The 72,089-nt window shown below is 36.7% G+C and overlaps 1 pseudogene; it reads left to right on the forward strand.

Annotated features, from left to right (window-relative positions):
- The first annotated feature begins 11,392 nt into the window (after positions 1-11,392).
- Positions 11,393-49,014, forward strand: LOC132695372 (small ribosomal subunit protein eS6 pseudogene; annotated as a pseudogene).
- Positions 49,015-72,089: the final 23,075 nt, after the last annotated feature.

Consider the following 72,089-nt stretch of genomic DNA (forward strand, 5'->3'; position numbering starts at 1 on the left):
AAGAATAAAGTCCTATGTAATTTCCTGCAGTGTTCATTTATTCAAAAAATATTTTAAAGCCAAACGTTCAATCCTGAAACAAACTCAACTTAGTCAACAGGTATTATCTTCTTTATATATGCATAGATTTAATTTGCTCATATTTTGTTAGGAAATTTTTTCCCTGATCATTTTTGTGGTTATATCGATGAAACTCCTTGTAATTTGCTTATATTACCATTCTTCTACTGCTATTTTCAGGTTTTGATGTCACAAATAACTTGGCCTCATTAGATAACTAAAAAGTGCTTTTCTTTAATCTGTGCTCTTAAAGGTTGATTTCATATCCTTTTTTGATGGCTTTCTTTTTTAAATTTTGATATTACTATCAGGTTCACAATACAGTGATTCAATAATTCTATACATTACTCATTGCTTATCGTGTGACGTGTACTCTTAATCCCCTTCACCTATTCCACCCATCGCCCACCCACCTGCCCTCTGGTAACCATCAGTTTGTTCTGTATATTTAAGAGTCTGTTTTTTTGGTTGTCTCCTTTTTCCTTTGTTTTGTCTCTTAAATTTCATATGAGTGAAATCATATGGTATTTGTCTTTCTCTGACTGACTTATTTAACTTACACTCCCTACATCCATCCATAGTGTTGCAAATGGCAAGATTTCATTTTTTATGGCTGAGTAATATTCCATTATATATATACTGCCTCTTCTTTATCCAATTTATCTAGCTATAGACACTTGGTTTGTTTCCATAATTTGGATATTCTAAGTGGTGCTGTAGTAAACATAGGGGTGCATATATCCTTTTGAGTTAGTGTTTTTGTATACCTTGAGTAAATAACTAGTAGTGAAATTACTGGAACATATGGTAATTCCATTTTTTAATTTCTTGAGGAAACTCCATACTGTTTTCCACACTGACAACAGCTTACATTCACACCAACACTGCACAAAGGTTTATTTTCCCCACATCCTTACCAATACTTGCTCTTTCTTGTGTTTATTTCAGCCATTTTAACAGATGTGAAGTGGTATCTAATTGTGGTTTTGATTTGCATTTCCCTGATGATGGGTGATGTTTAGCATCTTTTCATGTGTCTGTTGACCATTTGTATGTCTTTGGAGAAATGTCTGTTCATGTCTGTATATTTTTTAATTAGAGTTTTTAGGATGTTGTGTTGTATAAGTTCTTTATATATTTTGCATACTAATCCTTTAATGGATCACATTTACAAATATCTTCTATTCAGTAGGTTGTCTTTTACTTTTGTTGATCCACTCATTTCTTGTGCAGAAGCTTTTTATTTTGATGTAGTCCCAATAGTTTATTTTTGCTATTTTCTATAGCAAAATATTATTTTGCTAGTTTATATTTGCTATTTTATTTTGTTTCCCTTGGCCAAGGAGATAGATCTAGAAAAATGTTACTACAGCCAATGTCAAAAAAATTACTGTCTGTACTCTTTTCTGTGATTTGTATGGTTTTTTTCAGGCCTTTAATCATTTTTGAGTTTACTTTTGCGTATAGTATACATGGTCTGCTTTCATTCTTTTGCATATAGCTGTCCAGTTTGCCCAACACCATTTGTTGAAGAGACTGTCTTTTTCCCATTGCATATTCTTGCCTCCTTTGTTGAAGATTAATTGACCACAAAATTGTGGGTTTATTTCTGAGCTTTCTATTCTGTTACATTGATTAATGTGTCTGTTTTTATGCCTGTACTATACTGTTTTCATTATTACAGCTTTGTTGTACATATTGAAATCTGAGATTGTGATACCTCCAGTTTTGTTCTTCTTTTTCAAGATTGCTTTAGTTATTCATGGTGTTTTGTGGTTCCATACAGATTTTAGGATGATTTGTTCTAGTTCTGTGAAAAATGCTGTTGGTATTTTGAAAAGGATTGGATTAAATCTGAGGATTGCTTTGGGTAATATGAACACTGTAGCAATATTTGTTCTCCCAATCCATAAGCATGGAATATCTTTACATTTGTTTGTGTCATCTTCAATTTCTTTTAACAATGTTTTATAGTTTTCAGAGCATAGGTCCTTTTACCTTCTTAGCTAAATTTATTCCTAGGTATTTTATTATTTTGTTGCAATTGGAAATGGGATTATTTTCTTAATTTCTATTTTTGCTACTTCATTATTAGTATCTAGAAATGCAACTGATTTCTGTATATTGCCTTTGTATCTTGTGAACTTATTGAATGTATTTGTCAGTTATAGTAGTTTTTTTGTGTGTGTGGAGTCCTTAGGGTTTTCTGTTTTCTATATATAGTATCATGTCATCTTCAAATAATGAAGGTTTTACTTCTTCCTTACTGATTTGGTTGTATTTTCTTTTTCTTGTCTGACTGCTGTGGCTAGGACTTCCAGTGCTTTGTTGAATAAAGCAGTGAGAGTGGACACTTTTTCTTGTTCTTAACCTTTTCTTGTTCCTAATCTTTTAGGGGAAAAGCTCTCCATTTTTTGCCATTGAGTATGATATTAGTTGTGGGGTTTTTATTTACGGCCTTTATGAAGTTGAGGTATTTTCTCTCTAAGCCTGTTTTGCTGAGGGTTTTTTATCGTAAATGGATGTTGTACTTTGTCAAAGGCTTTTTCTGCATCTACTGAAGTGATCACATGGTTATAATCCTTTCTCCTGTTGATGTGATGCATCACATTGATTGATTTGAGAAAATTGAACTACCCTTTTATCCCTGGAATAAACTGCACCTGATATTGGTGAACAGTTTTTTAAAATGTATTGTTGGATTCAGTTTGTTAATATTTTGTTGAGGATTTTTGCACCTATGTTCATCAGCGATATTGGCCTATGTTTCTCTTTTTTTGTAGTGCCTTTATCTTGTTTTGGTATGAGGGTAATGCATGCCTCATAGAATGAATTTGGAAGCTTTCCTTCCTCTTCTAGTTTTTTTTTTTTTTTTGAAAAGTTTGAGAAGAATGGTTATTAACTATTCTTTAAATGTTTGGGAGAATTCACCAGTGAGCTATCTGGTCTGGGACTTTTTTGTTGTTGTAGTTGCTGTGTTTGATTACTGATTCAATTTTTTTAATGTTTTATTTTATTTATTTAGAGAGACAGAGATAGAGAATGAGTAGGGAAGGGGCAGAGAGAGAGGGAGACAGAATCCACACCATCAGCACAGAGACCTATACGGGGCTCATATCCACAAACCATGAGATCATGACCTGAGCCAAAATCAAGTGTCAGATGCTCAACCACTGAGCAACAGGCGCCCCTATTAGTGATTCAATTTTATTGATAGTAATTGGTTTGTTCAAATTTTCTATTTATTCCTATTTCACGTCTTGGAGATTATATTTTTTCTAGGAATTTATCCATTTCTTCTAGGTTGTCCAATTTGAGGCATAGAATTTTTCATAAAATTCTAATAATTGTTTGTATTCCTATGGTGTCTGTTGTTATTTCTCCTCTTTCATTTTTAATTTTGTTTATATAAGTCCTCTCTTTTTTTGATAGTCTGCTTAAAGGTTTGTCAGTTTCCTAGAACTTTTCAAAGAACTAACTCCTTGTTTTATTGACCTGTTCCATTGTTGTTTTTAGTTGCTATTTCATTTATTTCTGCTCTAATCTTTATTATTTCCTTCCTTGTACTGTTTTGGGGTTTCGTTTGTTCTTCTTTTTCTAGCTCCTTTAAGTGTAAGGTTAGCTGTTTATTGACAATTTTCTTGCTTCCTAAAGTAGACCTGCTCTAAATTTGCCTCTTAGAACAGCTTTTGTGGTATCACAGATATTGGACTATTGTGTTTTCATTTTCATTTGTCTCTGTGAATTTCTTTGTTTTCTTGTTTGATTTCTTGGTTGACCCATTCATTGTTTTGTAGCATGTTGTTTAATCTCCAGGTATTTGTATTCTTTCTATTTCTTGTTATTGATTTCTAATTTCATAGCATTGTGGTCAGAAAAAATGCATTGTATGACATTAATATTTTTAAATTTGTTGTGACTTGTTTTGTGGCCTAATATGTAATGTATTCTAGAGAATGTTCCATGTGCACTCTTTAGCTTTTGGGTATCTATTACTGGTTTTTGGTTTGTGGTTATCATTAGATTTGTATATAACATCTTCTACATGTAGCAATCTATATTAAGTTGATGATTGCCTAAGTTTGAATCCATTGTAAAATCACCAAATTTTTACCTCCTCCCTCCACCTTTTAGGTATATGGTGTCATACATTATACGCAGACTTTGTGAATCCCTTGACTGACTTTTATAGATATGCTTAATTTTTTTTTGTGCTTCCTACTTTTCTTACTTTTACTTATGGTCTTTTCTTCTACTCACAATCTTCTTTAACATATCTTGCAGGGTGATTTAGGGGTGATGAATTCCTGTAACTTCTGTTCATCTGGGAAACTCTTTATCTCTTATTCCATTCTGAATGATACCCTTGCAGGCTTTTTTGGTTGTAGGTTTTATCCTTTCAGCACTTCAAATATATCATGCCACTCCCTCCTCGCCTGCAAAGTTTCTGCTAACACATGAGCTGATAACCTTATGGGGTTTCCCTTGTATGTAACTGTTTTCTTTTGCTGCTTTATTCTCTCTTTATCACTACTTTTTGCTATTTTAATTACTATGTGTCTTGGTGTGGTGCTCCTTGGGGTGATTTTGTTCAGGGCTCCCTCTGCTTCTTAGGTCTGAATTTCTGTTTCCTACTCCAGATTCAGGAAGCATTCTGATATTATTTCTTCAAATAAAATTTCTGCCCCGCCCCTTTTTTTAATCTCTTCTCCTTCTGTGACCCCTATGATGTGAATATTTTTATACTTGATGGTGTTGTTGAGGCCCCTTAATCTATTCTCATTTTTTATTTTTTGTTTTTTCTCTCTCCTTTTAATTACTCAGTCCTCTAGGTCACTGATTCATTCTTCTGCTTCCTATAGTCTACTATTTATTCCCTCTAGTGTATTTTTAATTTATGTTTTTGAGTTCTTCATCTCTCTTTGGTCCTTTGTTATGTTTTCTATTCTATGTCTCTGATATAGGTATCAAAGGGTCTCACTCAGGTCCTCCACTCTTAAGTCCAGTGAGTATCTTTATGATCATTACTTTAAATTCTCTGTCAAGCCTATTACATATCTCTATTTCATTTAGCTCTCTTGCTGTGATTTTGTCCTTTTTTTTTCCTCTGGGACATATTCCTCTGTCTCTTAATTTTGTGTAACTCTCTGTGTGTGGTTCTATGTGTTAGGAAAGTCAGCTACATCTTCCATTCTTGAAAGTAGTGGCTTTATGAAGAAGAGGTCCTATGGTGCCCTGCAATGCAATGTCTCCTGTTTACCAGAACTGGTGCTTCAGGGTTGTTTCCTGTGTGTGTTGCATGCATCCTACCCTTGCAGCTGAGCCATGTTTAACTTCAGTCCAGTCATTTGCACTGGCTCTTTTTGCCTGTTTTGGGCAGTTTGGTCCCTATATTTTTAGTGGGCCAGTCTGGGGCTATCTTGGGCTTGAATTGGGTTAGACCAAGCATTTGCAAGAGCTGCAGTAGCACCTAACTGTAGGGTGCTCTCCCTCAGTTGTCTCCTGTGAAGTTTTTGTTGGTGAGTGGGGCCTTCAACCAGACCACATGTCTGTCCCCAGCTCACTGCTGAGCCCACAGTTGAAATTATGTTTGTGGTTTTCTTCCCTTCTCTCTGGGGCAGGAATCACTTTGGGATGGTGCTTACCCCTATCAGGGCTGCTTGTACACTGCCAGGTTTGTGATACCACTTTGCATGGACTCTTGCTGTGGGTGTATTGGAGGGTGCAAGTTTGCAGGAGAACTCAGAGGTGGGACATGCAGTGTTAGCAAAGATTGTTAGATCTGCTGTGGGAGGAGATGTGGAGCCACTTTGGAGTATTCCTGCCAGGGCTGGTTTGAGGGGTAGGTCTGTAGAAGAGTTTGGGGGCAGGTGTGTGCTGTTAGCAAGCTAGGTAGAGTGTTTTGGGCTCTGCTGTTTCCTGCAGATGTCCTTGTATCTAGGCTGAGGGATGCAGGAAGGAAATGGCACCTACCAACTCTTTTGTTTTTGGAGAAGTCTCCCAAAGATCCCTATTCCTCCAGCACAAGTTCTGAGATTAGCAAATAAATCTCCTTGTTTACACCAGGAATTTTCAAACTGCTTCTTCTGTGCTGTATCTCAGCAGTGCTGTTTGTTAGTTGGTCTCTTTAAAAGCAGGGACCAAGTTTCCTTTTGCCTCTGGCTCTCGAGAGCCAAGAGTGCTGATTTTTAAAATTCTAGACATTAAGCCCCACTGATTGTACTTACTCAAGAAGGCAAGCCCCTCTGGTTTTCAATGCCAAATGTTATGGGAATTCATCTTTCCAGTGCAGGTCCCCTGTGTCTGTGATGCCTGGTTTGGGGTCTATTCCCCACCATGTCTTTCTCCTTCCTACCCTCTTGGATGTGGCCTCTTCTCTACATTTAAGTGTGGAGAATCTGTTCTGCCAGTCCTTGGGTCGTTTTCTGGGTTAGTTATACCGATGTGGGTGTTATCTAGGTGCATTCCTAGGATAGGGTGAGCCTAGGATCCTTATATTCTGCCATATTTTCTGGAAGTTTTGATGTATATATTTTTAACTATTTTGGATAATTCACTGGTAATGTAATGTTGACTGTTGAGTTGTGGGGTTTTTGTTTGTTTTTTGTTTTGTTTTGTTGTTTTATTTTTTGAGGATGGTTGAGTCTTAGAAAGAGTATGAGTAAAAAATTCTAAGTTCTGGAAAACAGTGTACAATATGATATTACTTGTATAAAGCTCAATAAGCATAGAGAATCAGTACATACTTTAGGAATACATGATATGTTATAAAACAATAGCTGTATCTTAAAGAGAGAATATTAAAAATATCAAGATTATGGTTACCTTGCAGTTGCTGCCAAGGGAGAGGAGTGCCCACGAAGATGCAGTATTCTAGGCATTAAATTATTTAAGCATTCCTTTAATTATTAGCTTTACAACATATATATATATGTATGTATATATATATATATATATATATGTTTTACATTTATGTTGTGTATCAAATATTACACTATAAAAATTTTAAAGTAAGTAAATATTAATAGGGAATATTTGCCTCATCTTAAATGACTGAACTTTTTTTAATTAAATTGTTGATTTTTTCAATAATTGACTAGGTTAAGGTTTTCAGCCATCAAATGGAATCAAACCTCAAAGTGGACATTCTACTCAAATAATAAAATAGAGCATGTTGCACTTTTACACCCCTGAGTTTTTTTGTCTGGGTTTTTCCTATTTACTGTAATTCCTTAATAGGTATTTAGTAAATATTGATATAATGAATAAGGTAGTTGATTAAGTTATGACATTCCAGCCTATTAGGTGAAAATGTGGAACTAAATAATGAATAAATAGCCCCTAAAATTCAAGAGGGAAGATTTTAATTAACAAAGGAAAAAGGGTGAAAACTTGCTAGAGGGACAGAAATTAATCTTATACAAGTGTGTGAAACTTTAAAATGTCCTTGCAAAGAGCAAAGTAAGGTCTTTGAAATACCTAGGGAGAGGAGCTCGTTTGACAGTGAGAAAATTAGAATAATTCTAGGCATAGAATGTTGCCTAGTGACTTATTAAGCTTTTTCCTCTTGATTTAAAAGATCAGCCAAATGCTAAAGTGCCTGATGGAACTTGGCCCAGCTTCCTAAAATTGCTAATGATTGATAGCCACCATTAAAAAAAAAGAATACAGATATAGCAGCGTTAAAATAAAGGCTGAAAAATTATTTCCTCACTCACAAAATTGAGACAAATGGCAAACATTTTCAGGCATATTATTTACCTAAATATTTCTGAAGTTAAATGGGTAAGTTTTTTCAACCTACTGAGAAGGTAAAGTAATGGTATAAATGAGGAAAATATGCAAGACCATGGGTAATCCACCAAGAGAGAACCTGTTGCAGTAAGCAACTGGGTGTGGGAACCATAAGAAGATGATTATGTGTTAAGTGCTCTATCCACAGCTATGGGTCCTTAGAAGAAATCACTAAAACAAACAGCTTTCAGAGTTTCATCCTTCCATTTCAGGAGTCAAAAAAGAATTTAAATTATAGAACAAAAACTTACACTATATCTAGGGAGTTGGGGTTGTCCTGTCTGCTATCAACTCCTCTACTTACTACTGTGAATATCTTTGGGAAAATAGAATTCCTTCATCAGTGCAATACACAATAATCTGCAGACTAGCAGAACAATTCTGCTCTTTTTCAGAGAGTTGTTGTAAACATCAAATGGGATACATGAAATCTAGAGTTATAAAGGTCATATAAATATATTATATATACATATAAACATACACGTTTTATACATATATATATATGTATGCATATGTATGTGCACCTAATGTGTATAGATATATACCTGTATGTGTGTGTGTGTGTGTATATATTATATATACACACAATTATATATATATATATATATATATATATATATATATATATACACATACAAACATATAAAATCATGTGAAAGGACCATATGTGATGTATTAAGGAGAATTGTTCACCAAATTTTATGATAAGCTGTTACTGAGTCATGTCTGCTAATTATCCAATACCTCTTTTCAAAATACCAAGTTGCAGTATTTCCACATTATATTTTTTGACTTAATATCTTGTTTATTTTAAAAGATCAAATTATATTTGTTTTATCACAGCCAAGTTTTTATATTTAAGAGCTGAGTCTGATAGGTTACATATATTAAAAATTGAGTGAGCTCTTGCCATCCTAGAGAGACATCATATTAACATGTTATTGATATAATACTGTGCATCTGGCCTTAACTCTAGTGCCTAAATTTAGTCATCCATTCACATCCAGTTTTCTTGAAAAAATGAAGATGCATATTTTATTTGTTTAAAGATATGTAGTAAGGTTTTTTTAATTTATTTTTTTTTAATTTACACCCAAATTAGTTAGCATATAGTAAGGTTTTAAAGTCAAACAGATTAGGTTTAAGTCTGTCTCCTCAGATATGTGAGTGGGTTCTAAAGTAGTATCTAGATACTAAAGTAGTGTCTTTAGTCTCAATTTTCTGTCTACTAAAAGGGGAATCTGCATACAAACACAGTCACTTCTTTGAAATTCTAATGTTAAATATTATGAAGAACAGAAGCATTTTGTAACTTAGTTATTGGAAAATGAACTAACATGAATCCATTCATCCAGATAACCTGACTTGAACTGATGTAAGACAGCTTATAATCTTTACCTATACCACTTAGTGTTAATATGCAGACATTTCACTCTAGAAAGTAATGTGTTTTATTAGATGGTTCTGCTCTAGATTCTGCTGGAGGTGTTACATTATATAAGATACAGGCTTCTGTATTACTTTTCTAAAATTCCCCAAACTCTCATCCCCAAGACATATCTGGCCCTAATATGGACCTATTATGCTTTCCTTGTCAATGTTCTTATGGGAATTACATGTTATCAGTGTTAAGCACCTGGCAAGCTTTCAGGGTGCCCTGAGATGGGGTCACATTGGAGTCCCTAGGGAAGGAGGATTCAGAATTCCATTTTCCTCATAGCTGATAGAGAACATCAGATATCCTAGCTGTTAAACCTGTTGGGATTTTAAATTTTAAAAAGCTGTCTAATTGGTCTATATGCTTCTACTCAAACTTCTAATAAATTTCCCCACACTGTGGCAAAAATCATTCTTTTGGAAGAAAAATCTGATACCCGTTTGCAGTCCTTCAAAGCCTTCCCATCAATCTTATAGTAAACACAGAAGCCCTTACTTTGGGCGCAAGGCCTTTGCAGGACCTTACCCTGTGTGCTTTACCCTGTTTACCGAACACTAGCCCTTCAGTCCCTCGTGACTGGTTGTACCTTCCCATCACAGGCCCTGGCACAGGGCTGTCTCCTGGGTTTTTAAAGCTGTTGTCACTATCTACTTAGTTAACGTCTACTCATTCTTCCAGAGCAAGCTCAAATGTAGTTGTCTATGGCAAGCCCTCCAACATTCTTCTATCTTTTAACTCAGCCAAATCTCCCATCGAAACTCTCATTGCATCATAGCTGTATCCTTTGCAGCAATTCCCATAGTTGTGATTTTATATTTGTGTTAATTGTTGGTGAATTTCTCTTTCTCCCCCCCAGTATACTCTGAGGCCCTTAAGTTAGGTGTCTTTTTTTCTTCTTATTATTTTTCAATAATGTGCCTTTATTTTTTATACAGGTACAGAATAAGCAACACTGTTTGTGCTACAATAAATATATTGAGCTTTTAGTATATAATTTATTTTTGCTTTATATGGTTTTTTGATATTAAATATAATTTATGACCTTGCATTTTGTACATGATAGACTTCATTCTCTCCTTGCTGGGGGAAGAGTGACTCTTTCAACCTTCTCAGCCAGCACCCGGGGCGGTGTCTATGTTAATTAAGCTGAGAAACACCTGACTGCTATCTCTTTTTTTTAAATGTAATTTATTGTCAAATCAGCTAACATACAGTGTGTAAAGTGTGCTCTTGGTTTTTGGGGTAGATTCCCATGGTTCATTGCTTACATACAATACCCAGTGCTCATCCCAACAAGTGCCCTCCTCAATGCCCATCACCCATTTTCCCCTCTCCCCCAGTTTGTTCTCTGTATTTAAGAGTCTCTTATGGTTTGCCTCCCTCCCTTTCTGTCTGTAACTATTCTTTTACCCTTCTCTTCCCCCATGGTCTTCTGTTAAGTTTGTGAAGATCCACATATGAGTGAAAACATATGATATCTGTCCTTCTCTTACTGACTTATTTCACTCAGCATAATACCTTCTAGTTCCATCCACTACATAACTGCTCTCTTACCAAAGGGTCATATGAAAGGAAAAAATGTGTTGCCCACCAGATACAGTTTGCCTCAGAGGCCCAAACCAAACAGTTGTATTATTTGCTCAGTTGAATTCCTCGAGAATTTCTCTGATTATTTTTTGGCAAATGTACAACACAGTTCAAAGCATATGAGGATAACTCAGGTACTCTGGTCATAAAATTTGCCTGCTTTTGTTCATACTTTGTAGCAAAATCAATACTCTAAAAAGTTTGAGTTTCAGGCAAAGAAACTTTAAGGGTTTATGTAATCCCAGAACTCCCTAGATTGTCCTAGAATGGCCCAGAACAGAGAGACCTGAAGATTCTCATAGTCTATACCAAAAGATGAATCAACACACATTGTTTAGGAACAGAGTGGTCAGCACTATGCTTGGAAGGATGGGAAGATTTATAAGTAGCTACTAAGTGCACATTAAGAATATCAAAGTGGTTAGACAAACTGGAGACACGTAAACACTTCCTTGTTGGCTCTTGACAATGTGCACATCATATGACCCTAGTTGACAGAAGTCCCAGAGTACTATGGCCATATCAGGCCACACTACTGTCAGTGGTGAAGACCTGATACCTGCAGCCTCAGCTGCTGAGCTCCTGAGGGCAAGGCCAAGAAGTATTTTAGAAACCCTTCATCCTCTCCCAAGTACACATTTATTTATATCTTGCAGGTTTACTTGTGATCCATTAGAAAAGATTTAGATTTAGATTCCCAATCTTGGGATTCCCAAGTTGTGACATAAACCCACTATGTCTACAATATCTCTCTGGGCTGCTCTGCATCACCCACATGGGACCTGGTAACAAAGGGAACATATGCAAACAGGAATCTCGGGCTTCTTGCTGCACTGAATAATAAAGTCCTTTGTCTTGACGTAGGTGTCTTAAAGTTTCTGTCACAGCATCTATGACACTGGAAGACTAACATGCTCACATCCAAATAGGGTAAAAATCACAGATCCTTTCAGTTTTTTGTATTATCCTACTCTGCTATCCTCCTGATAGTAACAGTCTCTGCTTACTAGACGTACTTTCTTCTGCTCTTTGCCTGCATCTTAACAATGAACAGTCTAATTCAAGCTATCTTTAGTAAGGCCTCAGGGACTTGTGATTTGACCAAGGCCCCTCTCTCAGTAGTCCCACCTGCTGGTCCATTTAGTTACCTAGCTTTCACTCTCATTTTTTCGGCTGCAACCAGATTGATCACTGTCTCTGTACTCATTGACAATTTAAATTAAAATGATGTTACATTATGCATACCCCCACCTACCTTACATAATGGTGAAGGTGGTATGTTTTATGCCAGGGTATTATCAAATATATGTGAAAGGTGAACTCTCTTCTACAAAATAAGAGAACAGTCTTATTTCTAGCTAGCTGCATTATCTATTAAATGTAGCACATGAATGGAAGAATAAATTAATAAATATCTAAAGCTTTAATCCTTAAAGATCAACCTTTTTATTGTGGTAAAAAACACATAAAGGAAGTCTACCCTCTTAACAAATTTTTAAGTGTATAGTACAGTGTTAACTATATGCACTTTGTCATACAGCACATCTCTAGAAGTTTTCAGCTTGTGTTACTGAAACTCTATACTTGTTAAACAGCAACTCCTTGTTTCTCTCAATCCCCATCCCCTGGCAATCACCATCATTCCTTCTGTCTTTATAAATTTGACTACTCTAGGTACTTCATATAAGTGGAATCATACAATATTTGTTCTTTGGTGTCTGGTTTATTTCAGTGACAATGTCCTTGAGGTTCATCCATATTAAAGAATATGACAGGATTCCTTTCTTCTTTAAGGCTGAATAATATTTCATTGTATGCATATACATATTTTTTATTTTTTTATTTTATTATTATTTTTAATATGAAATTTATGGTCAAATTGGTTTCCATACAATACCCAGTGCTCATCCCCACAGGTGCCCTCCTCAGTACCCATCACCCACCCTCCCCTCTCTCCCACCCATCCACCGTCAAGCCTCAGATTGTTCTCAGTTTTTAAGAGTCTCTTATGCTTTGGCTCCCTCCCTCTCTTTTTTTTTCCTTCCCCTCCCCCATGGTCTTCTGTTAAGTTTCTCAGGATCCACATAAGAGTGAAAATGTATGGTACCTGTCTTTCTCTGTATGACTTATTTCACTTAGCATAACACTTTCCAGTTCCATCCACATTGCTACAAAAGGCCATATTTCATTCTTTCTCATTGCCAAGTAGTGTTCCATTGTGTATATAAACCACAGTTTCTTTATCCATTCATCAGTTGATGGACATTTAGGCTCTTCCCATAATTTGGCTATTGTTGAAAGTGCTCCTATAAACACTGGGGTACAAATGCCCCTATGCATCAGCACTCCTGTATCCCTTGGGTGAATTCCTAGCAGTGCTATTGCTGGGTCATAGGGTAGATCTATTTTTAATTTTTTGAGGAACCTCCATACTGTTTTCCAGAGTGGCTGAACCAGTTTGCATTCCCACCAACAGTGCAAGATTCCCATTTCTCCACATCCTTGCCAGCATCTATAGTCTCCTGATTTGTTCATTGTAGCTCTGACTGGCATAAGGTGGTATCTGAGTGTGGTTTTGATTTGTATTTCCCTGATGAGGAGAGACGTTGGAAAAAAGACAGTCTCTTTAACAAATGATGCTGGGAGAACTGGACAGCAACATGCAGAAGAATGAAACTAGACCACTTTCTTACACCATTCACAAAAACAAACTCAAAATGGATAAAGGACCTGAATGTGAGACAGGAAACCATCAAAACCCTAGAGGAGAAAGCAGGAAAAAAACCTCTTGGGCCTCAGCTGCAGAAATTTCTTACTTGATACATTTCCAAAGGCAAGGGAATTAAAAGCAAAAATGAACTATTGGGACCTCATGAAGATTAAAAGCTTCTGCACTGCAAAGGAAACAACCAACAAAACTAAAAGGCAACCAATGGAATGGGAAAAGATATTTGCAAATGACATATCAGACAAAGGGCTAGTATCCAAAATCTATAAAGAACTCACCAAACTCCACACCCGAAAAACAAATAATCCAGTGAAGAAATGGGCAGAAGACATGAATAGACACTTCTCTAAAGAAGACATCCAGATGGCCAACAGGCACATGAAAAGATACCATATTTTTTAATCCATTTATCCATCAACAGGTATTTAGGTGGCTTCTATCTCTTGGCTGTTGTGAATGATGCCACCATAAATATCAGGGTGCAAATACTTACTCAAGATCCTGTTTTCAGTTCTTTCTGGTAAATAGCCAGAAGTGGGATTGCTGGATTGTTTGGTAATTCTAACAATTAATTTCGAGTAAATTTAATAACTATATCTTAGTTTAATATCAAGTTAATATTCTCATTTCTGAATTTTTTATCAAAAGTTCTTGAACCTGAGAATTCCCATGAATTTGCTACAATTCAGTGAAGCATAGCTAGGTCTTTTTCTTCCATCCTGGCAGAGCTAACTTCATACCTGCTATGGAGCTCCAATGAGGAGGCATTTCCTTACACTTTCTCTGTATCACATTCTTCCAGTTACAAAGTACTCGGCAGTTTGAGATCTCTCTACTTCATGAGACTCACCCAGCCTTTCACAGGAACTATTTCCTCCTTTCTAAGTAATCCTCTCTTATAGTGAAATAGAAAAACCATATCTAAAACCTCTTCACCTTTTCCTGAAATTAGACCACAAGTTTGCAATTAGCCAATAGAGCAGATGGTTGCCTGTGGCAGAATCCTGGCATCCACTACAATTGGACTGAATTGAAGGATCAGTTTTATTGGCCCTATAATTTCTAGATGTGAAATCAATTTATGATCACTGCTTCTTCCCTCAATAAATATCAATGTTTTCTGTCTATTTACTAGGCTTGTGGGTCTTGAAAAGTTACTTCTTAAACTTTGCCTGTACGTATATAATAGGCAGTTCACTAATTACTAGAATTAGGAATGATTAGGTCCAACTTCCTGTACTGAGTACAATATCAAAACTATTTGCCCTCACCCTGCTGGCTGACATTTCTAAATCTTTCATTTGTTACCTTGGTTTTGCACCTCATCCCTAGGAGTTTATACTGGCACTTAAAATTTTTTCATTTGGTTTCAAATATTTTGACAATTCTATTTTAAAATCCAACAGCTTTTGTCAATGGAAACATTTGCATTGTGCTGTGCAAGGAACATTTTAAAGTACCCAAGGGAGCCCAAAGCATCCCACAAAAGATAACTCACTTGCAATGTCTCTGAGGTGATTAAGGGAATCAGGACATATGTGTTTCTGGATGCCAGTATGATGGGTTCACTGGCTTTATCAGTAGGGTGGATAAGGTCATTGATAATTATACACTCTATTCATGACTCATTTTTATTGAGTTTCATAAGCATATCTGGTAACTATTATGCTCCTATCAGTCATATTCTCTTTATTCTTCCTGGATTTATCACACCTGCCACAAACATTAATGTGCCTAAAGTATAACTGGCAATGAGTGCCATGATGCATTTGATGTTTGAGAAATAATGAAATGTCAGTTCCATTATAGAACAATGTGGCATTTAATGGAGCTATGCAGAGTTATTTGCATTACTATATCACTGTAATGATGTTGCTTGCAGTCACAACTGACAAAAATATCACTGAATGTTAATTCAGATGAACTTTAAAGTCAGCCACATGGGGATTGACCTGAAATGAAAGTTTCTGGTCTTTGCCTTGAAAAGAGCCTGCCCTTAAGGGTATCATTAGAGGTTCATCCCAACCTCTCAGGCTTCAAAGTTGGAAAGGTGTGTAAGAAGAGAAGACAGAGAAATAGCATAAAACACATTCATGCACATGCCTAAAGAGCTATTGGTTTTCTTCAAGTTGAAGCTATGACCTTGACCCTTATTAGTTGGTGCGAGTCTAAGCAACCAGGGTACTGATTGAGACGTTAATGAGACTAATGTTTAGAATGTATTCACAGGAGTGTAGGCTTTGCTTGCAAAAAAAAAATTAATTTCAAATAAAAGCTTCTCAAAAATCTCCTCAAACACATGAGCCAAGAAGTACCTTTAAATATAAAAGGAGCAAACCTTTCCTATATTTTATAGGTTCACAATGATTGGCTAGAAATAGTTTCTCTATTGCCCAACTCCTCCAAATTTAGAAATATTTATTCAAACTAGAATATATCCAGAATTTCAGTTCAATAATATACATACTGAAGAATAGTTTTAAAAAAGCTGCCTATTTTTGCTGTTATTCTACAAGGAATTATAGTTTTTTGTGTGTGTGAGAGGCAGCTTACTAGAAGGTAGCTGACACTCGTTATGCAACTTTGACCATGTTCTCTGTTCTTTTTAATTCCCAAAGTTAGATTCATAATGTTAATACCATATTATAAATATCTCATAAAATTTAAATTTCAAAGTTCTCTGCCTAGAAGAGATATTTAATAATAAAACAAAAAAGATTTTAAAAACATAAAAAAGATAAAGTATTTTGTAAAAGAACACTTTCAAATATTCAACAATTTACTTTCAAATATCAAATAATTCATGAAAAAAATAAGATCAGATGGTCAAATAGATGCTGTTGCTTGGTCATCTGATTCTTGGGCCTTTCATTTCTGTGCATCTTTAATGATAATGACCTTTCCTTCTAGTCTACCCCAGCCTCTGCACTGTGACCACATCCTAGAACTTCTCAACATGAGAAACTGTGCTATGATTAAAATCCTGAATTGAAATATGTCACTTTTGGACTATAATATCCAACCTATCCAAATTACTTTACTCATACCATTGTGTTAGAGCTGATATTTCTCTACTTTGTAATGTTCAAACCATTGATCCCGCTATGCATCAATTACCATTTTTACTATACTTCCCTTTTGTTAGACTCCATGGTGTATCATTAAAACCAGTCTGTAGGAAACAACCTACACTCTCTTGCATATCTCTACCTTTGCCATAGATATCAGACCATAGTCTAATCCTGGAAGAACTCAACAACCTGCCTTCTCTTGTCCACATCTGAACCACTAAACATTGCTGGGGAGAAAAAAAATCACACAACCAAGCAAACTGGTTTCACAGTAAATTCATTATCACAATCTGTAAGTACTTATCACATTGCATAAATAGGCTTGATATTGCAAAAACCAAGATAGTTATTTCCTGCATGGTCCTTTCTTCTAAAACCTCTTCTTTTGTCTCTCTCTCAACTGACTTTGTCTCGCACTTTAATAGATTTTCTTTTCAAGAAAGCAAATGAAATGCATTTATTTATATCTGCCTCCATTTGAAACCATTGCAAGATAATTACAAATAAAGTTTAAAAGTTACATACATCAGAGATGACTACAAATTTGGAAGATGAATGGTGGACAAATGAGCAATAAGCGATTTACTAGAGACAATTCTGTGCTACAGAAAACATTTAGAGGAAGATGACAAGAAGAAAGCACATTTTCAGCCCAAGAAAAACTCATAAGTTGGAGGCAGAATTTGGGAAACTAGAGTGAATAGAAAGCAGAAAAATTAGTTGAATTTCAATGAATTCACTAAAGAATCATTCGGACACATTTGCCACAAAATACTATACAAAGATAGTTGACTGTCCATTTCTCACCCGAGCAGGAAACAAGGGGTTTAAATTAGCAAGATTGTAAAAAATTAGTGTACCATGCTAAAAAAAGGAGAATCATATGAAAATTCAAAAATTGAATGGTGAAATTGCCAGCTCCATTCCTGTGCTCTGTTTCCAGAACATTTGTTACTATGTTTAATTCTTAGGTAGAAAAATTGGAAGATCTCTGAAAAGAGAATGGACTTAGAGAAAAGAATTTTAGATGCACTCTTTGAAAGTCCATTAATGAATGTGATCTCCATCGTACAGAAAAACTGCCAACAGGGGTGCCTGGGTGGCTCAGTCAGTTGAGCGTCCCACTTTGGCTCAGGTCATGATCTCGCAGTTTGTGGGTTCAAGCCCCACCATGGGGCTCTGTGCTGACAGCTCAGAGCCTGGAACCTGCTTCAGATTCTGTGTCTACTTCTCTCTCTGCCCCTCCCCGACTTGTGCTCTGTCTGTCAAAAGTAAATAAATGTAAAAAAAAAAAAAATTTAAAAGAAAAACTGCCAACTAACCAGCCCACAAACCCAAAACTCCCATGCAGCTCTTCGTTGCCACCTTTTCAATTTTGCACTGAGAACTGCATATCACCAGACTTTGAGCAACACGAATGTAGGATTAAAACATTACCAGTAAAAACAAAATGAATACAGGAAAAATACATGGAGAAAATAAGCAAATGCACAAATAATAAAAATTTAAAATATATAAATAATATCTTGACAGAAGTAAAAGATAAATTTCACCCATGACAAAAGACAGGATGCTTTTTTAAAAGAACTGAGTCCTGTCAATCGATGCAGAAAAGGCATTTGACAAAATTCAGCAAACTTTCTTAATAAAAACCCTCGAGAAAGTCGGGATAGAAGGAACATACTTGAAGATCATAAAAGCCATTTATGAAAAGCCCACAGCTAACATCATCCTCAATGGGGAAAAACTGAGAGCTTTTTCCCTGAGATCAGGAACACGACAGGGGTGTCCACTCTCACCGCTGTTGTTTAACATAGTGTTGGAAGTTCTAGCATCAGCAATCAGACAACAAAAGGAAATCAAAGACATCAAAATTGGCAAAGATGAAGTTAAGCTTTCACTTTTTGCAGATGACATGATATTATACATGGAAAATCCGATAGACTCCACAAAAAGTCTGCTAGAACTGATACATAAATTTAGCAAAGATACTAGCAAAGATATATTTTGGCAGGATACAAAATCAATGTACAGAAATCAGTTGCATTCTTATACACTAATAATGAAGCAACAGAAAGACAAATAAAGAAACGGATCCCATTCACAATTGCACCAAGAAGCATAAAATACCTCGGAATAAACCTAACCAAAGATGTATAAGATCTGTATGCTGAAAACTATAGAAAGCTTATGAAGGAAATTGAAGAAGATATAAAGAAATGGAAAAACATTCCGTGTTCATGGGTTGGAAAAATACATATTGTCAAAATGTCAATACTACCCAAAGCTATCTACACATTCAATGCAATCCCAATCAAAATTGCACCAGCATTCTTCTCGAAGCTAGAACAAGCAATCCTAAAATTCATATGGAACCACAAAAGGCCCCGAATAGCCAAAGTAATTTTGAAGAAGAAGACCAAAGCAGGAGGCATCACAATCCCAGACTTTAGCCTCTCCTACAAAGCTGTCATCATCAAGACAGCATGGTATTGGCACAAAAACAGACACATAGACCAATGGAATAGAATAGAAACCCCAGAACTAGACCCACAAAAGTATGGCCAACTCATCTTTGGCAAAGCAGGAAAGAATATTCAATTGAAAAAAGGCAGTCTCTTTAACAAATGGTGCTGGGAGAACTGGACAGCAACATTCAGAAGGATACAACTAGACCACTTTCTCACACCATTCACAAAAATAAACTCAAAATGGATAAAGGACCTGAATGTGAGACAGGAAACCATCAAAACCCTAGAGGAGAAAACAGGAAAAGACCTCTCTGACCTCAGCCGCAGCAATTTCTTACTTGACACATCCCCAAAGGCAAGGGAATTAAAAGCAAAAATGAATTACTGGGACCTTATGAAGATAAAAAGCTACTGTACAGCAAAGGAAACAACCAGCAAAACTAAAAGGCAACCAATGGAATGGGTTAAAGATATTTACAAATGACATATCGGACAAAGGGCTAGTATCCAAAATCTATAAAGAGCTCACCAAACTCCACACCCGAAAAACAAATAACCCAGTGAAGAAATGGGCAGAAAACAAGAATAGACACTTCTCTAAAGAAGACATCCGGATGGCCAACAGGCACATGAAAAGATGCTCAACGTCGCTCCTCATCAGGGAAATGCAAATCAAAACCACACTCAGATATCACCTCACGCCAGTCAGAGTGGCCAAAAGGAACAAATCAGGAGACTCTAGATGCTGGAGAGGATGTGGAGAAATGGGAACCCTCTTGCACTGTTGGTGAGAATGCAAACTGGTGCAGCCACTCTGGAAAACAGTGTGGAGGTTCCTCAAAAAATTAAAAATAGACCTACCCTATGACACAGCAATAGCACTGCTAGGAATTTACCCAAGGGATACAGGAGTACTGATGCATAGGGGCACTTGTACCCCAATGTTTATAGCAGCACTCTCAACAATAGCCAAATTATGGGAAGAGCCTAAATGTCCATCAACTGATGAATGGATAAAGAAATTGTGGTTTATATACACAATGGAGTACTACGTGGCAATGAGAAAGAATGAAATATGGCCCTTTGTAGCAACGTGGATGGATCTGGAGAGTGTGATGCTAAGTGAAATAAGCCATACAGAGAAAGACAGATACCATATGTTTTCACTCTTATGTGGATCCTGAGAAACTTAACAGAAACCCATGGGGGAGGGGAAGAAAAAAAAAAAAAAAAGAGGTTAGAGTGGGAGAGAGCCAAAGCATAAGAGACTCTTAAAAACTGAGAATAAACTGAGGGTTGATGGGGGGTGGGAGGGAGGGGAGGGTGGGGGATGGGTATTGAGGAGGGCACCTTTTGGGATGAGCACTGGGTGTCGTATGGAAACCAATTTGACAATAAATTTCATATATTGAAAAAAAACAAAAAAGAACTGAGGAAGGGGTATCTGTTGGCTCAGTCAGTTAATCATCAAACTCTTGGTCTCAGTTCAGGTTTTGACCTCAGGGTTGTGCCGTGGGCTCCGTGCTAGGTGTGGAAACTATTTTAAAAAATAAAATAAAATTAAATTAAATTAAATTAAATTAAATTAAATTAAATTAAAAATAAGCTGAGGGAATGGGAATAAAAGGTACAGAGTAGGGAATATAGTCAAGGATATTGTAATAGTATTGTATGGTGACACTTGTAAGCATAGCATAACGCATAAACATGTTGAATCACCTGGAACGAATACAATATTGTGTGTCAACTATACTGAAATAAAGGGGAAATTTAAAAAAGATCTGAGGGAAAATAGAGATACTATAAACAAAATAAAAATGTTTTATAAGTACTGAAATGTACTTCAGGAAATATCTTTGAAAATAGATAAAAAGTAAAAACTAGGAGAAGTACAAGTGAGGAATAATAGGGAAAGTCAAATATATTATTGAGAATGCAGTTCCATAAAAAGAGAAGAGAACAAAATTGAAAGAAGGAAATTAACCAAAAAAAAAAAAATCAAAGATATTTCCTGTAACTGAAGAACATAGTATTCTAGGTTCATAGAACCCACAGTGGGCCTCACCTAATGACTAAGAAAATATTTTTGAAAAAAGCACATTATCATTACATTTCAAATCCTATAGACACACAAAAAATTATAAAAGTTTATATATGGAGAAAAGAATAACAATTTATAAAGAAGGATCATAAATTAGAATTAAATTAAAATTCTCAATAGAAAAATCTAGATAATAGATGACATTAAAGGAAAATATTTTCCAGCATGGAATTTGAAAATCTGTAATTGAAAAAAATTATTCAAGAAAGGCAATTTCTTATGAGTATTGTAGAACTATTTTGTAATAATAGTTTAAATGTAATGAAAGAAAAGGAAAGGAAGTAGAATTCATGAGCCAAAACTCTCTCAATTCTTCACTAAATCTTCCGAAAGTCTTAACTTACCTCTACTTTTTCTTTCTCCTGGTTACAGCTTATAACATGTTTCTTCTATAAAAGGCCAAACTATAAAGCTACAGAGAGATTTCATTGCTTCTATTATACTTCTTCTTTATCACCAGGCCCTTCATCCTTATTAGTCATTTTGATAAGCACAGAAATATTATAACAAATGCTACCTTCAAGTTCTGTAGGTAAACCACTTCAAATCTTACTTATTAAGATTTTAAATCTTTAAATCATTTCTTATTCTCCAGATTCATTCTCATATCTGCTTACATATACAACCAAATTTGTTGAAAGAAATACTCATCCACTCTACCTGTATTTTCCCCCAAATTGTAATCTTTATCTATTTATTTTTGGTATTTTGTTTAATTTTTTAAGTTTTAATTTAAATTCCAGTTAGCTAACATAGAGTGTACTATTAGTTTCAGGTGTACAATGTAGTGATTCAACACTTCCATACAACACCTGGTACTCATCACAAGTGCACTCTTTTGTCTCCATCGGCTATTTTACCCATCCTCCAACTCACCTCCCCTCTAGTAACAATCAGTTTGTTCTCTATAGTTAAGAGTCTGTTTCTTGGTTTACCTCTCTCTCTCTCTCTCACTCTCTCTCCCGCTTTCCTCATTTCTTTTTTTTTTTTTTGTCTCTCAAGTTTCACATATTCTTTTTTTATGGCTGAGTAATATTCCAGTGTTGTGTGTGTGTGTGTGTGTGTGTGTGGGTGTGTGTGTGTGTGTATATACACACCACCTCTTCTTTATCCATTCATCAGTCAATGGGCACTTGGGCTGTTTCCATATCTGGCTATTGTAGATAATGCTACTCTAAACATTGGGGGCACATATATCCCTTTGAATTAATATTTTTGTATTCCTTAGGTAAATGTCTAATAGTGTGATTGCTGTATTATAGGGTAGTTTTATTTTTAACTTTTTCAGGAACCTCCACACTATTTTCAGGAATGGCTGCACCAGTTGGCATTTCACCAGCAGTGCAAGAGGGTGCCCCATTCTCCATATCTTCACCAATACCTGTTGTTTCTTGTGTTGTTGATTTGTCATTTAGATAGCTGTGAGGCAATATCTCACTGTAGTTTTGATTTGTATTTCTTTGATGATCAGTGATGTTGATGTTTTCACATGTTTGTTAGCTATCTGTATGTCTTCTTTGGAAAAATGTCTATTCATGTCTCTGCCCATTTTTAATTGGATTATTTATTTTTTGGGTGTTGAGTTTTGTAAGTTCTTTATACATTTTTGACACTAGCCCTTTACTGGATATGTCATTTGAAGATATCACCTCCCATTCCATAGGTTGCCTTTCAGCTTTGTTGACTGTTTCCTTCACTGAGCAGAAGCTTTTTGTTTTGATGAAGTCCCAATAGTTTATTTTTGCTTTTGTTTCCCTTGCCTCAGGAGACATATCTAGAAAGAAGTTGCTATGGCCAGTGTCAAAGAGGTCACTGCTTGTGTTCTTCTCTAAGATTTTAATGGTTTTCTGTCTCAATTTAGGTCTCCATTCTGGTTTGAATTTATTTTTGTGCATGGTGTAAGAAAGTGGTCCAGTTTCATTATTTTCCATGTCATTGTCCAGTTTTCCCAACACCATTTGTTGAAGAGACTGTCTTTTTCCCATTGGATATTCTTTCCTGCTCTGTTGAAAATTAATTGGCCATTTAGTTGTGGGTCCATTTCTGGGCTTTATATTCTGTTCTATTGATCTATGTGTTTATTTTTGTGCCAATATCATACAGTTTTGATCACTACAGCTTTGTAATATGACCTAAAGTCCAGAATTGTGGTGATTCTGTCTTTTTTTTCCTTTTCATTGCTGCTTTGGCTGGCTATTTGGGGTCTTTTTGCATCCATGTGCCTTGAGGATATTGTCCTTTAATTATCTTCTTTAGTGGAGTCTGTATCTGGTTTTGGTATTAGGGTAATGTTGACCTTATGGAATGAATTTGAAAGTTTTCCTTCATTTTCTATTTTTTAGAATAGTTTGAGAAGAATACATATTAACTCTTCTTTAAATGTTTGGTAAAATTTGCCATTGAATCCATCTGGCCCTGCACTTTTGTCTGTTGGGAGATTTTTGATTACTGATTCAATTTATTTGCTGGTTATTAGTCTGTTCAAGTTTTCTACTTTTTCTTGTTTCAGCTTTGGTAGTTTATATGTTTCTAGGAATTTATCCATTTCTTCCAGGGTGTCCAATTGGTTGGCATATAATTTTTCATAATATTTTCTTATAATTGTTTGTATGTCTGTGATGTTGGTTATTCTCTTCTCTCATTTGTGACTTTATTTATTTGGGTCCTTTCTCTTCTTTTTGATAAGTCTGGCTAGAGGTTTATCAAGTTTATTTTTACAAAGAACCAGCTCCTGGTTTCATTGATCTGTTCTGTTGTGGGTTTGTTGTTGTTGTTGTTGTTGTTGTTGTTGTTGCTGTTTGGGTTTTTTTGTTGTTGTTCTCTAGGTCATTTATTTCTGCTCTAATCTTTGTTATTTCATTCTTCTGCTGGCTTTAGATTCCATTTGTTGTTCTTTTTCTAGCTCCTTTATGTGGAATGCTATATTGTTTTCTTGAGATATTTTTGCTTCTTTAGGTAGACCTGTATTGCTATATGCTTCCCTGTTAGGGCTGCTTTTGCTGTATCCCAAAGTTTTTGAACCACTATGTTTCATTTCCATTTGTTTCCATGTATTTTTTTCCTTTATTTCCCTGTTGACCCTTTTATTATTTAGCTGAATAATCTATGTATGGGTGGGTAAAAAAAAACCAATGAGATTTGACCAAAAAATACAAAAAACAAACAGACAATAAAAAAACTTTGAAGGAAAGAATAATTATCAAGAACTGTAAGACCAATACTTCCCAGAGCTCATACACGGGAAAGAAGTACCTAGGCCCCTTCCAATCAGACTGGAGACACATTTTGAAAACAGGAGAGAGGCCTTAGAAGTAGATTGATCGTTTTACAGAAAAGGTTTAATACTCTTTAAAGGAAAATAATATTCAGCACTTGACAATGTAAAATTCAAAATATCCTGGTTCCAATAAAAATTATTAGGTACAAAAAGAAAGAGGAATATGTGGGTAATAACCAGGGAAATATCAATCAATAGGAATAGAAATAATAGAGATGGCAAAATCAGCAGATAAAGTCATTAAAACAATTGTTGTAAATATGGTCTATAGGCTCAAGCAGGTAGAGCAACACAGAAGCCTAATGAGGAGAAAAGTGGAAGATATAAAACAGAAAACCAAATAAAATTCCTAGAGATAAACAATAATATATCTGAAATGGAAAGGGGATTAATAGCAGATTAGTTATTGTGGAGAAAAGATCTAAGAACCTGAAGAAATGGCAATAGAATCTATACAAAATAGAGTATACAGAGGGGAAAAAAAAGAGAGAAAAACAAAGGAAGTAATAACGACCAGTGAGAAAATATCAGTGATCTAATATGCGTGCAGTTGGAGTCCCAGAAGAAGTAGGGGGGTAAAGCTTTTTTTTTTTTTAATGACTGAAATATTTATAAATCTGGTGAAAACCATAACTTCACACACACACACACACACACACACACACACACACACACACTCATACGACTGCACTAAGGATTATAATAGTAAAATTTCTGAAAACCAGCAAAGAAGAGAAAATTCTAAAAAGCAGCCAGAGGTAAAACACATATTGCATACTCTGAAACAGACCAAGAGTAGAATTTAGAATTTAGGTTGGAAACAGTACAAGTCAAAGACAGTGGAACTTCATTTTTAATATGCCAAAAGAAAAAAAAAAACCCTGTCAACATACAAGTATTTATTCTGTTAAAATATACTTTAAAATAGAGGAGAGATTTTCAGATTTCTGCTCAGGAATTTAGAATACTGAAAGAACATTGCCCCCACACTTACAAGAATAAAGAAAAAACAAGCTTTAAGTTCATGACTTTTCCTGAACCCCTGACAGCTAAGGTGCCAGGGCAAGAAACATGTTTAAACTATAAGGAGAGATAGCTGCCTGCAGGGAGATATAGGACGCAAACCCTTGCTTAAATGGGTCCACATTTGTAAGAATTTTGCTGGAATAATTAATAAACTGGTGGGGGTCAGTTGGGGGCTGGTGAGAGTATATGGAGACCCCGGAGGTCACAGATGTATAGGAGGAGTTTGTTCCTACTTGCCATCATTTTCTACATAAATTCTACCAGGTACTCACATAAAAAGTGATAAGAGTCCCAAGAAAGGACTTGGGAGAGGAAGAGCAGCTACTGCAGGAGGCCATGAATTTCAACCCAGGACATTCTCTCTTACCTTTGTTACAAAACAAAACTTCTGTAGGACACAAGGGCAATCCTAGGGTACTGGTGAATAACTCTTGCACTGGGTAAGAGAACAGAAAAATACTCTCCACCTGGGAGAGGGACAGGTATTCAGGGTCCAAAACCACAGAAGAAAGGCTAAGAGCATTTTTGCTCACAATAGCAGAGATGTATTGACCATTGTAATGAATCAATATTGATGGTATAATTTTAGGGGCATCCTTGAGGATATTCCTAATACATGTCATAACCTGTCTGCAACATAATCTTAGTAAGACAAAAGATAGGGAATAGATAGCAACCAAAGCATGAGGCTCCTTTAAAAATCTGCAAATGTGGGGGCACCTGAGTGGCTCCACCAGTTAAGCCTCCAACTCTTGATCTAGGCTCAGGTCATGACCTCACAGTTCGTGAGCTTGAGCCCCCGCATCCCAAGAGCCTGCTTAGATTCTGTCTCTCCTTCTTTTTGCCCCTCACCTGCTTGTGCTTTCTCTCTCTCTCTCAAAATAAATAAATAAATTGTAAAAAATCTGCAAATGTGTTATGAGTATGTTCTGGTTATTCCTTTTTTTTCTCAAGATGGGCAGAGGAATTTCCTTGCTGGAGAGCTATGGCTATATGGTAGGAAAAACATGATTTGATTTTATACTCCCAATTTTAGAATCTCAAATTCTCTCTTCAGTAACAAAGGTGTACATTTCACTAATATTGTTTTTAAAAGAAACCTCTAAACCTTTACCATTTACTCAGAAGTAGCAGTATCCTTATCATCCATAAGCTTCAGGGTGAAAAGTGAACAGAAATAATAAATTCTGTAAATTGTATTTTTCTCCTGTTCATCCATAGTTGCTAGTTTTCAAGTTTATTTCTCTTAGACTTATCCATTTATTCATGTTAGCACTCTAGAATTCTTTGTGCAACATCTCTCCCTTTGGTTATGTATTATTATTGTGCTAGAGATATGTCATCAAGTGATATGATAAAGTACTCAATAAATAAAAGCATTTGTCATTCTTTCTCTCTCTCTCTCTCTCTCTCTCTCTCTCTCTCTCTCTCTCTCACTTTCTCTCTCTCTCTAACCAGAATCAGCAGAGCTCTCAGAAACCCTCAAACTTCCACGACCTGAAGTATTGCCATTTTTCCTGATGGAAATAAGATCTATGCATAGATCTGGGATCCACAGATTATTTCCTTGTGAGTTAATAACAGACTGTCTCTGTGTTTGGAAATGTTACTTCCATGCTTAGATTCATCTCTATTACAATTGGTTAAAATAAATTGCTGCAGGAGACTACTATGATACCAACAAGTACAAGCTGATATTTTCAAAACACTCACCTAACCAGCCATTGCACGATGAGAATCCTAGAGTTTGGATATGCTGGGAAAGACATCATGTAAATACTACATTTGAGACACAATAGAAAAGAACTTACATTGTTAACAACAAAAAGCAGTAAAATTGCAAAGCAATGATCCTCGGATGCATTATTCCCAAATAAAAAGAAATACATCACTTTCTCCTGGCTAATAGATGTTCATTCTATTAAGAGACTTCAGATAAGGATTCTTAGGAATTCTCTAGGAACTGACAACTGTACAAGCTGTACTGCAGCTTCCACACAAGGTGACAGAACAAAAGTGGATCCCTTTGGCACAAAATGCTAGAGAAAGATTACACAAAGATTATCGTAAGCGACTCAGCTCTCATCTTAGCTTTCATGACACACATAGCTGCAAGTGAAGGGGTTGGGAAAAAATATTCCATGTGAGTGATAACCAAAAGACAATAAGATTATTGTAATCTTTCTCTAGCATTTCAGAAACTTTACTACCTCTTTTTTCCCTTTTCTTTACCATTAACTTATTATTATACTTTGATACCCTTTATATCTGACTTGCCTTCCTCTCATTCCTTTTAATGAACTACAGAATTATTTTGTTTCTCAGCTAAAACCACTTGTTTAATCTTTAAAAAAATGAAATTCCTTATTATGCCTTATCTTCTGCCTGGCTTGGTTCGCTTTCTCCTTCACCCACCAAACTTCAATCACACTGGCCTCCTTTCACTTCCTCATTCTTGGAGATTTTTTCTTACCTGAGGACCTTTGTGTGTACTTTTGCTGAAATGCTATTCTGCTTGCTGGTGTGATAATCATAATTAAGAGACCAGTGATGCCTCTTGTTGAAATGTTACCCTGCTCTATTACACAGGCCTAAGTAAGCACTTTTGTTTTAGGGGTATTGACTTCTATTAGTCAAGGTTCCCCAGAGAAACAGAGCCAATAGTATATCAGAAGACGTTAATACTGTAATGGTGGTGCACAAGTCAATTTCAAATCCATTGTAAAAATTAAAAAAACAGAAACATTAGAAATAACCCTAACTACAGTTGTAATGGATACACAATATAAAAAAATGTAAATTGTGACACTGATAACATAAAGCATGTATGTGAGAAGTAAAAGTATAGCTTTGTATATCATCAAAGTTCAAATGCTAGCTTAAAAGTAAAATGTTGTAACTACAAAATATTTTATGTAAGACTCACGGTAAACTCACATTAAAACCTGTAGCAGATACCCAAAATATAAAGAGGATACCACAGGCACATCCCTGTAGAAAAATCACCAAATCACAAAAAGATAGCAAGAGAGGGGGAAAAAAAATAAAAGGAACTAAAAACAGTGAGAAAACAGTTAACAAAATGACAGTAATAAATCTTCACCTATCAACAATTACTTTAAATATAAATAGACTAAACCCCGATCAAAAGACATAGAGTGCCACATAGATTTAAAAAAATAAAATAAAAAGAACCAACTATATGCTCACTATAAGAGACTCAGCTCTCACCTCAGCGTTCATGACACACATAGACTGAAAACAAAGGGGTTAGGAAAAATTAATCCATGTGAGTGATAACCAAAAGACAAAGTATATTAGACAAAAGAGACTAAGTAAAAAATTGTCACAAGAGTTAAAGGGGTCAGTTCAATAGTACATTATAACAATCATAAGGATATATGCACCCAACACTGGAGCCCCTACGTATATAATGCAAATACTAATAGATCTGAAGGGAGAAATAAACATCAATACAATAATAAGAGACTAACACCCCAATTTCAACATTGAATAGATCATCTAGACAGAAAATCAGTGAAGAAATAGATTTCAAGAACACTGTAGTCTAAATGGACCTAGGAGCCATATGTAGAATATTCTATCCAAAAGCAACAAAATACACATTTCTCAGGTGGACATGGAACATTCACCAGGATAGATCATATGTTAGGACACACAAAAAGAGGTAATAAAATTAAGACAATTGAAATGTAAAGTATCTTTTCTAACCAAAATAGTATGAAACTAAAAATCAACAGTAGGTGGACAATTGGGTAATTCACAAATACGTGGAAATTAAACAAAATACTCCTGGACAACCAGTTGATAGAGAAGAAATCAAAAGAGAAATAAAAAAAAATATCTTGAGATGAACAAAAAATGGAAATATAACAAAACTTATGGGATATAACAAAGGCAGTTATAAAAGGAAGGTTCACAGTAATAAAACAATTTCTGCATCAAGAAAAAAAGAGAGATCTCAAATAACCTACTTTATACCTCAAGAAAGTAGAAAAAGTAGGATGAACTAAGACCAAATTTAGCAGAAGGAAGGAAATAATACAAATTACAACTGAAATAAATGAAATAGAGACTACAAAAACAATAGAAAAGATCAACAAAAGTAAGAGCTGCTGTTTTGAAAAGATAAATAAAACTCTGTGGTTATACCAATAGCAAAATGCTAATTGGAACATATATCCTCATGTAGGAATAAGGTTTTAACCTTAGAATTCTAAAATGAATAAAATGAATTTGGCAAAGCACCAAGAGAAGTTGTTAGCTGAGGAAGACATTAGGTTGGACATAATGCCAATCAGGCGTAACATTACAGTGTTTTGAGATGTTAGTTCTTGTTATCTACAATGAATTTTTACTTTCATCTGATCTCTGATCACATGTTCAGTTTTCCCAGTGCATGCAGGAATACTTGACCTGCATAATGTCCATTGTTTACTACTAACTAAAATGTCTGCTCACAATACCTTTCTGCTCTTCTCAGATAATAAACGCCTGGGAATGAAGGCCCAATTAAATCCCCTTAAGGCCAAAGCATAGCTAAATGTACCTAGACAGGGCCTAATTTCATGCTTTCTTGGATTTCATCTCCAGATGAAGGCAAACCTTGGTTCATTACACCACCCTGGTAGGAAAGGAGGAAGGCAGTACAGCAAGAAATAATGTCTGGTCTTTTTCCTTCTGCATTTCTCAAAGATTTCCCCCCGCAATGATGTAGGTGCCTTGTGTTCATTTTATTACTCATTAATTTGTTTGATTAATATATTTATTATGTGCCTAGCAAATGCCAGACATTGCATACTAAGTACTGGAGATTCAGTGGTGATCAAAACCATGGTCTCTGTCCTTCTGGGGCACAGAGACAACAGAAGGAGAAAGACATAATCAAATAATAACACAGATATATACGAATCACAATTGTGAGAGTGCTCAGAAAGAGTCCCCACCTTCTCATACTTCTTAGCACAAACCCCAATCCTTTTCTGAAGTGAAGAATTTGTTAGAAATAATAGAGGATATGGGGGTGGAGATAGGGTAGGTTCAGCCACTATGTGCAGATACATGTTGGGAACAGAGGAAGCAGAGGGAACAGATGATGATAATAAAGAAATATGCCTTTGGTATAAGGAGTCAAGTGGTTCATTAAAGATTGGCAGAATTTGTATTTTCAATGTGATTAATAAGTTAGTGAATTGATTAAAAAAAATCAATTTGGCAAGTGATATCATTGCCAGATGAATCTATACAGCAAGTTCAGGACAGTGGGATGTGGAGCTTTGAAGAGCTGGGAAATGGTAAATGAATTTTTGGAGCCAGGTCTGGCACTTTGTAATTTGAGACATCATGGTGTTTCCGAAGGAGACTAGTCAACCTTCTGTGTGAGAATAAATGACGTTTCTAGCCAACCTCCAACAGGGTGGCCTCTCGTTATCATCACAGAGAGAACAGATTGTCTGTTTAGAAAAGAAACCTTGGCCGAAGAGGATTTCATTAAGAGGAGCCTTGGGGTAAAATTGTGCCTACAGTTTAATAAAAACAAACTTACTTGGTGGGAAGTGGGGGAGAGGGGAGAATGGACTCAGTTGTTCTTGCTCTTAATTCATGCCCTTATTTTAAATTAACTAGTTGAAATGCCTATTAAAATTTTATGGACTTGCACTCCTTTCAAAATCCTTGGACTAATTTTTTTATTATACTATTTTCCATTCAGTAAAAGAACACAATAGGATCTCAGAAGGCATTTGTTGATAGATGCAAGTATTATATTTGTGTTTCAAATTATTACTGCTGTTGTTATTTTTTCATTTTTATCAAATAAACAGGAGGCTGTAGCAGAATCATATTGTAAAATACATAATTCATGCGTTAAGAATACAGGATGAAAAGGATTGCAGAGCATTAAAGATGAAAGTCTGAGGAGAAAATTTGAATATATATTTGGATTCAGTAATGAATGACTTATAAATGGTATTTGCAACTTAGTTTTTCTTTTCTAAAAAATGAAAATACAAATATTTATCCATACTGTGGCAAATACCATTCAGATTTAAGTTACCCACATATATACTAGGCTGTTACTAGAAAGTTCTCATATATAAGCTATAAATATCCACTGAAGTCACAGTGTTCTTTGATACTATAAATAAAATTTATAATCCCCATCTCACATTCCTTGAGAAGCCCTATATCCTCTATGTCATTTCAGTGAATCCTAAAGCCTTCCCTTTTCTTGGCCACCTCTTGTGTTTTTTCTTCCATGGATTTTTTTTTTGTCTCATTTCAACTTCCCATGCTGCTGCTGTTCTGCCTTATTCATATTAACCCAGATGTGGAATATATAGGTGTATGTGTGTGTGTGTGTGTGTGTGTGTGTGTGTGTGTGTGTATATATATATATATATATATATATATACATACACATATATACATATATACATATACACATATTTACATATATACATATGTGTATACACACACACACACACACACACATGTATGTATATGTATACACATTCCAGAACTCAAAGAATACATGAAATTTTGCATATGGAAACTCCAACTCCATTTTTCAGGTTGCTCTCCCTTAGCTCCTTCCTTTCACACACCTTTGGTCCATTAGCAAATCCTATGAGCTCTACTTTCTGAATATGTTTGAACTGTGTCCATTTCCAAACATTGCTTCTGCCACTCTGTTCCAAGACCTCTTGCTGGGCTTCCTGCCTTTGTTTTCAGTCTATTCTCAACCAGCAGCCAGATTGATTCTGTCGAAACATAACCTGTCGCTTTTCTGCTCAAAATTCTCCAACGGCTTTTAGCTCACTAAGCACGGAAGCCAACAGCCACTAAACCCCTATGTGATCAGATTCCCGGTTACTTCTTTGACAGTCTCTGAATCCTCATCCCATCACTTGCCAACCCCAGCTTCACTGGCCTATATGTTGTTTCTTGAAGATCCCAAGTACATTCCCCCCCCACACTTAGACTTTGCATGTGCTGTTTTCTATGCCCAAAATGCTCTTCCCTCTAGTTCCTTGATAGCCAGCTTCCTCATTCCTTTAAAAGAACTTTATCTCTTAGAGTGCCTAGGTGGCTCAGTTGGTTGAGCACCCAACTTCGGCTCAGGTCATGATCTCACAGTTTGTGAGTTCGAGCCCCACATCGGGCTCTGTGCTGACAGCTCAGAGTCTGGAGCCTGCTTCATATTCTGTGACTCCCTCTCTCTCTGCCCCTCTCCCACTTGCTCTGTCTCTCTCTCCAAAATAAATAAAAACATTAAAAATTAAAAAAAAAAGAAGTTTATCTCTACAGTTAGGCCTTTCCTCCTGACATTAAATAAAATGTAGCACCCTCACATGCCAGAACATTTTCAGTGCCCAATGTGTCTCTTCTTTCTCTTTCTTCCTCATCCCATTTCCATTATCATCCCCTAATTTTTCAGAACAGCAAAATATCTCTGACTTACACTGTTTTTGCAAATCATGCTTTGAGATCTGAACTTTTTTGTATATGCAGCTTGTCAAGAAATTTAGCTAAACAAGAGATTACCTGATTAGAAGAAGACAAAACTTTAACTTGAAGTCAATGGTGATTTTCAGCCCTGACTAATACAGTAGTATTTTTTTCAAGAATGGAAGTAAAATCTAGTAAATTAATAATAATTAAATTTAATATATCGATGATCGTAAGTAACAAAATAATAATACCTTAGTTACTAACAAATTAAATGTAATTAGTAATTGAATTATTTGTAAAATTAAAATTACAATATATGTAAATAGACTTTAGCCAGTTAAAAGACATGAAATTTTCAGATTGGACATAAAAAAAAAAAATCCTGATCTATCTTGTCTATAAAAGACACAGTTTTAAAAAATGGGGGTGGGGCCTGGGTGGCTCAGTCAGTTGAGTGTCCAACTTTGGCTCAGGTAATGACCTCATGGTTCTTGAGTGCAAGCCCCACATCAGGCTTTGCCATGGCAGGAGGCTGTTTAGGATTCTCTGTCTCCCTCTCTCTGCCCCTCCCCTACTCACACTCCTCTCTCAAAGATAAATAAATAAACATTTTTTAATAGAAAAAAAACTTGGGAAAGTCTGAAAGAATAGAAAATGATATACATGGTAAATATTAGCCAGAAGAAATCTGGGGTGGCTATATTAGTTCTAAGACAAGATAGGCATCAAAAAGGTCACTACATAATGATAAAAGATTCAATTCAATGAGTAGTTATAGGTCTATAATAGTTTTACCTAAAATCCTTGAGGTAAATGTGTTTCAAAATTTAGCAGTTACAGTTTTATGTGTGGTTCAAATTCCAAACTTGGTGATTAATGGAACCAGCCGTAGTTACTAGGCTTTAATAGAACTGATAAATGAGGGAAAGAAAGGACAAAGGCAAAGGGATTAGCTAAAAATAAAATGGATTAACTAAAAAGGTTAGAAGAGATCTCTCCATCTCAGAAAGAAAAAGGAATGGGGCAAACAGATCACATGAATGTTCCACAGGAACTTCAAAGGAAGCCTCTAAACATGTATGTCCTAGGCTCTCCTGGAAATAGCTTAGTAATGTGTGTAAGTCACACCTCCACTTCTTTGTTTTTCTACTTTTGTTATTAGCTTATTTGACATCAGATGGAGAAATGAGTTCATTATGCTCCTTGGTTTATGGCACGTATTAATCTTTAGGTAGGGAAAGTTCCCTCTCTTGCCTGATTGCTTGATTTTCTTTCATCTCCATTCTTCATGCTTAATCTTCTCACCACCATGGACAATCATCTTAATTTCTTAAATATTCATCTTTTTATGTGATTATGTTATTGGAAAATGACTGCTGCTACTTTATGTTCGTGTATCTTTAATTTACTTAAATGATACTATTATATTTCTCCTTCTGTTTCTTAGAAACAGAAACAGACATTTAACAGGGATGAGATAACAAGTAGCCCCCAAGGAAGAAAATAATCCTGGAGGGAATTGTCATTTGATTAATTTACTTCCCCTGTTGTCTGACTAAACTTCTCACAATTGAATCCTTTGTCTGTTTCCAATAAAAAAGAAAATTTCACTTTTATTTAAATTTGCTTAGTAAGTTTCTCTTTCTTGCTGCAAAAGTAGATGCCAAACAAGGAAAGAGAGTATGATTAATTTTGTTATCTTTTATTCTGAGTACATATGCACTGTGGTTATTAAAGTGATAGATGAAAATTGGCTCCCTCTTTCCACAGTGAATATATAAGAAATAATTAATAGAAAGCAAACTAAGACAATAACACATTGTTAACTGTGAGCTACTTGGTCTGGTAGACCCTGAGATACTTCGATAAACAAACAATTCCCTGGAGTAAAGATATAATTGAATCTTCAATATACCGAAGGACTAAACAGGTTAGTCTTCTCTGGGGAAATCTCAGATGAGGGAACAATGGCTAACTCCCCATCTACATTCAAAAACTATTTCCTTATGAAAACTACATATTTGCCGGCATGAAGGACCTTGGAGAAAATACCACATGCACAAATATCCCTTTTATAGAATAGTTTTTGTCACTATAAAGTAATATGTATTCATTTTGGATACATTAGGGAGGCAGTATGTTGGAATTAGGAAATTGCAGAGAATGATGAATATTTGAAATATTTGTTTTAAGCAATCACAGAAGCACCTTCTTAGGGACACATAAACATACTGTTTAGCAATACTAAAGGCAAAGCTGAGCTTAAATGGGAATCAGATCATTTGTAGCATTTTCAGTCTTGATCTTTCTCCAGTATTGTTTGGAAGCCTGGGCAGAGGAAGACAGAGGAAGGCTTGAAGGGTGGGATCCAGCTAGGAGGCAAAGGCCCTCAGGGCACTGGCACTAGACTGGTTGGAGTGGTGGATTGTGTGGTCCAGATTAGATAGAATAAGGGGCAGAGACCTAAGTGTTGAGAAGACAATAGAGGAATGAAGATCATAGGACTTGTTGGAGTCAAATTGGAATAAGAAAGTGATATGACCATAAATATGGTCATTTTTCACTTTTCAAATATAAAATGGATGTTAGTGATGACAAGAGTGTGTCTATGAGCATAAGCTACTATGGTAAAGTGGAGGTGAATGCTTTTGGAGTCACAGAACTATGAACTTAGAGTATGGATAGATAATTAACCACTAGACTACCAATAGAATTTGAGAACAGAAATGAACAACATTAATTGAGATTCCAAAGTCATTGATGAATAGATGAAAATAGTTTTGGTGGTGGGCTTGTAAATGATAGCAATATTGAAGGATGCAGGAAGTATGACTACATGACCTAAATGTAAAAGAAGTCATATTATTTATACTACAGTAGAAGAGTAATGGTTTCTTGCCAGTATTAGGAATTGAGAATAGAGCCCTATTTACCTTGTGCATTTACCTTTGGTAAATCCTTTGGCCCTGCCATCACATCTTGTGCAAAAGTCTAGACAGAAAACGAGTTCTTTAAGTCCTTTGGAGGCCAGTTTTTCTTTTCATAATCTCAGTAATGGATCATATTAATGATTCCTTGCATGTCTGTTGCTTCTTCGATTACACCACTAGAATCCAACTCATTGTAAGTCCTGGATACACACCAGCTTTGCCTATCACTGGCTTCCAAAGCAAAAACCGTTGTCATGCTTTACAGAAACTCATTGTTCTCTTTTGCCTTTACAGGCTACCTTAAATAACCCCTAACCTCACTGGACAGTGAGATGAATTAAAGAAGATTAATAGTTTTATTATTTTTATTTAGTTTTTAAAGTCTATTTTTGAGAGAGAGAGAATAAGCGGGGGCAGTGCAGAGAGAGAGAGGGGGAGACACAGAATCTGAAGCAGGCTCCAGGCTCTGAACTGTCACTGCAGAACCTGATGCAGGGCTTGAACTCGCAAACTGTGAGGTCATGACGCAAGCCTAAGTCAGACACTTAACCGACTGAGCCACCTAGGCACACTAGAATTAAAGGAGATTAAATACTGCTTATATCCACAAAGCTCTATTGGTATGTGCCCTCACTGGTTTATATTCATACTGCACCAACTTGGCTTTCTCCATCTATGAGTAGAAATAAAAAACAACAGAAATAATGTTTTGAGGCAGCTTGGAACTTTTGCAACTCTGTATTATACATGAAAATGACAGAGAAAGCAAATATAGTTACTTGAATTGTGAATAACTTATTCTGCAAGTGTTTCACAAGACAATGAAGCATTTCCAATAAATTTTAACTTGATAAACCAGCGATGTCTTGCAATACAAGTAGTATGTGACAATATGACACTGAATGTTGTGTGATCACAACTGAGCCAATGGTTCTTCTCTCTCTCCCTCTTTCTCTCTCCCTCTTTCTCTCTCTCTTTCTTTTGCTACATAGTTGTGGGTGATCTTCTCCCATGCTTGGATACTTGGTCTTGGGCCACGGTGCTGGGCAGAAATCAGTGATTTTTCAGAATGTTGAAAGGTGCCCACAACTGGCACTAGTGTATTTTTTGTCACTTCAAGGCACCTATGGACAGTCTTTGCTTTTCCATACAAGAGTAAGTTTAGGAATGCTTTGCTTCATTCTAGGTCATTGGATAGTTTCCTTGTTAAAGTTGTAGAAGAAAAAGATTACATTGAGCCAATAGATACCAGTGATTTCATTACTGATAGTGGAAATTGTCCTACACAATAACTTTCCTCTCTCTTTTCTCCCTCACACCAGCCACGAAGGTTTTCAAAGGTAAACGCAGGTTAATTTATTTTTCTTTATGTTTTGTATTTTCTTTATTATTTTGTATTATATTACAGAATTGTAATCATTTTTATATAAATACTTTTGGGTTGTGGAACGAATCATCGGAGTTTCCATTATTTCTTGTGGGGAATTCACTTTGATATACAAGTGCTTTGGATTACAAGCATGTTTCCAGAATGAATTATGCTCACAAACCAAGCTTTTACTGTATTTTCCTCCAGGGTGTGGTGGCTGCCAGGTGCAGGCACTTATGTGATTTCTAGCCTCTTTCTGTCTCTTTCTCCAATTCTCTTTCTCACTCTCCTCCCTCTCCCTGCTCCCTGCGCGTGCGCACACGCGCGCGCACACACACACACACACACACACACACACACACACACGAATATATCCCAGGCTCTGACACTCACACATAATGTATACACATAGTAGAGATCAGGTATCCCAAATTCTGACTTTAAGGGCCAGAATGGTAACATACATCATGGAGAATCCAAGTTGGATATAGGGAGTAGATAAGCACATAACAGAACAAGAGAATGTGATCCTATCCGACGACATGCACATTCAAAACTTTTAAATTCTGTTGCCTGAAGATAAATATCTGCATAGTTGGCTGTCAGATGTCAGTTTTCAGTCTCAGTAAATATGGAAAATTATAAAGAAATTGTCCACTAGATCCCTTCCTTTATCAGATACATATTTTATCAGTTTGCTTTTAAATGTCATAATTGCCACAAATATTTGATAATCACTCATTATCTAAGTATGAATAAAGTAAATCAACTATGCAATGGAAATTCACAAACAGAAACCCAACTTAAAAATCATAGACCAGTGCTTTTCAAAGCGTGGTCCTCAAATTATGCTAGTTCCTAACCATCAGTCAAAGGTTTGGAAAAGAGTGGCAGTTTTCAAAGGAAAAAAAATATTATAGATATTGTATTCACACACATGTCACAAACTTGAAATATATAACAGTAATTATGCCTTTTTTGGAAGCCCTTTATATGTGATTTTCATGAATAAAGATTATTTATGCACAATAAAGCAAGTACAGTTGGAATCTTTAGTGTCTTATAATGAATACTATATACAAGTGTGTCCTTGTATAAAAATACAACTGTGTATTTTTATCTCACTTGCCTATTTTGTAGTATTTTTGTTAAATTTGATTTTTTTTCTTATAATTAAATGTTGTGTTATATCCTCAATGGAGATAATAGATTAATGGCTTGAGAGTTGCTCATAGAAATAAAAATGTTAAAATAACAACATAAATAGACAAATTGTATGTTAGGATATTGACTCTGCTATTTTAAATGAAAACAAATGGCATTGACTTACATAGAGTTAAAAGGGTTTTTTTCCTCTTTTCTGTAAAATTCTTACCTGGTCGAACATTCCAGGAAGGTATGAAAGCTCTGCCTGTGAGGTCATCTGAGTGCCCAGGTTCTCTCTGGAGAGCTTCCCCATTTCGTAGGTTGTCATCCTCATCATTATGGTGAAAAGTGACTTATTACCATAATGTCTCAATTCTGGCTCTCAGAGTGTGATAGAGGAGGTGGGCGGGGCATGGGAGGAAAGAGAGTAACTTCATTTAAAGGACACGTCCCCCCAAATTATACATTATACTTGCTCATGTGCCATTAGGCATCAATTAGTTACCTGACTATATCTATTTGCAAGTAAGGCCAGAAAAAATGGGTAACCATGTGCTCTGACAGAAACAAAAATTAATGTCAGAAGCAATATTAAACAGCCCTGTTAAAAAAAAAAAAGAATATGAGTTTGTATGTACAAGCACAAGCAAGTCTGGGATTGTGAGGGATTATTACAAACAGCTGGAAAAGTAAAAGTTGAATATAATAAAGATGACAATGTATTAAACCTAGACTGTATTAGACTAATTATCCTTTTGCCTTAGTCTCTAAAAAGCTGAAAAATATAGCATTTTGTCTACAATAATTAGAATTGAAGGCTTTCTATCAATTTAAAAATAAGTGTAGTTACTACTTTGATAAACAATTGACTTTGTAAGGAAAAATTCTATTACCAATTTTTACTATAAATTGAATGAATTTTGAGTGAAGCAACACAAACTGGAAGCATCATTCAAAATCGTACTTTTATAGCAAAAATGACCCAATTATACTCTTGGAGAGAAGCTTGAAAACTAGTCTAAAAAATTATAAATAGCAATAGCCAAGGCAAAGCAAAACAAACCACACACTAAATACGTTTATTAAATAATAGAACAGCATCTCAGTATTGTGAGTCATTCAACATGGATCATCAAATTATTTCATGATTTACCAGCAGATAATTTAATTTGTAGATGGGAAATCCTTAATATGTAAAGTTTATATAATATACATATGGTATGTACATGAGAGTTAAGTCCATGATATTTTTTTTCCTGTTTATTAGTAATATCCTTTGGTAGAAAAGTTTATTTTTTTTCATTTAGTCAATGGTTACTTTGTGAGTCATGACGTAGAGTGAATTGAGATCACACATAATCACCATTATTTATTTGAGTGGAAGAAAAATGTTACTCATAAGGTTGAATTCCCATGCCATTCCACACTTTATTTGTCCAAAGTGGACAAAATGACTCAATATGCCTCTTAATATTGGTCCATGGGAAAATTTTGATGGCCTGAAATGAAGGTTGCTTGCTTGAGAGAACAATTGGTTTGGCTTCTAGCAAGACCATGGTCAAAGTAACTTCCAGCTTACTCTAAATTTTCAACCTGGGATTTTGGATCACATCAGGAAGAAATCTGTGCTGTAAAGTCAGATGAGGACTAATCTGTTTCAGCAGTTTTTCTTTTGCCTCTGTTAAGCTTTAAGGTTCAAGAGGGTTGCTTTACCCAGCAGTCTCTTAAGAGACTGTGGGTGGGGGTATTCCTTATTGATTTTCCCTTACAAAATGGGCTCTTTAGGTTTCCAGGTTTTTAGGGGGAGCACCTTCTTTTGGGCTCTAGACTGATATTTTTCTCCGGTTTCCAGGAGGATATAAAAAGTAAAATTCAAATTAGCTTATTTCTTCAAAAGCTCCCAGTGTGAAACTGGCAGACAAATTCCATTAACTGTGTAGTATACAGCCTAAATAAGTAGCTAAAAAGAAATTCAAATCACCATATTAAATGGTGAGATGGCAAAACCAGATAGCCTTTATTTAACAAGAGCTGGAAAAGCTGAAACCAGAAAATGTAGCTAGCGAATACAGCTATCAAAACTGACATTCCCCTCTGTAAAACATAAAATAATCTTTACCTTTGGTGTCAGAACCTATGTTATAATATGGTTTGAGGCTCTGAGATCTTTGGAAATCTAGAAGGCTATAGAATCAATTATTTTCTAAAGTTCAGAATATACATTACACATGATTTGTAGAACGTACCAACATGTATTGTAGATGTACTCCAATTGGGCAGTTACAACTGGAGAAAAAGAGTGGAGGAGCTAGGGCACTGTTAACTCCTGATTATTTTTGCTTTTCTTTTATTTTTTTAAGTTTATTTACTTATTGTTTAATTTACACATAATTTAGTTAGCATACAGTGCAACAATGATTTCAGGAGTACATTCTTTAATGTCCCTTTCCTATTGGCCCATACCCCTCCCCCAACCCCTCCAGCAACCCTCTGTTTGTTCTCTATACTTCAAAGTCTCTAATGTTTTGTCCCCCTCCCTGTTTTTATTTTATTTTTGCTTCCCTTCCCTTATGTTCACCTGTTGAGTATCTTAAATTCCTCATATGAGGGAAGTCATATGATATTTGTCTTTCTCTGACTAATTTTGCTTAGCATAATTTCCTCCAGTTCCATGCACGTAGTTGCAAATGGCAAGATTTCATTCTTTTTGATTGCCAAGTAATACTCCAGTGTGTGTGTATGTATACACACACACACACACACACACACACACCCCACACCTTCTTTATTCATTCATCTGTTGATGGACATTTGGGCTCTCTCCATACTTTGGCTATTGTCGATAGTGCTGCTATAAACATTGGGGTGCATGTGCCTGTTCGAAATAGCACACCTGTATCCCTTGGGTAAATACCTAGTAGTGCAATTGCTGGGTCATAGGGTAGATCTACTTTTAATATTTGAGGAATGTGCATACGGTTTTGCAGAGTGGCTGCACCAGTTTGCATTCCCACCAGCAATGCAAAAGTGATCCTCTTTCTCTGCATCCTCACCAACATCTGTGATTGCCTGAATTGTTAATGTTAGCCATTCTGACAGAGGTGAGGTGGTATCTCCTTGTGGTTTTGATTTGTATTTCCCTGATGATGAGTGATGAGCATTTTTTCATGTGTCAGTTGGCTATCTGGATATCTTCCTTGGAGAAGTGTCTATTCATGTCTTTTGCCCATTTCTTCACTGGATTATTTGTTCTTTGGGTGTTGAGTTTGATAAGTTCTTTATAAATTTTGGATACTAACCCTTTGCATGATATGTCGTTTGCAAATATCTTCTCCCATTCTTTTGGTTGCCTTTTAATTTTGCTGATTGTTTCCTTCACTGTGCAGAAGATTTTTATTTTGATGAGGTTCAAATAGTTTGTTTTTCTTTTGTTTCCCTTGCCTCCAGAGACGTGTTGAGTAAGAAGTGGCTGTGCCCAAGATCAAAGAGGTTTTTCCCTGCTTTTCCTCGAGGATTTTGATGGCTTCCTGTCTTACCTTTAGGTCTTCCATCCATTTTGAGTTTATTTTTGTGTATGGTGTAAGAAAGTGGTCCAGGTTCATTCTTCTGCATGTCACTGTCCAAGTTCCCAGCACCACTCGCTAAAGAGACTGTCTTTATTCCATTGGATATTCTTTCCTGCTTTGGCAAAATTAGTTGGCCATACATTTGTGGGTCCATTTCAGGGTTCTCTATTCTGTCCCATTGATCTGAGTGTCTGTTTTTGTTCCAGTACCATACTGTCTTGATGATTACAGGTTTGTAATACGTCTTGATGTCCGGGATTGTGATGCCTCCTGCTTTGGTTTTCTTTTTCAAGATTGCTTTGGCAATTTGGGGTCTTTTCTGATTCCATCCAAATTTTAGGACTGTTTGTTCTAGCTCTGTGAAGAATGCTTGTGTTATTTTGATAGGGATTGCATTGAATATGTAGATTGCTTTGGGTCGTATCGACATTTTAACAATGTTTGTTCTTCCAATACAAGAGGATGGAATGTTTTTCCATTTCTTCATGTCTTCTTCAATTTCTTTCATAAGGTTTCTATAGTTTTTAGTGTATAGATTTTTCACCTCTTTGGTTAGGTTTATCCCTAGGTATTTTATTGGTTTGGGTGCAATTGTAAATGGGATTGATTCCTTGATTTCTCTTTCTGTTGCTTCATTGTTGGTGTATAGGAATGCAACTGATTTCTGCACATCAATTTTATATCTTGCAACTTTGCTGAATTTATGGATCCGTTCTGGCAGTTTTTGGTGGAGTCCTTTGTTTTCCATATAGAGTATCATGTCATCTGCAAAGAATGAAAGCTTGACTTCCTCCTGGCTGATTTGGATGAATTGGTCTGTTCAAATTTTCTATTTCTTCCTGTTTCAGTTTTGGTAGTTTATATGTTTCTAGGAATTTGTCCATTTCTTCCAGATTGCCCATTTATTGGCATATAATTGCTCATAATATTCTCTTATTATTGGTTGTATTTCTGCAGTGTTAGTTGTGATCTCTCCTCTTTCATTCTTGATTTTATTTACTTGGGTCCTTTCATTTTTCTTTTTGTTCAAACTGGCTCAGGGTTTGTCAATTTTGCTAATTTTTTCCAAGAGCCAGCTCCTGGTTTCATTGATCTGTCCTACTGTTTGTTTGTTTCGATAGCATTGGTTTCTGTCTGATCTTTATTATTTCCGGTCTTCTGCTGGTTTTGGGTTTTATTTGCTGTTCCTTTTCCAGCTCTTTGAGGTGTAAATTTAGGTGGTGTATCTGAGACCTTCATCCTTCTTTAGGAAGGCCTGGATTGCTATATACTTCCCTCTTATGACCATCTTTGCTGTGTACCAGAGGTTTTGGGCTGGTTTGTTATCATTTTCATTGGCTTCCATGTACTTTTTAATCTTCTCTTTAACTTCTTGTTTAGCCCACATTCTTTAGTAGGATTTTCCTTAGACTCCAAATATTTATCTTTCCAAAATTTTTCTTCTGGTTGATTTCGAGTTTCATAGCATTGTGGTCTAAAATTATGCACGGTATGATCTCGATCTTTTTGTATTTGTTGAGGGGCTGATTTGCGTCCTAGTATGTGATCTATTCTGGAGAAGTGTCGTGTGCACTTGAGAAGAATGTGTATTCTGCTGCTTTAGGATGAAATGTTCTGAATATATCTGTTAAGTCCATCCAGCCCAGTGTGTCATTCAAAGCCATTGTTTCCCTGTTGATTTTCTGTTTAGATGATCTGTCCATTGTTGTAAATGGCGTGTTGAAGTCCCCTACTATTATGGTGTTCTTATCAATGAGTTTCTTTATGTTTGTGATTAATTGATTTATATATTTGGGTGAATTCCCGTTTGGAGCATGAAGGTTTACAATTGTTAGGTCTTCTTGGTGGAGAGACCCCTTGATTATGATATAATGCCCTTCTACATCTCTTTTTACAGTCTTTATTTTAAAATCTAGATTGTATGACATAAGTGTGGCTACTCCAGCTTTCTTTTGGCAACCATTAGCATGATAGATGGTTCTCCATCCCCTTATTTTCAATCTTTAGGTGTCGTTAGATCTAAAATGGGTCTCTTGTAAACAGCATATAGATAGATCTTGTTTTCTTATCCTTTCTGTTACCCTGTGTATTTTGATTGGAGCATTTAGACCATTGACATTGAGAGTGAGTACTGAAAGATATGAATTTATTTCCATTTTTTTGCCCATAGAGTTGGGGTTTCTGATGGTGTACTCTGGTCCTTTCTAGTCTTTGTTGCTTTTGGTCTTTTTTTTTTTTTCATCTTTTCTCCCCTCAGAGAATCCCCCTTAAAATTTCTTACAGGACTGGTTTAGTGGTCACAAACTCCTTTAATTTTTGTTGGCCTGGAAAACTTTTTGTCTCTCCTTCTATTTTCAGTGATAGCCTTATTGGATAAAGAATTCTTGGCTGCATATGTTTCTGATTGAGCACACTGAATATATCCTGCCACTCTTTTCTGGCCTGCCAAGTTTCTGAGGATAGGTCTGCTGCGAATCTGACCTGTCTTTCCCTCGTAGGTTAAGGAGTTTTTTCCCTTGCTGCTTTCATGATTCTCTCCTTGCCTGAGTATTTTCTGAATTTGACTATGATATGCCTTGTTGATGGTCATTTTTTTATTGAAGTTAATGTGATTTCTCTGTGCTTCCTAGATTTTGATGTCTGTGTCTTTCCCCAGGTTAGGAAAGTTTTCCACTATGATATGCTCCCATAAGTTTTCTACCCCTTTTTCTCTCTCTTCCTCCTCTGGGACCCCTATGATTCCAATGTTATTCCTTTTTAATGAGTCACTGAGTTCTCTAATTCTTATTTCATGATCTTTTGCTTTAGTCCCCCTCCTTTTTTCTGCTTCATTATTCTCTGTAAGTTTGTCCTCTATATCATTCATTCACTGCTCTGCCTCATCCATCCTTGCTGTTGTGGCATCCTTTTGAGATTGCAGCTCAGGTATAGCATTTTTTATTTCATCCTGACTAGCTTTTACCTCTCTTATCTCTGCAGAAAGGGATTCTAATCTATTTTCAACCCCAGCTGGTATTCTTGTTACTGTGATTCCAGTTTATGGTTCAGACATCTTGCTTGTATCTGTGTTGATTAAGTCCCTGGCTGTCATTTCTTTCTGCTCTTTCTTTTGGGGTGAATACCTTCTTTCATCATTTTGAAGGAAGAAAAGGAGTCAATAGAGTAAACACACACACACACACACAATTAAAAAATTAAAAACAACACAAAGAAATCATATAAAGAATGTCAGATTCTAGGTGTGTTTTGGTCTGGTTGTTGAAAGAAGTTTGATAGATTGGAGAAAAAAAGTAAAGACAATAAAAGAAATAAAGGGGGAAAAGGGGGGGAAAAGGAAAACATTTGAAAATTTGAAAAAATGAATACAATAGAATAAAATTAAATGATGAAAGTAAAATAGAATTTTAAAAACTTATAAAAAAGTTAAAACTATGGTAGAAAAAATATTAAAGAAAAATCTTTTTAATAACAATGGAAAATAAAAATAATTTTTTTTCTTTTTCTGTATTTAAGAATAAGAAAAGAAAAAGAAAAAAAAATGAATGAAAGGACCAGCAAACAGAATGAAATACAATTGAAATTACATCCAGTTTCCTGTAGAAGTCAAACCATGAAGCACTTTATAGTCCATAAACTAAGTAGGCAGAGAGACTTGTCATGTTCCTCAAGCAGGACAGTTGGGCTCAGTTGGGCAAGGCTTAGTGTAATGGCTCCAATCTCCACTAGATGGCGCTGCTTAGCTTCCTGGGGTGGATTGTTGGGGCTCCTATAGGGGTGCATGTGCATGCACTGGAGGGGTGAAAATGGCGTCACCTACATACCCAGTCTCCAGTGTCAGAACTCTGTGCTCTCCCCAACCAGTAACCAAGCACCCCCTTTGTATCTGGCTTTCTTCCTCTCCCCGCTTTTACACTGTCCATGACCAATCCATCAAGTTGCCAGGTGGCACCTCCCTCCTGAGTTCTATCTCAGATGCGGCTGTGAGATGTCCCTCACTTCTGAGGGACTGGGGATTTGACCCACTCAGACCCTCTGGGGGAGGGTGTTGCTGAGCAATGGCTGGTGCCGGCCTGCCTCCAGGAATGTTCTCGAGACTGTGCTGCTGCCGATGCCCAGAGACCCTGGCTGGGTGCCAGCCCACCCTAGAAAAAGTTCATGCAATCTTGTATCAGCAGTGTTTCAGGGATTATGGTAAATCACAACACACACCTGGCGCCAGGCTTAACCTTTAACACCCTTGTTCCAACACCAGTGAATGTGGTTGTTTTCTGGGATCCACTGGGACCTTTGTGGATGGGGTGGCTGCACAGCCTCTATCGAATGTCCTCCCAGCAGGGGAACTGCCACTCACTTTGTAGGCTGTAGACCCCTCAGACCTCACTTTCTGCTCTTGGGGATTCGCCCTTCCCACCAGAGCACCGCCAGTTATCCAGCTGCGGAGTTTCGGACTCTGCACTGTCCCTGTTTATAGAGTCTTAATGGAATTTAAACTCTCCTTTCTCCTTTATCCCTTTTTTGTTCAGACCCTTGTGACTGTTTCCACTTTTTCTTTTTCTCCCCTGCTGCTTTTGGGGGGGGTGTGTTTCCCGTATTCTCCACCTGCCCCCCATCTCTGTCCTCTCTCTGTAAGCAAAACCAGCTCCCTGCTCTCCGCGGCTTCTCTCTCCCCCAGTTCACCTCTCTGTGCTGCGTACCTGCCAAGTTCTGTGGTTCAAGTTGTGCAGATTGTTGTGTTAATCCTCAAATCAGTTTTCTAGGTGTGCAAGATGGCTTAGTGTTAATCTGGTTGCATTTCAGGGATAAGAGATGCAAAAAAAACACTTCCATGCTGTTTCTCCATCTTGGCCCCTCCCCTTATCAGATTTTTAGCTGCATTAAAATATTGGTGCCTTAACAAGGAGGACAGAATCTAAACCTTGATTTCTTTGCTTCTAGATGAAAGATAGAAGCAGACTGTAATTTCCCTCTGACACATAAATCAGCTATGCTTTTTTAAAGTTCTACCTGTAAGGCTGATGGAGGCTCAGCCCTGGAAGGACAAAATTTTGACTATATCTTTGCTTTCAAAACCAAATAAGATAATGAAGTGGGCCAAAACTGTACACTCTTTGCCAGAACTTCTCACTGGATGGTCTGAATGCCAGCTACATCAGAATTAACCTAAGTGCTAAACAGATTTCTTGGCCCTTACTACCAGATCAACTAAACCAAAATCTCTGCAGGCTTATCCGATATACATTACTATTTGAAAACCACTGCTCAATGAAAGGCAATCATTCATTAATTCACTTATGTGTTCATCTGTGCCTTCAGTTAACAGAGAATTTTGGAATGCCTCCTACACAAGGAAACTGTGCTAGTCATGGAAGAGGAAACAGAATTAAGACACAGTGACTGGCTAGTCACATTTATATTTTAACAGAGGAGATTAGAAATATATACAACTGACTATAATACTGTGAAAAGCCTAAAACACATAGGATTCTATAGATCTTATAGAGTGTTTTGACATGTGTTATTTCATTTTAATGCAATATCCTGCATTGCACTTATTAGGCTTACTTTGTCAATGTTTTTATGCCCATGAGACCGTTAATTCCCTGAGTAGGGGCCTCAACTTAGTTGCCTGGATATGTCTTAGACAAAGAATAGTAGGGCTCACGCATCCAAATTTGAAGTTTGTTAAACTGAATAAAAGGTATTATTATGCCCTATAGTACAGGCAACTTCAATATGCTGAAAAAATTCTCCAGTTCCACCACGTTATAAAGATATTATTTTATCTCCTTATTCCTCTCATGTCCTCATATATTTTCCCAAAATTATTGTGGTATAAACTTCATTCAAATCCAATCACTTTTTGACCATTTAACATATTTTATATTTTGTGTTAAGTGCTTGAGATAGTCAAATAAATGACATACTCTCTGCTTAGAAGGGTGTTGTATGCTAATGAGGGAAATAGACACATAAGTAAATTAATATTATTTAATGTGAAAAGCCCTATGATAAATTATAGTAAAAAAACACTTCAAAAACAGAAACACTGAACAATCATTTAAATCCATGGGGAGTGGCAGTCAAGTTATATTTCATTATTTTATTTTATTTTTATTTTAATGCACATTCAATTCATTTTTCAACATTCTTTCCAGCATCAGATACAAGTTTATATAAAAAAGATCATATTGCTCTTTTTTTGTGGTACCTCAAAGGCAGTAAGCTGCTTTAGGACGAAGCTGAACATCTCTTGCTCAGCTACTGGCTGCCAAAAGCTCATAGAAGTGGATGATGAACACAAACCTCATACCTTTTATAACAAGGGTATGGCCACAGAAGTTGCTGCTGATGCTCTCGATGAAAAATGGAAGGGTTATGTGGTCCAAATAAGTGGTGGCAATGACAAGCAAGGCTTCCCCATGAAGCAGGGTGTCTTGACCCCTGGTCATGTCCACCTGCTGCTGAGTAAGGGGCATTCCTGCTACCGACTAAGGAAGACTAGAGAAGGAAAGTGCAGATCTGTTTGGGGTTGCATTGTGGATGCCAATCTCAGAGTTCTCAATTTGGTTATTGTAAAAAAAAGGGGGGGTGAGAAGGATATTCCTGGAGTCACTAATACTACTGTGTCTTGCCACCTGGGGCCCAAAAGAATGAGAGGAATCTGCAAACTTTTATAAAGAAATGATGTCCACCAGTATGTTGTGAGAAAGCCCCTAAACTAAGAAGGCAAGAAACTAGAGCCAAAATGGCCAAGATTCAGCATCTTGTTTCTTCATGTGTCCTCTGACACAAACATCAGTGTATTGCTCTGAAGAAGCAGCATACTAAGAAAAATAAGGAAGGGGTTGCAGAATATGCTAAACTTTTTGGCAAAGAAAATGAAAGAAGCCAAGGAAAGATGCCAGGAACAGATTGTCAAGAGATGGAGGTGGTATCTGAGAGCTTCTACCTCTAAGCCTGAGTCCAGTCAAAAATGAGATTTTCTAAGAGTAACAAATAAATAAGATCAGACATCAAAAAGAAAAAAAAGACCAAATTGCATATGCTCTTTCAGTAGAAACATGGTTCTAAAAATAGCTTTTTCTTTATTTTCTATCATCCTCTTCCATTCATTCCAAGGTAACCAGTGTTAATTAAATTCCATGCTTTTGTTTTTAAGGGACAGACTCTGCAGTGGGATGGGAATGCCAGATTGAAGACTGTGTGTACTGTCAAAGCAAAAACTGCACTGGACAAAGTTAATCGGATGCTGAAAACTTTATTCAAGGCTATTGCAATAGGGGAGACAGAACATAACTAAGTTATCTCAATTCTACTGAAACAAAGTGAGTTTTCAAGAGCTGGGATTAGACTAAAGAAATCACAGGCCATCTTTGTTGGCTAATTAGCTTTACCCAAAGGAAAAGTAAACAGTCTTCATATCTTCCTGACAGGACACAGTTTTACAACTTGAAGCAAGGCATTCACTGAACTTAGGCTCCTACCACCCCCCCAGACATTAGGGGATGGGGGTATTATCTTCCTAGATGAGTACATTTCAAAAGGATGGCTCCCAGGTCCTTGAGAAAGATAGGCCTGGGTTGTGAAATTGGCAAAAGACTTTTGAAAGGACTCACGTCTCAAAGGGATGGAGAAAGAATTTACAGTTACTAGTTTTCTAAAGTAAGTGCTCTAAGAGAGATTTTCTAAAGTAAATCCTCTCTAAGAGAGGAGGAACCTCAGTGGTGTAGGCCATCCGGATTCTGTAAGGGCCATGGTAAGAAGGAGGTCAGGGACCAGGAGATAGGAAGAAGCCTGTCTATAAAGGTCAAACTGAGGGAAATATCAAGGCCATCTTAGCCAGTAGATTTAATTTTAATGGCTATCACCAGATTGATTATTTTATCAAAGACCTATAACAGTTGATATTTTACCACTTCTCCCTTCTCAACATTAGAAATACAACTGACTTTGTTTTTACATTGTGATAGGTTAAAAAGTGACACTTTATTATTGTTTGAACTTTTATTTTCCTGCCTACTAAGAAGACTGAGTATCTTCTCACTGTTTAATTAGATGTTTCTTATAAATTTCATATCTGTCCATTTTGTCTTCTTTTTGGTTGGCCTTTTTATTTTTGTTAATATTTTTTAATGTATTGTTTGTTTATGGACTTTTATTATGTTTGCCATATAACTATTGGTTATTTTGGTTAAAATATTTTTTTGAGTAATTGCCTGGGGTCAGGGTGAGGGGAAAGGATTAACTGCAAAAGAGCAAGAAGGAATGTTTTAGGATGATGGAATGCTCTGTATCTTAGTTGTGGTGAGGCTTACATTTCTCAAAACACCTCAAATTGCACACTTAAACTAGCTAAATTTTATATGTAAATGATGCCTCCATAAACTTGGGGGAGAGAAATTAGAAAAAAAACTCCATAGCAAACGGTACAGTTAAGGTTTGTGTATTTCATTGTATGCAAATTTTATATCAAAAGAAAACCCTAGCAAATATTGAATTCTAGTTAACAATTTACACGTTGAAATATTTAAGGAATATGTTGATGCCTTCAAGTTCCTTTGAAATTCATTGAAAATAAGATGAGTTAATGAATAGATAAAAGGACAGATAGATATTGACAAAAATGTCTTATCATTTATATAAATTATAAATGTTGATATAACAATTGTTAATGGGAGGTCTATGTGGTGAGTACACGACTATTTAGCAACATCTTGTAACTTTGCTGGAGGCTTGATAACTTTCATAATAAATGTTTACAATAAAAATATATTCTGAACACCTAGGTTGCTATATAGTATACTAAAATTCCTTCTAAAATTTTACTGCTTCATACAGTAGAATTATAAGATGACCCTCAAGATTCCTATCCCCTGATATTCATTCATCTTCTTCCATTTATTCTTCAACAAGAATCTAGTTACTGCTGTGAAGAGATTTTGTAAATGTAATTAGCATCCCAAATCAGTTAATTTTCAGAAAGGGTAATTATCCTTAGTGAGGCTAATCAAATGTATCCTTTTAAGGCTTTTTCTGACTCCAGTGTTAGCTCAGTTGTGAAGCAGTGTCACCAGGACTCATTGTTCTGCTTCACCATCTTTGGTGTATTGCTTGATCTTGTAAAAGGATTAAAGTAGACATAATAGAGCAAAATCTTTTGTCTTCTTGCTCTTTTCCTCCTCTTTCTTTCACTTTCTATTTATGTATTTAGTTAGCAAGTTCCTTCCTTCTCTCTCCTTAAAATTAAGTAATAGAGAAACTTCAAGGCTTATAAAAATAGCTCTCAAAAGCACTCTTCTTGGATTTCATCAATGATTCCAATGAAGAGGCAATAAAGAAGAGAAGAAGAGGAGGAGGAGGAAGAGGAAGGAGGAGGAGGGAGGAGGAGGAGGAGGAGGAGGAGGAGGAGGAGGAGGAGGAGAATCTCCAACCAATCCAGTGAAAACTGCTACCTGACCCAAAGCACCAGGACCCATACCTCTTCTTCTGAGTCCACAAAACTACCCCACATTGACTTAGGGAGTTAGCCACCCTTCAGATGCTCCCTCATACTTACCAGATGAATAAAGTATCTGAACTCTATTTGAGTTACTTAAACTATTTTTTCATTGACAGTCTTTAGGCTTATCACTTTATAGTTGTAAGATGGTTGTTACATTTTCTGGAAGGGCATGGAGTGACAATGTCCATGGGCAGAGGAAGTTTTTCTCCTGTGTTTATTTTAAGGAAGAAATTATATCCCAGAGACTGAGTCAGATTTCTCCCTCAGATGCCAGTGGCCAGGACTGAGTCACATTCTGATGTCCTACTGCAATGGAAGCAAGCAAAGTGACTGTTCAATATTTTTAGCTGCTCTAATGGGAGGTAAGTCAGCAAGAAAGAAATCCTGGGGAGGGAAGAATGGCTGTAGAGTATATAGCCAACAGTGCATAGCACCACATTTTCCCCAAATATTATTGAATATGTCGTATTATTTCAAGTTAGTATGTTCAATATTTCAAGTGTACAGACAAATTTTATGCCACTCTTTCCTAATATTTTGATTGCAATTAGAAGAGATCTCAAGTAAAGCAAAACTGTGTTAGCATACTTTAAATAATAGACTCTTTTCCTGTTTGAAAATCAGCTTGAAGAAAGCCATAGAGAAGTTCTTCATAAGAAATGTAAATGCTGACATATAGTTGTTGGAGCAAAACAATCAGCATCAATACAAATAAAACACATTATCAAAAGTGAGACAAAATGGTTAATTTGTATGTTAATATGATTAATAGTAAGGGCCATGTGCTAGCCCTGAAACCAAACTAGGAAACCAGAACAATGTCTCCTGCTGTATGTCCTCCATTGTTCAAGGATGTGTTTCTGTTCAGGTCGATATCCATGATAGGTACATTGCTAGTGAAATAAGCAGGGTTGCTAAGCAACGGGGCGGGGGGGATGATGTTGGAGAAAGCCATCTCTTTCAAGCAATAGCTGACAAGAGAGCTGTTGCTAAGTGTCGTTTAACATGCATAAAAACTGAACCTTGTCATCATCTGCAGTTAAGTGTGTCATGGCGCTCGGCACTGCTAACGTTTTTCAAGTTGAATAAAAGGTAAGGAAGAGGATGAAATACAGGCCCTTCCGTCATGCTGCAGGTGGCTCAAAGAGGACAGTCAATTGATGATTCCCACATGTTTGTGTATTCTGAGGTATAAATTGTCAATCAGTAATCATATTATTGGGGTTTTTTCCCAATAATATGGCCTCTTCCTATTTTTTTTTCTCTTTGGTCCATATTTGCAAAACATATGTCTGATAAAGGACTGGTATTTGGAATATATAAAGAACCCACAAAACTGAATAAGGAAATAAACAGTCTAATTAAAAATAGGCAAAAATATTTAACAAATATTTCACCAAAAAGATTAAAATTTTAAATACGGATGGCAAACAAATATATGAAAAGAAGCTCAACATCAGTAATCATTAGAGAAACCCAAACTAAAGCCACAGTGGCATACCTCTTCACACCTATTGCAGTGGCTAAACAAACCAAGACAAGAACAACCAAAACCCCCAAACTTGAAAATACCAAGAATTACTGAAGGTGTAGTGTAACTGGAACCTTCATACAGTTTTGGTAGAATGTAAAATGGTACTATCATTCTGGAAAACAGTTTGGGAATTTTCTTATAAAGTTAAAGAAGATACTTTTAACAACTCAGCAATTCTGCTTCTAGATATTACTCAAAAGAATATTTTATGTCCTCCCAAGTACATGCTTGTAAATATTTCCAACTAGTTTTATTCTTAACATTCCAGAAATGAAAATAATTTAAATATCTATCAACTGCTGAATGGAAATACAAACTGATAAATGCATCCTACTCAGAAATTCAAAAGAACACACTACTGATAAATGCAACAGTATAGATAAATCTCCAATGCATTGTACTAAGTGTAAAAAAGCCAAACAAAAACAAAAACAAAAACAAAAACAAAAACAAAAAAAGGCTTCATACCATATACTTTCATTTTCATGATAGTTTAGAAAGTTCAAAACCACAAGGGACAGAAAACCAATCAATAGTTGCCAGGGTCCGAGGGTAAGAGGAGGGGCATGAGAGAGCTTTTTGTGGTGCTAGAAATGTTCTATATGTTGATTGTGATGGTGATTATGTGACTGTGTACATTTTCAAAATTCAAAAATCTCTACACTTCAAAAGGGCTAATTTACTTACTGCAACAATATTAAACCTTAATAATCCTGACTCCATAAAGTGACAAGAGTAAAACTCAGGTACAGTCATTTACTCTCACGGAGCTATGGGTCATCTGGGGAAGTTTTGCCTCAGGTTGGTATTACTAATAGAGTTCTGCTTCTTACTGCTCACTCTCTTGGGACCAATGGACTATCTAGGTCATGATTCTTATAATGGGGCTGGCATTTTAAAGCCCTTGCTTTCATAAGGTCTTCCAACATCTCACTTGGAGAGCCCAAAGTCAAGGATAAGGTATCCAACTGGTGAAACTTCACTCTTACCTGTATCTTCCTATCCCTGGAAGAGTGGAGAGTTGAAGTCAATACTACATCTATGATAGTACCCCAAAAAATTGGTCATGCATAATTTTAAGGAGCTTTTGGTGAGTCAGGGTTATCATGGAAAATTAGAGGAAGGTGGCATTAGCTTCTTTCCCACAAACACACTAGCAGTTATAATGAAAGCAAATCTCAGAGCAAATTTTATCACATACCAACATTTATGGAATGAATATTCTTTAGAAGAAGGAAGAAAATATTTCATATGACCTGTTCCATCAGTTTGATAAATGCCCATCTCTCTCTCTCTCTGTCTCTCTCTCTTTAGGCACTGACCTGATCTTGCATGAATAGCTGACTTAAGGCAAGTATAATTATATTCTATATGCAAAATTCTACACACTTAGAGTTGGCTTATAATTATCATCAGCAACCAAAATCCTCCATGCCAATAGATGGAGAAAGGATTCTTTCAAAATTGTCTACAGCACCCCTCTCAGGCACACAGGCTGCAGGATTTGCTAGCTGCATATATCCTGCTCGATTAATGTGGAGAGTGTGTCTAAAATGTTCTAGCTAATCTTCTTATCTTTATTTTCATTGATTTTGCCAATGAGATCCCACTTCCAACATTCATTATGTGAACCAGCAAACCACTAATTTCAGCAGTGAGTCCCTGTATCAAAAATTCAATTGTTCAATGTATGGCCTTAAAATAATGCAGTACATGTACCTCAAAAGTAGCTGCTTCTAAAATGGAGCGGTTCTAATTAAAGGCTAAGTGACAATGCCAGAGATGTGAATCCCTGATTACAACGATTGACAACACCTAACATGTAGATTGCCTGACAGTAATTAATACATGTAAAATACCACGATGCTATGCTGCAGTATCTAAAAGCAAATCGCCCAGGAGAAATGTGTAAGTGTTTATAGCAACATTATTCAAAAATACCCTAAACGCCCAACAAGAGAGTGGGTAAAAACATCATGCAGTGTTCCAATAATGGAATACTACAAAACAACAAATGGCATAAAGCCATGGGTGTATCACAAATGTTATGATGAATGAAATAAACCAGGCACAAGAAAGTAAATACTACTTGCCTGGTTCCATTTCCAGGGAGTTCAAAAATTGGCAAAGCTTTCATGTGGTGATAAAGCTCCTGTGTGGTTGGGCTGGAGTGGCACTGATGCAAAGCAAGAATGAGAAAATCTTCTGGGTGATGGATATTTTCTCTATCTGAATGTGAGTGACTGCATTAAAGGTGTATACATGTATAAAAATCAAGAAGTACCAATGATCTGTGTCCTATATGCACCTCATTGTATACAATTTTTTAAAGTTTATTTTTATTTATTTTTGAGAAAGAGAGATAGAGAGTGAGCAGGGGAAGGTCAGAGAGAGAGGCAGACAGAATCCCAAGCAAGCTCATGCTGTCAGTGCAGACCCCAATGTGGGGCTCAAACTCACAAACCATGAGATCATGACATGACCCAAAATCAAGAGTTGGACATTTAACTGACTGAGCCACCCAGGTGCCCCAACATTTTATACCTTAACTTAAACATGAGTGACCAAAAACAATTAAATGAACTACAGTCATAATATTAGTATAAAACTTAATTCTGGTTTCAGTGGCCCCAAATATGTACAGTAAGTTATAAACTATGAGTGGCAAAGGAGATAGAGAGGTATCTAGTTATCACTTCAGAAACACACTCTGGAATTCACACGAATTATGGAAAATTGTTCTCATTACCCACCACCAAGACTCCTGCTTACCTCTGCCTCATGTTTGGGCACATTTCTCTCCAATGACCTGCTAAGTACCGGTATAAATATAGACTTCTTGGTAGCTATACCTCCATCCTCAAACCTCATCTTCATCAGAATTGTTACTTCAAGCTCTGTGTTCTTGTAGTGATTTTTTTAACATAATTTTATCAGGGTAATTATTTTATGTGAGATATTTCTTTCCAGACTGTTTCCTCCCTCAAAAGATTTATGGAGGTGTGGAACTGTGTCTGATGTGGAATTTTTATTCCCAGAAACAGAGAATGCCTGCACATAGGAGAGCCTGTTTGCTTGTATTTAAAGAAGGAATCATTTCTTCTTCCACCTTTCCGAAGGTGACAGGAAGTGTCTTTGAGGTTATGAGTCCACCCTCTATGTTCTACAGTGAGAAAGAACTGAGCTTTTGTTTTTCTGTTATCTTTACTTTGGTTATCAGTATTTTCACTGTACCATGGTAGGAGTCAATAGGCTATTTCTTTGTCTCTATCAGATCTGTGCAATTTTTGGTTTTACGGTGACTGCCTAACATCAGTCTTCATCAACTGCCTGAATAGCAGCAATGGCCTCCTACTTAGTTGCTCTGTATCTAATTTACCCCTAACTCCCCTAGTCCTCATGAGCTCCACAAACCAGATTTCACTACCACAGACCAAAGGATCTTTCTATAGTGCTAGCTGAGCATTCTGGACTAAGTGACCTTCCTTTTTATTCTCAGAGCAGCACTCGTAATAACATATCATAATTTCTGGTTTGCATGTCTATTTTCAGCACTACATTTCAGGGGAGGGACTTTGTTTTCTTTAATATTCTATACCTAGCATCTAGGACAAGGCTAATACAGAGTAGATGCTCATGAGTTAAATAAGTGAATAAATAAAAAGGCTTTATATTTTTCCACATGCAATCAGTTCTCCCTGTCACCTAGATCTTTATAGAGAAGTCTTCTGAATCACTTCTACATCATTTAGTCCCTTTATTGTATGTATGTGTGTGTGTGTGTATAAAATATTTTTCATGTGTTAAAACACATGCATAAATTGATCTAAACCTTTCATTTGTTAGTACATAATTTTATCAATTATTTCTGTGTCACTTTGTATTCAAGCTTGTTCTTCCAAATATGTTAAAAGCTTTTTGGAGGGGAACAATTTATCCATTGTGCCTTTTACATATTCTTACATACATATCATACTTAGTAAAATACTACACACAATAATCACATATTACTTCAATAATTACTGTAACTACCAAAGGCTTACTTTTATCCTAAATTTGGCCAATTGCTATTTAAGTAAAGTTTAACTTACAAAATTAAATTTAAAATTGTATAAAACAGAAGTTTACACATACTATACACTTCTAATCTACCAGGTGATTCCCCCCAGCCATGCACATCCAAAATAGAACACACAAAATGTCATCTTTTCCCACAAGAATCTCATAATTTAAAGAAGAAAACAGCCAACCACAAAGGATTTAATGTGATGGAGTGTACATCTGGGTGACACGTTCTCATTTCCATGTTAGTGGATTGTTTGATGGTCGATTTACCACAGATGTTGAAACTACATTCAGAGTATGAATGACTCTCCTTCTAAACAAGAATATTATGGAACACTATTTGGTTGATCTGTAGAAAGAAACAACAATTCTTGTAACTTAACATTTTCCATGGCACACCATTTATAGTTCAATACTGAAACCCTGGAAAGAGTAATGAGATGTTTGCCAGGTACAATGAGTTACTTGAAAATAAGGATTGCATAACCACAAGACATGATGAATACAGCAACATCAGAAAAGGTATTTCTAAAATCTAATTTCAGGAAAAATACTATTCTTTCATTATCTTAATGAAACTTGAGTAGCCCCTGCAGATCTAAGTGCAAACCACTTTTTTTTTTTCTAAAAATAAAATGTTTCTTTGACTTAGCTGTATTCTTTAAAAGGATTTAGGAGAGGGCATGCTAGTCAGAAGCTTAGAGCAAGAAAAAGTAGAAGCCACAGAATGTCATGACTGAAAGAAATAATGGTATAGAATCTTCTTAAACATTTTTTACTTATAAAAGAAACATTTCATAGTGGCTGTCAAATAACAGATAAAAGTTTGGAAACACGAATAACTTGTGCTTCCTCAAAAATAGCCATAGATCTTTCATCAACTTCTACAGCAACCATTCCATAGAATTTTGTTGGAATTACACTTTCATTTACAATAGCACATTAGCCATCATATTATTTTCACATACCCAACATATACACATTTTTAAAATATATATGAAATTTCTTGTCAAATTGGTTTCCATACAACACCCAGTGATCATCCCAGAAGATGCCCTCTTCAATACCCATCACTTACCCTCCCCTCCCTCCCACCCCCCATCAGCTCTCAGTTTGTTCTCAGTTTTTAAGAGTCTCTTATGATTTGGCTCTCTCCCACTCTAACCTCTCTCTTTTTTTTTTGCCTTCCCCTCTCCCATGGGTTTCTGTTAAGTTTCTCAGGATCCACCTAAGAGTGAAAACATATGGTATCTGTCTTTCTCTGTATGGCTTATTTCACTGAGCATCACACTCTCCAGTTCCGTCCACGTTGCTACAAAGGGCCATATTTCATTCTTTCTCATTGCCACGTAGTACTCCATTGTGTATATAAACCACAATTTCTTTATCCATTCATCAGTTGATGGACATTTAGGCTCTTTCCATAATTTGGCTATTGTTGAGAGTGCTGCTATAAACATTGGGGTACAAGTGCCCCTATGCATCAGTACTCCTGTATCCCTTGGGTAAATTCCTAGCAGTGCTACTGCTGGGTCATAAGGTAGATCCATTTTTAATTTTTGAGGAAACTCCACACTGTTTTCCAGAGCGGCTGCACCAGTTTGCATTCCCACCAACAGTGCAAGAGGGTTCCCATTTCTCCACATCCTCTCCAGCATCTAGAGTCTCCTGATTTGTTCCTTTTGGCCACTCTGACTGGCGTGAGGTGATATCTGAGTGTGGTTTTGATTTGTATTTCCCTGATGAGGAGCGACGTTGAGCATCTTTTCATGTGCCTGTTGGCCATCCGGATGTCTTCTTTAGAGAAGTATCTATTCATGTTTTCTGCCCATTTCTTCACTGGGTTATTTGTTTTTCGGGTGTGGAGTTTGATGAGCTCTTTATAGATTTTGGATACTAGCCCTTTGTCCGATATGTCATTTGCAAATATCTTTTCCCATTCCGTTGGTTGCCTTTTAGTTTTGTTGGTTGTTTCCTTTGCTGTGAAGAAGTGTTTTATCTTCATAAGGTCCCAGTAATTCACTTTTGCTTTTAATTCCCTTGCCTTTGGGGTTGTGTCGAGTAAGAGATTGCTACGGCTGAGGTCAGAGAGGTCTTTTCCTGCTTTCTCCTCTAAGGTTTTGATGGTTTCCTGTCTCACATTCAGGTCCTTCATCCATTTTGAGTTTATTTTTGTGAATGGTGTGAGAAAGTGGTCTAGTTTCAACCCTCTGCATGTTGCTGTCCAGTTCTCCAGCACCATTTGTTAAAGAGACTGCCTTTTTTCCATTGGATGTTCTTTCCTGCTTTGTCAAAGATTAGTTGGTTCATACTCTTATGTGGATCCTGAGAAACATAACAGAAACCCATGGGGGAGGGGAAGAAAAAAAAAAAAAAAAAAGAGGTTAGAGTGGGAGAGAGCCAAAGCATTAGAGACTGTTAAAAACTGAGAACAAACTGAGGGTTGATGGGGGGTGGGAGGGAGGGCAGGGTGGGAGGGAGGGCAGGGTGGGTGATGGGTATTGAGGAGGGCACCTTTTGGGATGAGCACTGGGTGTTGTATGGAAACCAATTTGACAGTAAATTTCATATATTAAAAAATAAAAAAAATAAAAAAAAAAAAAGATTAGTTGGCCATACATTTGTGGGTCTAGTTCTGGGGTTTCTATTCTATTCCATTGGTCTATGTGTCTGTTTTTGTGCCAATACCATGCTGTCTTGATGATGACAGCTTTGTAGGAGAGGCTAAAGTCTGGGATTGTGATGCCTCCTGCTTTGGTCTTCTTCTTCAAAATTACTTTGGCTATTCGGGGCCTTTTGTGGTTCCAGATGAATTTTAGGATTGCTTGTTCTAGCTTCGAGAAGAATGCTGCTGCAATTTTGATTGGGATTGCATTGAATGTGTAGATAGCTTTGGGTAGAATTGACATTTTGACAATATTTATTCTTCCAATCCATGAACACGGAATGTTTTTCCATTTCTTTATATCTTCTTCAATTTCCTTCATAAGCTTTCTATAGTTTTCAGCATACAGATCTTTTACATCTTTTGTTAGGTTTATTCCTAGGTATTTTATGCTTCTTGGTGCAATTGTGAATGGGATCCGTTTCTTTATTTGTCTTTCTGTTGCTTCATTGTTAGTGTATAAGAATGCAACTATTTCTGTACATTGATTTTGTATCCTGCCACTTTGCTGAATTCATGTATCAGTTCTAGCAGACTTTTGGTGGAGTTTCTCAGGTTTTCCATGTATAATATCATGTGATCTGCAAAAAGTGAAAGCTTAACTTCATCTTTGCCAATTTTGATGCCTTTGATTTCCTTTTGTTGTCTGATTGCTGATGCTAGAACTTCCAAAACTATGTTAAACAACAGCGGTGAGAGTGGACATCCCTGTCATGTTCCTGATCTCAGGGAAAAAGCTCTCAGTTTTTTCCCCATTGAGGATGATGTTAGCTGTGGGCTTTTCATAAATGGCTTTTATGATGTTTAAGTATGTTCCTTCTATCCCGACTTTCTCAAGGGTTTTTATTAAGAAAGAATGTTGAATTTTGCCAAATGCCTTTTCTGCATCAATTGACAGGATCATATGGTTCTTATCTTTTCTTTTATTAATGTGATGTATCATGTTGATTGATTTGTGAATGTTGAACCAGCCCTGCATCCCAGGAATGAATCCCACTTGATCATGGTTAATAATTCTTTTTATAAGCTGTTGAATTTGATTTGCTAGTATCTTATTGAGAATTTTTGCATCTATATTCATCAGAGATATTGGCCTGTAATTCTCTTTTTTGCTGGATCTTTGTCTGGTTTAGGAATCAAAGTAAGACTGGCTTCATAGAATGAGTCTGGAAGTTTTTCTTCCCTTTCTATTTTTTGGAATAGCTTGAGAAGGATAGGTATTATCTCTGCTTTAAACGTCTGGTAGCACTCCCCTGGAAGCCATCTGGTCCCGGACTCTTATTTGTTGGGAGATTTTTGATAACTGATTCCATTTCTTCGCTGGTTATGGGTCTGCTCAAGCTTTCTCTTTCCTCCTGATTGAGTTTTGGAAGTGCGTGGGTATTTAGGAATTTGTCCATTTCTTCCAGGTTGTCCAGTTTGTTGGCATATACTTTTTCATAGTATTCCCTGATAATTGCTTGTATTTCTGAGGGATTGGTTGTAATAATTCCATTTTCATTCATGATTTTATCTATTTGGGTCATCTCCCTTTCCTTTTTGAGAAGCCTGGCTAGAGGTTTATCAATTTTGTTTATTTTTTCAAAAAACCAACTCTTGGTTTCATTGATCTGCTCTACTGTTTTTTTAGATTCTAAAGTGTTTATTTCTGCTCTGATCTTTATTATTTCTCTTCTTCTGCTGGGTTTGGGGTGTCTTTGCTGTTCTGCTTCTATTTCCTTTAGGTGTGCTGTTAGATTTTGTATTTGGGATTTTTCTTGTTTCTTGAGATAGGCCTGGATTGCAATGTATTTTCCTCTCAGGACTGCCTTCGCTGCATCCCAAAGCATTTGGATTGTTGTATTTTCATTTTCGTTTGTTTCCATATATTTTTTTAATTTCTTCTCTAATTGCCTGATTGACCCATTCATTCTTTAGTAGGGTATTCTTTAATCTCCATGCTTTTGGAGGTTTTCCAGACGTTTTCCTGTGGTTGATTTCAAGATTCATAGCATTGTGGTCTGAAAGTATGCATGGTATGATCTCAATTCTTGTATACTTATGAAGGGCTGTTTTGTGACACAGTATGTGATCTATCTTGGAAAATGTTCCATGTGCACTCGAGAAGAAAGTATATTCTGTTGCTTTGGGATGCAGAGTTCTAAATATATCTGTCAAGTCCATCTGATCCAATGTATCATTCAGGGCCCTTGTTTCTTTATTGACCATGTGTCTAGATGATCTATCCATTTCTGTAAGTGGAGTGTTAAAGTCCCCTGCAATTACCACATTCTTATCAATAAGGTTGCTTATGTTTGTGAGTAATTGTTTTATGTATTTGGGGGCTCCAGTATTTGGTACATAGACATTTATAATTGTTAGCTCTTCCTGATGGATAGACCTTGTAAGTATTATATAATGCCCTTCTTCATCTATTGTTACAGCCTTTAATTTAAAGTCTAGTTTGTCTAAGTATGGCTACTCCAGCTTTCTTTTGGCTTCCAGTAGCATGATAAATAGTTCTCCATCCCCTCACTCTCAATCTAAAGGAGTCCTCAGATTTAAAATGAGTCTCTTGTAGACAGCAAATAGATGGGTCTTGTTTTTTTTATCCATTCTGATACCCTATTTCTTTTGGTTCATGCATTTAATCCATTTACATTCAGTGTTATTATAGAAAGATACGGGTTTAGGGTCATTGTGATGTCTGTATGTTTTATGCTTGTAGCAATGTCTCTGGTACTTTGTCTCACAGGATCCCCCTTAGGATCTCTTGTAGGGATGGTTTAGTGGTGACGAATTCCTTCAGTTTTTGTTTGTTTGGGAAGACCTTTATCTCTCCTTCTATTCTAAATGACAGACTTGCTGGATAAAGGATTCTCGGCTGCGCATTTTTTTTGCTGTTCATCACATTGAAGATCTCCTGCCATTCCTTTCTGGCCTGCCAAGTTTCAGAAGAGAGATCAGTCACGAGTCTTACAGGTTTCCCTTTATATGTTAGACCACGTTTATCCCTCTCTGCTTTCAGAATTTTCTCTTTATCCTTGTATTTTGCCAGTTTCACTATGATATGTCGTGCAGAAGATCGATTCAAGTTACGTCTGAAGGGAGTCCTCTGTGCCTCTTGGATTTCAAAGCCTTTTTCCTTCCCCAGATCAGGGAAGTTCTCAGCTATTATTTCTTCAAGTACACCTTCAGCACCTTTCCCTCTCTCTTCCTCCTCTGAAATACCAATTATGCATAGATTATTTCTCTTTAGTGCATCACTTAGTTCTCTAATTTTCCTGGATTTTCTTATCTCTCTTTTTCCCAGCTTCCTCTTTTTCCATAATTTTATCTTCTAGTTCACTTATTCTCTCCTCTGCCTCTTCAATCTGAGCTGTGGCTGTCTCCATTTTATTTTGCAGCTCATTTATAGCATTTTTAGCTCCTCCTGGCCGTTCCTTAGTCCCTTGATCACTGTAGCAATAGATTCTCTGCTGTCCTTTATACTGTTTTCAAATCCTATATTTAAACAATCCTATATTGTTTAAATCCTTTTTGATCAGTTCGTTAGCTGTCGTTATTTCCTGGAGATTCTTTTGAGGGGAATTCTTCCGTTTCGTCATTTTGGATAGTCCCTGGAGTGGTGCGGAACTGCAGGGCACTTCCCTTGTGCTGTCTTGAATAACTTGCATTCATGGTTGGAGCCGCAGTCAGACCTGATGTCTGCCCCCAGCCCACCGCTGGGGTCACAGTCAGACTGGTGTGTGCCTTCTCTTCCCCTCCCCTAGGGGTGGGATTCACTGTGGGGTGGCATGGCCCATCTGGGCTACTTGCACACTGCCAGGCTTGTGGTGCTGGGGATCTGGCGTTTTAGCTGTGGTGGATCTGCAAGGTGCACAGGGGCGGGAGGGGCAGGCTCAGCTCGCTTTTCCTTCAGTGATCCACTTCGGGTGGGGCCTTGAGGCACTGGGAGGGAGTCAGACCTGCCACCGGAGGGATGGATCCGCAGAAGCACAGTGTTGGGTGTTTGCGCGGTGCAAGCAAGTTCTGTGACAGGAACTGGTTCCCTTTGGGATTTTGGCTGGGGGACAGGCGAGGGAGATGGTGCTGGGGAGCGCCTTTGTTCCCCGCCAAGCTGAGGTCTGTCGTCCGGGGCTCAACAACTCTCCCTCCAGTTGTCCTCCAGCCCTCCCGCTCTCCGAGCAGAGCTGTTAGCTTATAACCTTCCAGATGTTAAGTCCCGCTTACTGTCTGAACACACTCCGTCTGGCCCCTCCTCTTTTGCAAGCCAGACTTGGGGGCTCTGATTTGACGGTGGGCTGCCCCTCCTCCCCAGCTCACTCCGGCCAGTCCGTGTAGCAGCGCACACCGCCTCTCTGCCCTTCCTACCCTCTTCCGTGAGCCTCTCGTCTACGCTTGGCTCCGGAGAATCCATTCTGCTAGTCTTCTGGTGGTTTTCTGCGTTATTTAAGCAGGTGTGGGTGGAATCTAAGTGATCAGCAGAACACGGTGAGCCCAGCGTCCTCCTACGCCATCATCTTCCTCAAGAAAAAAACCAACATATACACATTTTAAAAGGAGAAACATTTGCTCTGAATAATGCCTTCCTTCTCATCTTTTTGCTTTGACATTTCAATTTCTGGTTGATTTCCAAAGCAGAAAATGTTTACTTGGCTTTGCCAACAGACACAAATAGTTAAAGTAGAAGAGCACCTACTACTTTTCAATAATAAGCAGGGCCAGTTAGCAAGCATCATCTTTCTCAGTCTCCTTCGGCTTGGGGGTACATGTCTGCCAATAGCCCCATTCCACCTCTTACCTTTGAGCATCCTTAAATACTCTAGTGCAACCAAGGCAACTGTCTGATTGTTCTTTCTCCAGGTCAGAAACATAGAGTCCAAACACAAACCTAAAGATAAATCATTTGCAAATATCACATTCTTGTTATCCACAAATGCAAAAACAAAATATCATTTAAGCTGGTCGTTCATCACAGGGGATACTCTTTAAGAATGTGAAAGTGCACAGTGGTGAGACCACAGAAATAGGAGGAGTTCTTCAGAGGCTTCAGTGAGAATCCTCACTCAGTAACCTTCCTTTGGGTGAACCCACACAGAATATCTGTAAGCCTTATTTTCTTTCTCTGGATCACCATTTTAATAGCCTCAGGGAGTTCACCTACCCCACTGTCCATTCTGGGACTTGGAACTTCAAGATCTAAATTTACCAGAACTCAGGAGGTTGAGTGGCAGCTGTTATTTTCATTATTACCTTCAGCATTTCTTTCCTGAGCAAACCTGGGCAAATTACTTAATTTCTCTGTGTCTCAGTTTCCTTAATGACAAAATGAGAATTCCACACTGGGAGTATAAGCAGTGGTAAGGGTACAGGTGCTGAGCTAAACTTGTTTATACCCTGTCTCTGCTATTTATTATCTCTGTTACATGAACAAATTACTTAACCTGTCAGTGCTTCAAGGTTTTTTTCCCCCATGTAGGCAATAGATCATAGCAATTCTTACTAAACAGAAGTATTACAAATATTTTATTAATCTGTAAATTTTAAATATATAAGAAGTATTTGATAAATATTAGCTGCTATTATTATTATTGGTGTTAACTGTTTGAATTTCTGAGGGAACTGCCAAAAAACAAAATTTCTTACCATAGATTATTAAAAGAATGAGAAATTAAACAAAGAGTAAATAAAGAGGGCAAATTGTTACCTTTATTACTGGCTTTTGAATGGTAGAATTAAGCTGATTTACATTCCCCCCAGCCCCACCCCACAGCAGCTTCCAGGTGATATAGTCTACCAAACAAACTTAGGGCATGGAGGAGGTTTGTGCTTTCTGTAGCCAAAGCACTTTCAAGAGGAAGAAGAGGATGCAGTTGAAGCAAAAGGGCCCAATTACTCTTCCCAAATTTAACTTTATGACAAACCATTTGCTCTCCCCAGAGGCAGAATAAGTAACAAGGGGAGGAGAAACCCTGAGTTGCAACACTTTAGCTCCATTCACAGGAAGGAAATAAGAGGAGGAAGTTTTCCCAAATAACATTATCATCGTCATCCAGCCCCCAGCACAAAGGATGTGCTCTTTTTAGAGGCATCCAGACAGGGTACTCCCCCTTCCTCTAAATAATTTTAATTTTTAAAAACCCATGTGTATTAACTAAAAGCTAGGGAATTTAAATGTCTCTGGTCCCTTAGTCATGTGTCAAGTCCCCTACTAGCATGTATGCTTGCCAGTATAAACTGGATTGGGAGTTGTTTAGCATCATTTAAAAATAATTATTTCATGTAAAGCTACTATCTTTCTTATGTCAGGCAAACAATTTGCCTTCTGCTGTGCTGAAATAGAGATGTAGTCAAAATCAGGAGTTCAGACTGTCGGGAAAATGGGCTTTACACCCACTGTGTAACAAATGCCATGAATAGAGTTCACGTTGAGAGAGAGAGAGAGAGAGAGAGAGACAAAAATAGTAAAACCAATATGGCATATCTGAAACATGACAATGTAGACCAAAAGAAAGGGACATTCACTAGCAATGAAAATCCAAAAATAAATTAGGATAATAACTCCATTTACAGTAGCATCCAAAAGAATAAAATACTTCACAATAAATTGAATAAAAGAAGTGTAAGTCATGCTTCTTGAAAATTATAAATATCAAAGGAAATGGAAAAAGAACTAAATAAATGGACATATCCTATGTCCATGGATTGAAACATTAAAATTTTTAAGGTGGCAATACACACCAAATTGGTCTATAATAAGCGAAACACAATTATCAAAATCCCAGCTGACTTTTTAACAGAAATTGAACACCTAATCCTAAAATTCACATAGAAATTAAGGAACCCATGAATAGCCAAAACAATATTTAAAAAGAGGACCAAATTGAAAGGACTCATAATTCTAAATTTTGAAGCTTATTGTAAAGATACAGTAATTAAGACAGTGTGGTTCTGGCATAAGGATAGACATAGAGATCAATGGGATAGAACTGAAAGCCCAGAAGCAAGCCCTCACATCATGATCAATTATTTTTCAACAAAGTTATTAAGAAAATTTAACAGGAAAGAAATAGGCTTTTCAGAAGCTGGTTCTGGAACAGTTGGCCATCCTCATTCAAAAGATGAATTTGGACAAGGCAAATAACCCAATTTAAAAATGGGAAAAAGATTTGAATAGATATCTCTCCAAAGAAGATATAGACATGGCCAATACGCACATGAAAACATGCTCCATTACAGGAATGCAAATCAAAACCACCTTAGGGTATCATTTCCAACCAACTAGGATAGCCATAATCAGAAAGATAACAGGAGTTGGTAAGAATATAGAGAAATTGGAACTCTCATACATTGCTGTGAGAATGTATATGTGCAGCCACTTTGGAAAACAATCTAGCAGTTACTTCAAATGTTCATTATAGAGTTAATGTATGACCCAGCAATTCCACTCCTAGATACATACTCAAGAGAAATTGAAATGTAGGTCCATATAAATAAACGTATAGGAATATTTGCAGCAATATTATTTAAAATAGTTAAAACTTAGAAACAATACAAATTTTCATCAACTGGATAAACAATATTTGTATATTTATAGAATGGAATATTATTTGGTAATAAAAAAGAACAAAGTATTTGTGCATGTGAATGGGAAATGACTATATGTGAGTATGAGATTTCTTTGTGGATGATGAAAAGATTCCAGAACTATAATATGGTAGTGTTTGTAAGACTCATTACATATATTAAAATTCATTAAATTGTATACTTAAAATGTATCGACTTTATGGTACATAGATTATGTCTGATTAAAACTGTTACAAAAAAAAGAAAACATTGTTTTCTGAACTGAGAATGAAGCATTCTCTCAAAAACTATACCCTTCATGGGGTATCTGGGTGGCTCAGTCAGTTAAGCCTCTGACTTCAGCTCAGGTCACCATCTCACAGTGTGTGGGTTTGAGCCCCATGTTGGGCTCTGTGATGACAGCTCAGAGACTTGAGCCTGCTTTAGATTCTGTGTCTCCATCTCTCTCTGCCTCTCCCTTGCTTATGCTCTCTCTCTCTATCTATGTCTCTGTCTCTGTCTCTCTCTCTCTCAAAAGTAAATAAACATTAAAAAAAATTAAAAAACTATGTCCTTCAAGTTTCACATTTCCTTAGTGATTATAATTTAAAACAATGTCATATTTATGATTTAATTTAATGCTTATAATTTTATGAAGTGGAAATTGTTATTTCTGTTTCACAGAAGAAACAGGCTCAGAGAAGTCCATTTATCCACAATGGTATTACAGTAGGTGGGGAACACCAAATCCAAATGCAATGTTTGGTTTTTTTTTAAATTCCAATTCATCTAATATTTTGTTAGTGAATGTTGTACTACAAATTGTCCCATGTATGTTCAGTGGCTCAAATGCAATAGAAATCTATTTCTCCACCATGAGAGATTTCAAAACAAGAGTCCTGGTCAGGAATTAGGAGATCCAGACTCCTTTCATCTTGTGGCTCAATCATTCCCTAGGACTTCATCATCATTTCATTTACTGGCAACAGAGGAAAGAGGGCATGGAGGGTTGTTTAAAAAGCCTTTGCCTTGGAAGACACACTTTTTTTCCTCACATTGCGTTGAGTAGAATTTCAGTCATACTTAAATGCAAGGGTAGCTAGAAGTGTAGACTGGCCATGGGTCCTGAAAGAAGAGGATACTAGATCTTGGTGAACAGCCAGCAATCTCTGCCACAGAAATGTAACCTTTAAGAAAATTTGCTACTTGATCTGAAATGGCAAGTTTAAAGTCAAATTTATCTAATGCATTCTCATATTCTTACAGAATGAACTGAGGATATGATTTGCTATGAAGAAGCAATCAGAAAAAAGCCTAAACATTTATTCTGAGTTTCTAATTTTGCTTATCAAGAATATAATACAAATCATGTTCCTTTTTTAATTGCCTGGGTAACCAGGAATTATATGGTTCTAAGTTGACAGTGTTCAAGCACTGACTAAATCTCCACGTAATCAGTTCATACTTCAGCTCTGTCATTTATCACTATGCAATTTGGACGTGTTATTTAATACCTCTGAGTTTCAGATTCTCCATCTGCAGAAATGGAATAATACATCTAACGGTCAAGGGTTACCAGGAAGATTAAACATCCCTAGAACATTAGCTGATGTAGTAGCCATTTAATAAATGTTATTGATCATCAGCTTTACCTTATAAGGTCCTTTAAGACACTGTTAGTCTATGGTGGTGATTAAAGACCTACAACAATTTACTTTATTTCTTCAGTGTATCCTTTTTCAGATACATCTTCTTTTATTATTTTTAATGTTTATTTATTTATTTTGAGAGAGAGAGACAGAGCAAGGGGGCAATGGGGGAGGGGAGAGAGAGAGAGAAGGAGAGAGAGAATCCCAAGCATACTCCACTTTCAGCATGGAGCCCGATAGGGCTCAACCCCACAACCATGAGATCATGACCTAAACCAAGATCAAGAATCGGACACTCAACTGATTAAGCCACCCAGGCGCCCTATGTCTTATTTTATGAAAATGCGTAGCAATAATATATGCTTTGCTTCTTCTCACTCCTCCCCTTTCTAGATAATTAACTCAATATGTGTTTCTTTCTGGACATTCCAAAATGACAGTTTCAATCATATCAAGTGTGAAAACAAAAAAAGTCACATATGAGTCTTGCTGAAAAGACTGGCACATGGTCATGTGTACACAACTCTTCCATTAAGATGGATCTCTTGCTGGTAGATGTCTGGGTCCTCATTCTGAGTTTCTCATTGTTTGCAGACAGGTTCTCTCCTTCATTTTACTTATGCAAGAGGAGCAGACTATATTAGCTCTCGGTGCTACATCTTCCACTTGCTTCACCTTCCTTCCAAGAAAAATGTCAGAAAGAAATCTTTGCTTTCCATTGAATAAGCTGACAGGAGCAGGGGTAATGAAATGCAGCTTCTTGTTAGACAGAAAAGGGGAGATGATGATAGATAACTCTGGAAAAGTTTTCTTTTGTTTTGATTTGGTTTTCTAAAAATTGATAATAGGCACATGGTAATGAATAATTACACATGAACAATGGGAAACCAACCTAGAGCCCAAACTGTGGCACAATTCAGTGGTCCCCAAACATGGCTCATCACATATCTAGGAAACCTCTTACAATGCAGATGTCCACTTACCATCCCATACCTACTGAACCGAAATTTCTGAATATTGGCCTCCAGAGGGATAGCCAAAAGCTGGCATTTTTTTTTGTATGCATCATAATTAAACCATATAAAAAAAACCATATGTCAATACTTGACAGTTTTTTTTACCTACAAATAGTAATTTTATACAGTTCAGCCTAATATTTAACTAGGTTCATTTGTCTAATTTTTTATCCCCCTGAGTGGCTTTTTGAAAGATATATATTCCCAGGTTTGACTTCCAACCCACTAACTCATAACTCTTAAAGAAGGAGATTGTACTGCTCTGGAACTTGCTAGGAACTATCCTTAGAAAGTACAAGGGCCTTTCCATTTGTAAAGTTGTGGAGGTCTGGAAAAAGGAACATTGTGATGGTGCCTGTGTGAATAAGGAGGAGTAAGTTCTGCTGCTTCTTGAATGTGGAATTCGAAAGCAACTGCTTAAAAATCAAGTCCTTTTACATAGATCCGAATGTCTGGAAAATGAAGTGCTAGGGTGAAATTTTAAAATGTATTTTATGTTTATGTATTGGATAAAGTATAACTTTTACTTTACTAAAATTTTTTTATCCCATATGAATTTATGAACACAAACTTGAAAAAGCATATTCCACATTAATTCTTTTTTTTTTTTTAACGTTTATTTATTTTTGAGACAGAGAGAGAGAGAGCATGAATGGGGGAGGGTCAGAGAGAGGGAGACACAGAATCTGAAACAGGCTCCAGGCTGTCAGCACAGAGCCCGATGTGGGGCTCGAACTCACGGACCGTGAGATCATGACCTGAGCTGAAGTCGGCCGCTTAACCGACTGAGCCACCCAGGCGCCCCTCCACATTAATTCTTCAAGCAGCCTTGGAATTAGATGTGTGAGAACATGTCTGTTGTGTATGGGGTAACTGTTTGGATAGAGTCTGGTCTGACAGGAACCGCAATGGCCCAATATTTATTTGACTCACCGTATTACCAACTTTTGACCCTTGGTTCTTCGCTTTTTGCATACGTGTGGGAAGGAGGGAGGGAGGGAGGAGAGAGAGAGAGAGAGAGAGAGAGAGAGAGAGAGTGTGTGTGTGTAGTTCAGCCTGACTCTGTATATCTAGCTCTCTTTCTATCCACTGGCTTACTTTTGTCCAAATGCCTTCAGAATATCTGCATTGCAAATCCACAGGACTTGAAATTAGTTTGCATAAAATTGAAATTTTATGTAATGAGCAAATACAACTCTGTGGTAAATATGCCTGGAGTATTTTCTACGTATTCAGTAGCCAATAGTTTGTTTCTACATTCCAATGTCCACCTCTGACAGTGGTGTTGATGGAGTATTTGTTGGCTTAAAGTGTCCAGTTTGCATGCCTGAAAATGAGTTCAGTTCTTTCCAAAATCATTCTAGTCTCATTTGGAATAAAGCAGTCTAATTTTAGGTATATGTTCCATCACATTCAGGCATTTCTATGCTCAGTGAGTAGTCAGGTCAAAACCCTGTTATAGTATCACAGGCAGAGCTTTTGTGAATGCCTACAGTAGTCTGAGAACTTGACAGTAGGTATGGAGGAAAGTTCTCTTTATCCATCTATTATCTACATCTCTTGAGCCTTTCCCTGTTCCTATCAGCCATCTGAGTGATGGGAAATGTAGGAGATTACCAATATGATTGCCAGTACGTCAGTGTTGGTATGTTTGTGGCTTTCCTCCAAACTTATTGCTGCAAAAAGAAAAACAAAACAAACCCCTGCCCCCCCCGCCAAATTCTGACCACTAATGTCTCTCTGTGCTGCCAATGTTGAAATACCAGCTCTGTTGTGAGAGGTGCTTGATGTTCTTTGGGTACTTCATGTTGGAGAGAGAGGTGCAATCTCTTGCCCAGGAATAGCCTTGCCCTACACTTCACACAGTGTGTCATCCATCCCTTCCATCCCTCCCATTGTCTCTTTATCCTAGACACCTCATGTTCTAATAAGCAGCCTTCTAGTGATATTTCAAGATGGCATAGCCCTGACCACCTAAACTGATCTATTCTCCAGTCACTGGAGATCCACTGTCTTTGCCGGTTTAAGTGGTGGGAAGGCAGGTTATTCCCAGACACCACCTTCTTTAATTTA

The sequence above is a fragment of the Panthera onca genome, chromosome B4, assembly GCF_046562875.1.
Source record: "Panthera onca isolate mPanOnc1 chromosome B4, mPanOnc1 haplotype 2, whole genome shotgun sequence".
In the NCBI taxonomy this organism is placed as follows: Eukaryota; Metazoa; Chordata; class Mammalia; order Carnivora; family Felidae; genus Panthera; species Panthera onca.